This window comes from Eleutherodactylus coqui, chromosome 5, assembly GCF_035609145.1.
Source record: "Eleutherodactylus coqui strain aEleCoq1 chromosome 5, aEleCoq1.hap1, whole genome shotgun sequence".
NCBI lineage: Eukaryota > Metazoa > Chordata > Amphibia > Anura > Eleutherodactylidae > Eleutherodactylus > Eleutherodactylus coqui.
Window position 1 is genome coordinate 53,088,403 of NC_089841.1, and position 72,089 is coordinate 53,160,491.

At 44.6% G+C, this 72,089-nt stretch overlaps 1 protein-coding gene across 5 annotated transcripts; it reads left to right on the top strand.

Annotated features, from left to right (window-relative positions):
* The first annotated feature begins 9,350 nt into the window (after positions 1–9,350).
* Positions 9,351–51,579, top strand: CCDC68 (coiled-coil domain containing 68). Of its 5 annotated transcripts, none has more exons than XM_066602513.1 (11): positions 9,351–9,726; positions 18,409–18,554; positions 22,331–22,405; positions 27,294–27,422; positions 29,779–29,904; positions 31,789–31,917; positions 34,603–34,685; positions 36,791–36,896; positions 39,526–39,609; positions 48,038–48,114; positions 51,093–51,579. In XM_066602513.1, the coding sequence occupies exons 1-11, from the start codon at positions 9,684–9,686 to the stop codon at positions 51,151–51,153; spliced, it is 1,059 nt and encodes a 352-aa protein (XP_066458610.1). In that variant the 5' UTR covers positions 9,351–9,683; the 3' UTR covers positions 51,154–51,579. The 5 variants fall into 5 exon arrangements, with proteins under 5 accessions (XP_066458610.1, XP_066458612.1, XP_066458611.1 ...); XM_066602515.1 differs by lacking the exon at positions 9,351–9,726 and adding an exon at positions 9,931–10,016; XM_066602514.1 differs by lacking the exon at positions 9,351–9,726 and adding an exon at positions 9,953–10,011.
* The last annotated feature ends 20,510 nt before the right edge of the window (positions 51,580–72,089 follow it).

Sequence of the window (72,089 nt, forward strand, 5' to 3'; positions counted from 1 at the left end):
GCTAACTTCCTGGTGCGGGATCTGGCCGCTCCGCATCATAGCGGGCAACGTGCAGCTCCTGCTTATATTTATTCAGCTGCCTCCCGACATGCCCAAAGTCCTTCATATACTTGGCAATGCGTGATGCCACATCCGTTACAGACTCGCCCTCCTTGCGATCAGCCCAACTTGCCTGCAAACGTTGTTTTGCTGCATGGTCCTCCACTCTCTTCCTCTGGCTGCGGGTCCTCTTGGGCTCCTCCAGGGGAGTCAGGGTGACATTGCTGCCACTCCGACCAGGTGTTCTCCCCTCCTGGGGTGCAGTCCTCCCTCCCCCCGACCGAGGCCAGAGGGAGGAGGTCTGGGACTCCATGGCTGGAGCAAGCCCAGCACCTGTAGACTTGGCTGGGTAAGCTTTCCTCTTACTGGTGACCACACCCTGGATCCTGCAGAGCTCTCACACACCCAACCTTCTCCAGAGATGCACTCACTATTCTGCTGGTGGAGTCACTGTGTACATACATTACTTATCCCATACTGATCCTGAGTTACATCCTGTATTATACTCCAGAGCTGCACTCACTATTCTGCTGGTGGAGTCACTGTGTACATGCATTACTCATCCTATACTGATCCTGAGTTACATCCTGTATTATACTCCAGAGCTGCACTCACTATTCTGCTGGTGGTGTCACTGTGTACATACATTACTTATCCTGTACTGCTCCTGAGTTACATCCTGTATTATGCTCCAGAGCTGCACTCACTATTCTGCTGGTGGAGTCACTGTGTACACACATTACTTATCTTGTACTGATCCTGAGTTACATCCTGTATTATACTCCAGAGCTGCACTCACTATTCTGCTGGTGGAGTCACTGTATACATACATTACTTATCCTGTACTGATCCTGAGTTACATCCTGTATTATACTCCAGAGCTGCACTCACTATTCTGCTGGTGGAGTCACTGTGTACATACATTACTTATCCTGTACTGATCCTGAGTTACATCCTGTAGATCTTTTATTATAAAAGTAAAAAACACAACAAAGACAAACTGTAACAATAAGAATAACCATATAAAGTAATATAAGGCCCTTCTCCCACAGTCCGTGATCCATAAACAAAGTAAATGTCCATATCCGGGTTTCCCCCCGCCGTACACACCCACACACATACACACTCTACATATAAAACACAATATACAACTATAAACACAATATACAAGTATATACCTAAAATATAAAACTAAGGAAACTATAACTACATGAAACCTTGTAAGCTATAACTCCAGGTCCAGCCGTACCGCACTGTACCCACACAACACAAATGTAAGCAATAACAAACACAACATACAAAGTAAAAACAAAAAAAGCCCCCGCGCTCGTGGACTCCAGGAATTCAGGAAAGGACACAGCGGTCCGTATGGTATAATTAAAGTTTATTGCCAATATTAACTGCAACGCGTTTCGGTGATGTTAATCACCCTTTTCAAGCATAACATTTATACATCCTAATTATACATTTATATAAAATCCTTAACTCACATTGTCTCGCAGACGCCGCTGGCCGGGGCCATCTTGGAATCACGTGTGAGCACACGTCGTCATCACATCACGTGCTAAGCACGTCATTCTTAAGGTCATGTGATTCGTCTCATTACAACTATATGTTGTTCATTCATAAAAAAGTTTTTACTACACGCTATTCTAATCTATCTATTATTTCACACTGTACTCATTTTCAACATAGTTCTTATCAGATGTCCTGCCTTTTTTCTTTTTCACATAAAAACGGCTTAATTCTCAATACATTTTTCAAACCTGCTCACAGAGCGCACTTCAAGGTCTTACAAGCGGCGCTCAAGTGTGAGGGGTCGCCGCACCTGCGGCAGAGCTTCGGCTGCCTCTGGTAAAAGGCCAAGATGCGATCCCTGCCGAGGAAGGCTGCAGATGGTATGTGAGCCACTAAGTTTCCTGAACGCTTCAGCTTGACCATAAACGTCCAGGCCCCAGACCATATGCCGTGCTCATCCCAGTTCTTTTTGGGCATCTCCGTCGCTTCTCCGTACCTACTGAGCCACGTCATGATGTCAAAGCAAGAAAGTGACTCGTTACAAGTCAAAACGGTCACCTTCTTGATACCGTTCTGGTGAGACACCACCTGGATGGCAAAGTCTCGCCAGCCGGGCTCATTTTTCACCAGCTCGTAATTCCCCCAGAAGATTTCCAGGCCCTCTGGGCAAACGAAACTGATGTCAAACTCAGACGTGCCTGACCACCCAATTTTGCATGGGGTAATCTCCCCGGCCAAATTTGATGCCAAGAACTTTAGCCGAGTCCTGGGGCACTGAAAGGGTGTCCAGGAGACCAAATGTAGGATCTCCCCTTCCTAACCAAAGACTTTCGCACGTATCCCAGTTGATGCCGGACCCGGATGCTTCCGAGTAGCGATCCACCTCTACTATCACGTACTCTGCCTCCCCCCTCGAGGACACAAAGACGGTGACGTCATCAGCGTACGCTGCCACCCTGAGGGTGGCTTCTGGCACCGCCCGATCCATCCCGACCCCTGCCATAGGCCCACCATCAATCCTCCTAAGGAAAGGATCAATGGCAAACACGTACAGCAAGGGGCTCAGAGGACAACCCTGACGGACGCCAGACCCAACCTCAAATGGGTGGCCGACCCAACCGTTCACTAGCGGGAAAGTCTCAGCCCCCGCGTACAATGTCCTGAGCCAATTGACAAACCCCACTGGCAGGCCATATCTCAGAAGAACAGACCAGAGGTACTCATGATTAACCCGATCAAACGCTTTGGCCTGATCCAAGGACAGCAGGTACCCCTCCCAGTGACCAGCCCTAACCTGCTCCACTGCCTCCCGGACACCTAGAACAGCACTAAAGGTGCTACAGCCTGGAACAGAGCAATGCTGGGCACCCGAGAGGAGCCGGGGTGCAAACTTGACCAGCCAATTAAACAGCACTTTTGCCAGAATCTTCCTGTCTGTATTGAGAAGCGCTATGGGATGCCAGTTCTCAATACGGCTCGAGTCTTTACCCTTTGACAGAAGGATCAAAGCCGACCTCCTCATTGACTTTGGGAGAGTGTCCGAGGAAAGACACTCATTGAAAACCTCCGTCAAGAGGGGACTCAAGAGGTCCTTGAAGGTCTTATAATACTCGGATGTTAAGCCATCCGGTCCTGGCGATTTTTTGAGTGCAAGCCCATCAATCGCCAGTTTAACTTCCTCTATGTTGATCTCCTCTGTCAAAACATTAAGGGAGATGTCATCCCCTGGCTCAGGAACAGCTTCAGCCAGGAAAGCCGACATCACATCTCGATCTAGATCCCTCTTTCTCAAAAGGTGCGAGTAGAAGGATCTGACGACTTCCAGAATCCCTGATCTGAACCTGTTCAGAGATCCCGTACCATCGACCAGTCCAGTGACAACTTTACGATTCACTGACATCTTGCAGGTGAGGTGAGTGGTACTTCCCGAAGTCCCTCTCAAAAACCAAAGATGCGTGCCTATTATACTGGCACCCTTTGAGCAAAGACTTCACTCTGGAGATCTCCTCGCGGCTACCTCCAGTCGAGACGAGATGTTCGAGTTTCCTCCTCAGGCCCTGATAAAGACGGTACTTACTCAGGCTCCTGAGGCTAGAGAGCTGGCGGAAGAATCTCGCCGCCCTGATCTTGAACATCTCCCACCACTCTGACTTACTGCTACAAAGATCCAGTAATGGTACCTGGCTCTGCAGAAACTCCTCAAAGGACTGTCTTATCTCTGCTTCCTCCAGGAGTGATGAATTCAGCCTCCATAAGCCTCTACCCATCCGGGGGGTCTCTGCAACATTCAGGGAAAACAAAATAAGACAGTGGTCGGAGAACTCCACCTCAACAACAGATACTGGTGAAGAGATGGCTTCCTCCTTCAAATAAAACCTATCTATTCTAGACCTGCACTCGCCTCTATAATAGGTGAAACCCGCGTGGCCTGGGGTGTGCCGGATGTGGACATCCACCAGGTGAGCTTCGCTAGCTATGCTATTAAGCGCAACGCTATCATAAGTCAGCTTGCCTAGGGAGCCTCCCCTGTCACAGGTCCTCGTGACTGCGTTAAAGTCACCCCCAAAGATCACCTGCCGACTGGTAAAAAGGTATGGCTTGATCCTCATAAAGAGATCCTTGCGGTCCCGCTTGGTTTGGGGACCATAGATGTTGATTAGCCGAAGCTCTTGTCCCTTCATGAGAACATCCAGGATCAGGCACCTCCCTATTTCTAACTCGATAACCCGTCGGCATTCAACCGCTGTGGTACAAAAGTACCGCCACTCCGCTATATGGCTCGGCCACAAGAGACCAGTAAGATGGACCAGACCTCCATTCCCTCCTTGCCTTATGCACAGCTGCTAAATTTGGCAGCCTGATCTCTTGCAAAAACAAAATGTCGGCTTCAACGCGGCCGAGAAAATCAAAGGCCTCGAATCTAGCCATATCAGATTTAATGCTGGCAACATTAATGGATGCCAGCGTCAACGGAGCGGGTGCCGCCATCATTGGTGATTGAGTTAGATGGCTTTCTTCTTCCCACCCCCCTTCTCATCCGGGTCTGAGGATGACCCCTTGCCACGTTTCTTGGACACTGAAAGGTCCATGGCAAGGGGCTCCTCAACCTCGTCCTCCTTGCCACTGGGCTCTGGGCCAGCCCTCCCCCTGGAGGTCACCAAACCCCCACAAGAGGAAGGCTCAGCACCCCCTGTAGGCCCCACACTTGTCCTAGGCACCTATCCCTCTGCCTCCTCTGAGGACGAGAGAGCTTGGTACCTGTTGGAGAGCCCAACAAGAGGAGAGTTTGGATTGCCTTCCTGCACCTGGCCCGTTGCAGGGGAAGATTTCCCTTCCCTTTTTTTCATTTTCTTGGAGCCCTGCTTGCGCTTTTTCTTTTGCCACTCATCCTTGCCCTCACCCACACTTTCATAGTGGGAAGAATCTGAATAAGTGGCAGCCTCCTCCCTTTGGATCCTCCTGACCTCCTCATCCAGCTCTCTGTCCCCTGGAGTCTCAGCCACATGATTTGCGTCCGGAGCAGGGGCCAGCATTGACCCACCTGCCACCTGGGTTTCCACCAGCTCCCTGCCCCTTCCCCGCTTATCTTGGCCCCTTAGCTTGGCTGCCCCAGCATGTTTGTTCTTCCTTGGCTCCTGGGCTCCATCGCCTCTGCTGGTCCCCTCCCCTGCAGAAGCAACCTCACGGCTCTCCTCCGCTGGGGCCATGACCGCATTGGCGAAAGAGCGCAGACAGCGACTGAATGGGTGACCGAGGTCACCACACAGGTGACACCTAATCTCTGCACAAGATGCCGCAAGATGACCTACCTCGCCACACAGAGCGCACTTGATGACATTACAGGCTGCACTCAAATGTGTGGGGTCGCCGCACTTGTGACAGAGCTTCGGCTGCCCCTGGTAGAAGGCCAAGATACGATCCCTGCCAAGGAACGCCGCGGATGGTATGTGGGCCACCGAATTCCCTGAACGCTTAAGTTTTACCATAAACGTCCAGGCTCCGGACCAGATGCCGTGTTCGTCCCGGTTCTTATTGGGCATATCCACCACCTCTCCGTACCGACTTAGCCAAGTCATGATATCGTAACAAGAGAGGGACTCGTTACGAGTCAAAACGGTCACTCTCTTGACTCCAGTCTGGCGGGTTACCACTTGTGCAGCGAAACCGCACCAGCCGGGCTCGTCCTTCATCAATTCGTAGTTCCCCCAAAAGAGCTCGAGGCCCTCTGGGCGAACAAAGCTGATGTCGAACTCAGACGTGCCGTAAGGTTGGATCAGGGCATAGATGTCATTTGCCCTGAAACCCATCTTCAGCAGAAGCTCCACCACCTTACTCCTGGATGGTCACGCGTCATTGCCTCTCTACTAAAGACGAGCCGCATTCCTATGGCCAATGTCCTGCCCGGTTGTCAGCAGGGACCAGACGGTCTCCCCCCTTTGTTCTCAGAAGGCACCAAGACCATGTCTCTCCACCCAGAGAGACAAATCCACAACTCTGCCCCCTACATTCATGGAGCTCTCCCCCCTCCTCAAGGCCTCCAGGAGGCGCCGTTGCAAAATGCCGTCCCCAGAGCCCAAAGACAAGGAGGACGCATCCCCCCTCCCTCCAGCGGCGACACTGGCATAACTTCTACCAGATGTTGTCGCCACTGGAGGGGCGACTGGATCCTGACTCACCCCCTGACTACCCTCCGAAGCCCCAACCACCCGTACACAAGATGACATACTAACCAGGGAATCGGGGACACCTGGAGTTCCCAGGGTCCCCACAGAAGCAGGGGCAGCAGGGACAGGGGCAACAGGGGTACCAACAGCCGCATTCATTATCACACTCTCATCTGCCTTAGCTGCTGGACCAGGACCCATTTTACCTTTATCCTTATTTTTCCCTTTCTGACCAGAGGGCAAGTCCATGGCACCTCCAGTGGGTGGCTGAAGATGCACGCCAGCAGCTTCCGTGTCTGGCCCTTCAACACTTCTTTTGGTTTTGGTGGCTGTAGCTCCGCCCACCTTGGCCACTCTGGAAGTTGTAGTTCCTCCAACTTTACTTCGCACAACAGGTTTACCATGGGTGGGAGGATCGGCAGACCCAGCCACCACCCACTGCGCCCCCTCTGCACCTGAAAGACGTTTTAGGGACACAGGGGGGACAGCTAAGCCACCACAGGTGGGACCTGGTGCCGGATCACGCCTCCCTCCCACTGGGACGTGACCGACAGCACCAGCACCTCTGGACTGGCTGCGACCCTTCGCTTTCCCAACACTCTTTTCCACCTCCTTTACTCCTCCATTCCCACTACTAGCACAAGCGGGCTTGGAGTTTTGGGCCGCATTAACCCTTTCTTCCCCAGTCCCCTGCACCGGACCCACCACAGAGCCCGGGACTAGGAGCTCAGGGTTACCACCCTGGTCTGACTTTGCAGCCAAACCAGAGTGCTTGGTGACATAAACAAACTTTTCTTGAATATATCTTTTTTCCTTTTTCCTCCTCTTCTTGCTTGAGGTTTCTGGGGGCAAATCCTTTCCAAAGTAGCAGGACTGCAGCCTCTCTGGGGACTCTTGCAGCTGTATCTGCCGCATTATCAGCGCCCCCTCTCCACTGCTGCTGCAACTGTCATCAGAGTCCTCCAGGTCAGACTCGCCCGACGTGGGGGGCAGGCTCACCTGTTCAGCTGGGATGCTGGGCCCAGTAGTCTCACATGGCAGTGATGATTGCTGCTCACGAGAGCACCCAGCTCGCCCATCCTCAGCACTGTCTGATTCTCCCGAGCTGCTGCTTGAGCGCCTGGCAGAGCGCTCTTTAATGCCACCGCTGCTCACAGACGCCATTTTGCTGAACCTTTCATCGTTCAAGAGCATCTCTTTGAAAGGCCCACTTGCTTCCAGGATCCTTTCCCTTTCTTCCTCATAGAACTCAATAGCCTCCTCACAGGCTTCAATCTGCCGCGATATGGCCAATCTCCTGGTGCGGGATTTTGCCCACTCTGCATCATAGCGGGCAGCGTGCAGCTCCTGCCTATATTTGTTAAGCTGCCTCCCGACATGCCCATAGTCCCTCATATATTTGGCAATACGGGTTGCCACATCCGTTACAGACTCGCCCTCCTTGCGATCAGCCCAACTTGCCTGCAAACGTTGTTTTGCCGCATGATCCTCCTCTTTCTTCCTCTGGCTGCAAGTCCTCTTGGGCTCCTCCAGGGGAGTCAGGGTGACATTGCTGCCACTCTGACCAGATGTTCTCCCCTCCTGGGGTGCAGTCCTCCCTCCCCCCGACCGAAGCCGGAGGGAGGAGGTCCGGGACTCCATGGCTGGAGCAAGCCCAGCACCTGTAGCCTTTGCTGGGTAGGTTTTTCTCCAACTGGTGACCACACCCTGGATCCAGCAGAGCTCTCACACACCCAACCTTCTCTAGAGATGCACTCACTATTCTGCTGGTGGAGTCACTGTGTACATACATTACTTATCCTGTACTGATCCTGAGTTATATCCTATATTATACTCCAGAGCTGCACTCACTATTTAGCTGGCTTCAGAGCTAAAAATGTACCAGCATTCCTTGCTGATTCAATATCTGCATATGGTTCACTCTGTTGAGTTACATTCTAGTAGTTTCATCGTACGCCCGACACCTGACAGTAATCTGATGTAAAAAGAGATACAAGTAGGAACCTTTTTCTAAAGCTGCATTCCCACAAACATATATCGGCTAGTTTTTCACGCCAAGCTGATAAGCGTCGTCCTCATCTGCAGGGGGGGGGGGGGGGGGTGGACGAGCCAGGAGCAGGAACTGAGCTCTTGCCCCCTCTCTGCCTCCTCTCTGCCCCTCTGCACTGTTTGCAATAAAAGGAGGTGGGACGGGGGCTGGGCTAAGTTGCGAGAATTAGCCCCGCCCCTGTCCCGCTTCTCCCCATTGCAAATAGTGCAGAGGGGCGGAGAGGAGGCAGAGAGGGGGAGGGAGCTCAGTTCCTGCTCCTGGCTCTTCCATCCTCCCCCCCTACAGATGAGGACGACGTATATCGGCTCGGCGTGAAAACCGAGCCAATATACGTTCGTGGGAATGCAGCCTTACACTGAGGCTTCTCTCACACACACGTTCAGTTAAAAAGACACTCGGAACTGCAGCATTTTACCGCGATTTTGAATAACGTTTTTGAACACATTGTACAGCGTTTTACAGCGCTTTTTACCGCACGCCATCATTGTGATGGGTGATGAAATGCCATAAAAACAACAAACATGGAACAGACGGTGCTCGAAAATCAAGCGCAGGTCTTAGAACCCCCACGCAAAGGGAGAGTTGTACCATGGTAAGCACGGCGCTCGGGACGCAGTGCTAATCGCGGTAAAAAGAGGTGTGTGAGAGTGGCCTTAGGGCTCTCTCACATGAGTCTTTCTTGGCAGCGCAGCCCGTTCAGGAGCACTATAGTGCCAAAAAGTTTCCTGCCGCCCATCTAAGTGTTTTGCAAAGTTTCCTATTCATATTTCTTTTTGCTCAGGAGATATTCCGGGTGGCCCTGACTTTTGAATCACCTGGTCTAATAAATACATAAACAACAAATATAATTAGAGACTGGATGACAATGTAATCAATGACGACCGCAAGACGGAAGCTTCACACAGAAACCTACTATCTTATTAACACAATAATTATCACACGATAATTTGTTGCTGTTAGTTACTGGATGTATCGCCGCCGCAGCTACCGCCGCCGCATCAGATACGGTGTCATCAGAAAACCTGCTCTGCCATCCATACAATCCTCCAGGCCACACCTGTGGGACTGGGCTATGCATGGAAATCAGAGGAACGTGTTGTATCAGGGATGATGTCACCCGCTCCTGGGAACGTCTCCTTCATGTCCACACATCCGAGAACGACAAAAATTCACAGTCTTGGATAAGACTTAGCGAAAAGGAACCTGAAACGTGATCCCATCCTCCCGGGGCGACACCTGCGGGAGCTGAACTCTGTCTTCTCACCTGGGAGTGGCCGATTCAGATACCTGCTGCAAAGAGTTAAAAGGAACAGGAGTAGTGAGAGTCATATTTTTTAACCCTCGCAAGGACCAACTTTTTACCAGATGCATTAGGACGCACTACCTACTATGACACGGCGCTACGACCAGATATGGTGCAGCTAGACCCAGTGACTACGGAGCCCTGCACTACAGGTATGGCTCACCAGCTCTGGCAGCACTACAAGTTCCAGAATGCTTTATTTGTATCTTGGATTCAATGATTCTTAGTGTAGAATGGCTTAACTGTACCGCAGGCTTTCAAGGAACAAGTCCTCTGAAAGGGTTAACAAACAAAAAATGAGCATATAATGAGACTTTGTAAAACTGTCAGCAGTAAAGGTGAGTGTGCGTCACTAGGGGGCGTAACTGCCCGGCAATCCCAGGTCATGGATCTGATGGATGATCATCTATTAGGGGACTAAATGCGGGATGCTCCTGGTAAGGTAAGCGGAGAAAGGGGTAAGCGGGATTGTTCATTAAAGGGCCGGTAATCCTAAAGTCACATGGTAGCGTTAGAAGAGGAGCTGCTGATATCTGTTATCTGGAGGGTCACAGGACTGGACATATATGAGATAAAGCAGTGATCACTAGGATTTCTTTGGACTTGCTATCAATCATCTCATTGAAAAATACTATGCTGGCTGATAACAGGGAACAATAAACAGTTATAAGACAAGCTCTCTTTATATAGGGGTATATACAGAGTGTAGTGAAAAAGCTGGATCCAGCATTATATCTGCATACTGGTTTCCTATAGTGAAATAACAATAGTGTATGGATCAATGGTATGGAGCTTGGCCCCTAGGGGCCCCAGAACATGGATTTCAATTCTGTATTGTGCTCTCTGTAAGAGGAGAGAGTAAAATTCAATTACAAAGTTGAAGAGAAGCATGTAACGAGCAGAAATCCGCTTTCCGCGTCCCATGGCACCGCTGTATGACTGAAGTAAGGGAAAGCATATTGGAAGTGGCTACTCCTGCTACGAATAGGGGCCGGTCATCCATGAAGTCATCGGCAGGAGATTCAGGTACCGATCCGTGTTGAGAGTCCCTGGAATGAACATAGGTCCGATGAGGGCTCCATGCATGTATCATAGCAGAAAGAGACTACTTTGAGGACGCTTTCCTTCCTTCAGTCATAGCGGCGGTCCCACAGGACTTGGAGAGACGTGGAAAGCGGATTTCTGCTCCTCACATGCTGCTCATCAACTTTTCAATAGTTTTACTCTCTCTCTCTTTTACAGGGGCCACAATATAAAATTGAAATCCATGTTCCGGGGCCCCCAGAAGCCCATGCTCCATACCATTGTGTAGCGCATCCATGACTTCCTATTCAAGTACACTATTGTTATTTCCGTAGAAGAAACCAGTACTGAGATGTAGCGCCAGATTCGGCTTTTTGACTATACCCTTTATAAGATATTGGGGGCTACACCAGGATAATAAATGTCTAATGGATGGGGGTCCCACCGCTGCAATGCCCATCAATCATATGGATAGTAGTCCCCTGCTTTGCTTGTTGGAGATAGCAAGGGCTGTACTCCGGTCGTCCCATAGAGATGAATGGAGCAGCATCTCGTATGCCGACCCATGCAAGAAGGAGAAGTGAGGAGGAAAGACGGGCACCAGACCCCCATTCTGATTGATGGGGATCCTAGTGATCAGGAACCAATAATCTCAATACATTGGGATGGTGAGCACAGTAATGTGCTATAGGGGCTGTAGATTTCCTTAGCGTCCATTAGGTTAAACCCTCATGGGCATCTTATTGAGAGTCATGCATGTATTTCACAAGAACTTAGGATTTTCTGCATCATTGTTCTTGTTGAGGAACTAAAAGTTCCAGCCTAGCATGTTGCTATTTGTGCTTAGCATGATCCATAGTCTATTATACCTGAGCTCTGGCCCTCCCATTCCAGCGCTCACTGCTAAATGTCACAGAGGTGATAAGAGGATCTGTACAAATGTCACCTGTTACTTCCTGAAATTGTGCAAGAAGTCAATATATAATATGGTGTGTGCAGCGCAGCAGAGAGGCACTCCGCCGCACCTCCCTGTAAGTACAGTATGAGTAACACAATTTGCTACTCACCTTTAAATGAACTGCTTGGGCCAATCGGTGCTAATCAATTACATCAACCATTGCAGTGATGTAGTACAGTAATCCCCCCCCCCCCCCCCCCAGCTTTCTATGAACCCAGCGTGGTAACTGCTTTGTTATACAGGATGAGGTGCGTGTGTTGTGGGCATAATACACATTCTAAAATGTGCAGTATACATCCATGTGCAACTGGTCTTGCATTCGTCCTTTCTAATTATTTATATGTGCAAGTGTCAGTCTTAACTGCAGAGCTTCCATTCTATTTATAGACAATCAGGGTGAGCAATACTAAAAGTTCTTCTTAGCTGGAAAGGATGAATACTTGCAAAGAAAAATTATCTATCTATCTATCTCTCTATCTCATATCTATCTATCTATCTAATATCTATCTATCTCATATCTATCTATCTATCTATCCATCTCATATCTCTATCTATCTATCTATCTCATATCTATCTATCTCATATATATCTATCTATCTTATATCTATCTATCTATCTATCATCTATCTATCTATCTATCTATCCATCTCATATCTATCTATCTATCCATCGTATATCTATCTATCTCCTATCTATCTATCTATCCATCTCATATCTATCTATCTATCATCTATCTATCTCCTATCTATCTATCTATCTATCTATCTCATATCTATCTATCTTATATCTATCTATCTCCTATCTATCTATCTATCTATCTATCTATCTATCTATCTCATATCTATCTATCATATCTATCTATCTGTCTATCTAATATCTATCATCTATCTATCTGTCTATCTCATATCTATTTATCTACCTATTTATCTATCTATCTCATATCTATCTATCTTATATATATTTATCTATCTATCTAGCTATCTCATATCTATCTATCATATCTATCTGTCTATCTCATATCTATCTATCTATCTATCTATCTATCTGTCTATCTCTATCTATCTCATATCTATCTATCTATCTATCTCATATCTATCTATCCATCTATCTATCTGTCTATCTCATATCTATCTATCTATCTATCTCATATCTATCTGTCTATCTCATATCTATCTATCATATCTATCTGTCTCTATCGATCTCATATCTATCTATCTCATATCTATCTATCTATCTATCTATCTCATATCTATCTATCTATCTCATATCTATCTATCTTATATCTATCTGTCTATCTCATATCTATCTATCTGTCTATCTCATATCTATCTATCTCTATCTATCTCATATCTATCTATCTATCTATCTCATATCTATCTATCTACCTATCTCATATCTATCTATCCATCTATCTATCTGTCTATCTCATATCTATCTATCTATCTCATATCTATCTGTCTATCTCATATCTATATATCTGTCTATCTCATATCTATCTATCATATCTATCTGTCTCTCTCATATCTATCTGTCTCTATCGATCTCATATCTATCTATCTAATATCTGTCTATCTATCTCATATCTATCTATCTATCTCATATCTATCTATCTATCTATCTATCTATCTATCTATCTATCTATCTATCTATCTATCAATATATGAGTTCTCTAGTCACCAGATATTGCCATTTTTAGTCTTTAACCCCTTATCTGGGTTACAATAACAACTTTTTTATATCGTAATGGAAAAATAGAGGTATAGCCAATAAAAATCCTGCCCCGGGCTCCTTTAAGGCTTAGCCCCAGCCAACAATTAGACATTGTTTTACTGATTGTAAATGTAGCAGCATATTTGCATAGAGGTTTTTGTGTCCCAACATGACCACACATGCTTGGCCCTGTCTGATAAGAGAACCTAATGTGTGTCCATCCCAAAAGCCTACAGATCTAAAGAGATACGGCACAACAGCTGCATTGCTTCATATTCATAGAGGCATCATCTGCATGCAGTGATCAGCCATGAACTTACTATTCAGCTCAGTGTAACCTTGAGTTATGACAAGCCTGTTCTATCAGGTTCCTTTGTGTACAATACAGTACATTGTAAATCACGTTTTATGACAAACCAGGAGTCACTGTCACCCGGTCACATTGTATGATTGTTTATAATGAGGAGTCAATGGGATGTAAATCAGATTCTGACCTCTAAGAAATGTAAGAGGATCATGTCAGTAAAGAATGTGCCAAAAACATGTTACCTGCATATTACCTTCATGCTACCTGCACATACATTATACAGGCTACAATCATGTACGAATGAGGACAATAGATAAAGGGGTTTTCTGGTTTTACATAAACAAAGTTTAAAAGGGTTGTACCAAGATCACAAGTTATCCACTATCCACAGGTTAGGTGACAACTAGCTGATCGGTGGGGTCTCCATCAATCTTGAGCACGGAGGTCCTATGTCCTGCTCTGCCTGTCACTGCAGGGCTCACTTCTCCACCCACAATGACATCTTAACCCTTTCCAATCCACTGTCTGATGTCTTCCTACATTCTGATTGAAGCTTGTACAGCTCCAATGTCAGAAGACGTCCCACAGGGTATTCTTACCATCTATTGCCAGCCACTCTACTGTCGGAACCTCTCTGGCGCACACACACTGGCTTTAGCCAGTAGATGGCACCGTTGTATATCAGCAAAAAGAGAAAGCCTTTTAGGAAACCCTGAATCCCAAATTGGATTGGAAAGGGTTAATAAATGGAGCGTGGCACAGTCGGTGCTCTATTCATTTCAATGGGACACAGGGAAATACCCGAGTGCTTGCCGCTCAGCTATCTTCACAGTCCCCCTGAAAGTGAATGGAGTGTCAGTACACTTGCGTGACTAGTGCTCCATTCAGTCTTCTCCTCCTGGGATGGTGTGGGTAAGGGGGAGAGGCGAACACACATTGAGGACAGGGACAACCAGACCCCCATTCTCTGCTTCAATGGGGATCTCAGCAGTGAAACCCCTATTGATCAACAACTTATCAACAATTGTAGTACAAGCCCTTTGACTTTTATATAAATGAAAAGTTCTACAACTTTCTAATACACAGTGCATAGCTAGTCCTGCTCTCAGCTGAGAAGTGGATACAAACTTATCCAGTGTAGACAATGCTCTGTGAGCTAAACACATCAGCAGCAGTTGTACAAATCTTTCTGATAGCTTGCTACATTGTATCAGTCTGGGCCCCGGCTTGTTGAGCCCACAGAACATTGTCTAGGTTGGATACAATTGTATCTACTTTTCAGCTGAGAGCAGGACTAAAGGTGAATTTAGACACGAAGATAATCACTCAGAAGATGGATTTTGAGCGATCATTTTTGCATAAACTACTACTTGGTACTAATGACTATTAGTGCCAATTAGTAGCTTATCAGCCGCTGGGAGCTGTATTCAGGGAACAGACCAACCGCTGTTCCCTGAATACATTCCCTTTGTTCTGCCATGGGGCTGATAGCTGTGACAATGTAATCAGCTGTTATCAGTGCTCTCTGGGCAGAACACAGCATGCGGTCCTTCTTATCAGCTGTTCTACTGAAAGATGGATTTCATGCCGAACGAAATTCATCGTTCGACAGAAAAGTGAAAGATGGGCATATTTACACCCAACAATTATCGCTCAAAAGATGGCTTTTGAGCGATAATCGTTGTGTCTAAATAGGCCTTAAGGCCGCTTTCACACTGACCGCTTCTTACCGCGATTAGCGCAGTATCCCAAGCACCATGCTAATCGCAGTACAACGCTCCCATTGATTTCAATGGGGCCTCACAGAACTGCGCTCCAATGCGGCATTGCTAATGCCACTATTTTCTTGCGCTGTCTGTTCTATTTTTCCGTGTTTTCGCATTTTTTAATGCACCTCATCACCCATCACAATGGTGGCATGCGTTAAAAAGCGCTGTCAAACACTGTGACATGCATTCAAAAATGCCTCTCAAAATCGTGGCAAAATGCTGCGATTCCGAGCGGCGTTTAACTGAACGCATGTGTGAGAGTGGCCTAACTATGTACAAAAATGTTATCAGGCCGGGCTGTTGAGCTCACAGAGCATTGTCTACACTGGATACAATTGTATCCACTTCACATCTGAGAGCAGGACTAGCTATGTACAATGTTACTACTCGATTAGTGTCAGCTAAGGGCTTATTCACAACTGGAATAGGACTTTCCATATGAATCTTGTCTGTATCATTTTTAGAGCAGAACGTATCATCACATGAATGAAGAATTGCCGCGATCGAGTCCCAATCTTTATTTGTGTATGTTCAGCCATTCACACAGGCGCTGGTGCGTATCGGCAAAAAAAATATGCAGAAGCGATGAAAACCATCCATCGCTGTAAAGTGCGCAGAATGACCAATAATGCTTAAATCGGGCAGCGTTGTACGCGGGGTAACTCCCTCCCCCTCCCATTTTTCCAGCTTCCATAGAAGTCTATAGGAGCTTCCTCTATGTTTCAGCAAAAGATAGGCCTTTTTTCTGCTGATGGGCCCGTTCACATTGGCGCGAGACATCCGCACGCCATCTTTGAACAGATGGGGCAGCCTACTCAGTGCCAGGTGTAATCGATCTTCTCCGTGGAATTGCACCATTCAGTACGCGATTTTGTGCAGATTGCGAGTTTTTTCATCCGACAAAAAAGAGGGCACAAAAACGCTCCACACGAGGGAACCCATTGAGACCAATGAGCTGTTTTGGATGTGGTTGCCTTTTTCCCTGCAGTGATGCAAGGCTATTTTCATATGAAAATGCCTGACATCCTTGGGGCTTTCATATGGATAACGAGAGTGGTATGAGGGCGGGATTCACGGCCCCATATCACGCTCAGCCGTGTGAAGCTAGCCTTAGTGGGATATTTTCATACGTCTCACACCTGAGACATTTTCTCAGCCCCCCCCCCCCCACCACTATATACATTCAGAGTATAATCTTATACAGGATTGGCGCACTCTAAAATATTTCCACGCTTTCCGCTGCAGTATCTAAGATTTCCAATGAATGGAGGGCATTGTGACAGTCGGTCTGCAGGACTGGATCATCTGCTGCTCGGCATGAAGTGTCTCCTAAGATTTCCCACTGCCTCAGGAGACACAAACACACCTGAGGCGCAGGTAGGAGGGCGCTTGCCTTAAAAAGACAGGAGTGTTTCACAATAAGTTCCTGCACCTCTCCTCACTAACAATAGCGGCTTTGTACCAGTTCCACCACTGCTGTATGGCATAACACTTATGTAGATCTTACCATATAAAGAGCAACAACTCCGTGCATCGTCCTTCTGTAAAACGTTTTTCCATGTAATTCTTAAAGGGAACTCGTCACCGACTATCAGCACCAAATCTAGAGATCAATGGGAGCGTGTGCACAGCGTCTGATGCACGGTCCGCACACTGGCTTTCGGGGCTGACAGCATGGGGACTGGGACGGGGGTAGAAATAAAAAATACCTCCCCTGGCTTCTGAGAACCTGCAATGTTACTTAGTTTATGGAGCTCATAGCCGGTAACCGGTTCCCTTTAACCCCTTGAGTGGCACGCCCGGAAAATTTCCGGGGACGAGCTCCACTGCTCATAGCAACATAGTCCGGAAGATTTCCGGGCTATGTATCACTATGGGAGCTGCAGAGCACAATGCCACAAGCTGTGACAGTGTGCTCTGCCTGCACAGACCCACAGAGAGCAGTGCAAGGGCTTTGATAAACCAGCAGAAGATATTGCCGACATGTCGGCAACCTCCTGCTTTGTTTACAGGTTGCCATAGAGACCATCGGCTTGTCAGAAGCAAGCCGATGGTCTCTGTGGCAGGGAGAGCTGGTTGTTAGCTGTCAGAGGACAGCTAGGTACTAGCTCTTACAGCAGAGATCAGAGAAAACCTCCGATCTCTGCTGTGTTAACCCTTTACATGCTGCAGTCTATGTGACTGCAGCATGTAAAGGGTTGTCACTGCAGCATGTAAAGGGCTGTCATCATCGGACCCCCGGAATGTGATCAGGGGTCCTGATGGGTCCCTGTGGAAGTCCCCTAAAGGGACAAAAAATAAAAAAATTTTAAAAAAATAAATAAAAAAAAAAGTAAAAAAATTATTAAAAAAATAAAAAAAACACTTGTCTCCCTTTACTTTGTAAAAAATCAAAAATTCAATCACACATGTGGTATCCTTGTGTGTCGTAATGACCCAGAGAAGGAAGTTAATACATTATTTAACCCCTTAATGACATGGCCCCTTTTTTTCTTTTTTCCCCATTTCTTTTTTTCCTCCCCCCTGTTTAAAAAATCACAACTTGTCCCGCAAAAAACAAGCCCTTATATGGCCATGTCAATGGAAAAATGAAAAAGTTATGGCTCTTGAGACGCAACTGCAAAACTAGTTGAAATTCAATGATTAGACCATTTTAAAAAACCTGCCCTGGTGGGCACGACAGGGTGGTAGAAAACCTGCCACTCAAGGGGTTAAAAGAGTTTTTCTGTTCTTTAGGCTCCTTCACGAGGGGCTATTTATGTGCAAAATACGCAGAGAATAGAACCTATTGATTTCAATGGGTTTGTTCACATTTCGTCATTTTGCGCGCACATTTCAGCCATGCAGAAAAAACGAAGCATGCTCTATTTTTCTGTTCATTTGTGCCCCGAAGGTCCCCATAGAAGTCAATGGGGGGTGCACCAATGCAATCTATGGTGAAACAACCTCCTTAAAACTCATGTTGACGCCATTTTTCACATGTTTTAATTGTTACTACATTATGGTTGTGTAATCTGTTCTTTTTATACCTATAAGCTTCTTTTTTTCCTTTTTTATCCTCGTTTAGGAAATGCCAGAAAAATGACAACAATTTCACCTTCAGAAAATGGATTCAAGAAAAAAGATGACCAAGAATCAATGGAAGATGAAATGTTTTACATGTACGGATCAACAGCAGCCCATATCAAAGAGGAGACCGAATATGTCCGAACGGTGAGTCTTTGCCGTGCTTCATAATCCCTATTATTTGATGTTTATTTGCATCACCAGGACCCATGTCAGGTGGTGGGGGGAGCACTCAATACTCTCAGAGCGGTCGATAGCCATAAGACCGCCCTGGTATGTGACATGGCCAAGGGAGAGAATTGATGGGACGCTCTCAGTACTAGGAGGAGGTCCAGTTCCTTCTGTCACACAGTGGTGATCTAGGCTCACAGTAAGGAAGTGGAGAGGGAGATAAGCTCTGCCCCCTCAGATAGCCATAAAACATTATAAAAGACAGGCACCATCTTGTTGTGATTTGTTGGGTGATCCGACACCAAATGAAGAGCAGTTGATGTTGTCAAGACCGTCATTAAAGCAGAGTGATGCTAGCTATACAGCCCATGCTGGAGAGAGGCTGGGGGCCCGGACAGCAACAGGGATCAGGTAGCCGGAGGCCTAAAAGATCAGAGCCAAGTGATGAAGACAACAGTAAACAGGCTCCTGTGCAGAGCATGATAGGAGAGGGAGTCTCCCTCTCTCCGCCATTCCCTTGAAATCAAGACAGCGGGGTCTTATAGAAGTCTGCGCAGAAGAAGGAAAAGCAAAGTGTGAGTGAGTCCTGGTGAGCCAAGATATGGTAAGTGTATTCCTGAATGGGTCATGACACGCGGTGGTTGGTGTGTGCAGGCTGATGTGGACATCGGGGGAAGACGGGGATACAAAAAAATAAGTTGCTTTGGGGTGAACTGAAACTAAAGCTGCTTTTACACAGAATGATTATCTCCTCCTCCATTCAGTCCGTGCAATAAGCGACGCTCGTTCCTATGTAAAAGCACAGGAATAATTATTGCTAGGACAACCTGTCGGGCATCTATTGCCCGACAGATTGTCCCATGTAAAAGCACCCTTAGTCAAGTGATGAATAACCATTCACATACCTACCAAATATTGTGGGTGGGCGCTGCTTAGAATCATAGAATAGTAGAGTTGGAAGGGACCTCCAGGGTCATCGGGTCCGACCCCCTGCTCAGTGCAAGATTTACTAAATCATCCCAGACAGATATTTGTCCAACCTTTGTTTAAACACTTCCTTTGAAGGAAAACTCACCACCTCCCGTGGTAACCTGTTCCACTCATCGATCACCCTCACTCTCTAATATCTAATTTGTGTCTCCTCCCTTTCAGTTTCATCCCATTGCTTCTGGTCTTTGCTTGTGCAAATGAGAATAGGGCTGATCCCTCTGCACTGTGACAGCCCTTCAGATATTTGTAGACCGCTATTATATTAGTATTATACTTGCACATAGATAAGGCATAGAAAGAGTGCCAGTCCCACCAATACTTGTGGTGCAATATATGTGGGGTGCATGACAGCACATCGGACTATATCATATGGGGAGTCATTTATAGGCTGTACGGCTATATGGTGCATCACCAGTATCAGTGGGGCACCCTTTGTATATCTCATCTATGTACCAATATAATACTAAGCAGTCCCCCCAATATGTGGTAGGTGTGTGAGTGGTCATTCATCCATATTTTGCACCTGTGTAATGTTCTTCTGTATAGCAATCTGCCTTTCTGCATTCTACTGGGAGGTGGTGTCTGTACCTGCCCTTGTGTATCTGTGTATCAGTATATCAATAAGTATGGCCGCTGGCAGTGATTTTTGACAATTGTGATTAATAGGATTTATTGCTAGAAGGACAATGGTTAAAGTTGCTATTTGCTTTGTTACAAAACAAATAGTGAAAAATGCAAATATTAAACTATTGTGCCTCCTATGGAGAGGAGCTGAGGTTTATTGTTATGTAACATTTACGCATTTAACCCTCCTGTGGAGTGCTGAACTGTAATTATTATTTTCTGTTAAGTAAAGCTTAATTTGCTGCATGAAACGGCCTCCGCCTCCATCTGTCACCAACACACTACGTCCCACCTGCAGCTTACAACAGACGCGAAGTCCTCATAAAGTCGCTGTTCTCCGCACCTATACATCTGTATTGCAATAAAACATATCCAGACACGTTCTGTGCAGTACGCATAGGCTTCTATTGTGTAGATGTTCACCAAAAGTGTGCTATATAGACAGGATTATCTAGTGCGCCCAATTTTTACATATATGAATATCTTGAGTTAAAAAGTTTCACTAATTTTCGCTTTTGCAATCTCTGTTCATTCATTTTTGAACCCCCTAATATACAGTTCACAATCTTCTGCTAGCTGTTGACTTTTTCATGCATTCCTCCCCATAATACAGGCCTGATGTGAAGTCTGTGTGTCCAGGATGCTGCTGCCATCACTAGCTCTCATATCAGCAAAACTTCATTCTTGGACTGCTTTATCCTACAGCCCCAGTGTGATGATCTCTCGTCTGTGAAGACATAAACACAGATGCTGCTTTTTGTGTGATCTCTGCCCCCTTCCCCTGCAGATTCTTGCATGGGTTCATGGATCTCTATACCTTTCCCGGGAGAATCTGACGAAGAAGGGGAGGGAACTAATACTGCTTCTGAGAATATTCTGACTTCCCCTGCAGAGTTCTAATGCCCAACTCACTCTAATACTGGGCACATGATCGGTGTAAGGCTGGGACATTCATCTGTTTTACTGATGCTTAAGAGTGACTAGAATATGCTGTTGTGCCACCAGTCTAATATATCCTGGTGCCTGTAACAATCTCTGATGAGGAAGGGAGAGAACAGAGAGAGAGAATAACATCAGCCTTGAGTGGACAACAGACAGGAGCAGTGTGCTGGCTGATCTATGTAAAAAGCCGCGGCAAAGCCAGCTATGTGAAGTAGTTGCACATGCTTTTCAACAACAAAAGGGTTGGCAATATTTGATAAAGAGTACTTAAAAACTGTTTTATAATGCATTTAAGAAGCAAATACATAATAAAAATGAAAGCAGTGAAAAGTTGTCCATAGCCTTTAAAGTGTAACTTTTCAGATGACGTTTCAAAATAATATGCCATGTGTGTACATGAGGAATTACACTATTTCTGGCAATTATATAACTTGTATCCTGCATTTCTCCCCATTTTTCCTTCTGCAGGCTCTATAATATCTGCAATTTCCAATTTTCTCAGAACTGGTGGGAGAAGCCTGGCTGCTGTGCTGTGTTCTATAGATTGTACAGAAAATTGTAGATTTTGCTATCTAATTGACTGTAACACACAGAGAGATGTATAATCATGTAGGACACTGTGTAGCAGTACTGAGCAAAGCAGATGTGAATAAATAACAGCAGATAATGCACCATTAGCTCCAGCAGGACATCTGTGTGTGAGGGTCTCTCCCTCTTCGTCCTCTGCCTCCCCTCTGCTCTCATAGACTGCAATGAGCATGTTGACTCATCGCTTTCTAAACTTTCATCTTCCTGTTCTCTGTACTGTCATCTCAGGTAACAAAGATAATATCCCTTTGCTGTCCATTGCAGGCAGTGGACAGCAAATTAGAAGAATGAGTGACCAGCACTTTAGATTGATTTTCAGCACAAAAATGTCATTTTAGGTAAATGACGTAAATGTCAGTTTTGCTGGTTATTACACTAGCTATCATATAAGAACAGGTTGTTTGAAAAGTTAATGTCCATTTAACCACTGCATGACTATGCTGAGGATTTCATACTCATGTTCGAAAAATAGAGCTTTAACCACTAGAAGGATATTTTGGTAAAGGATATATTATGAAATTACTCAGAACTGAATTTTGGTCATTTTTAGATTAAAGAAGGTAAAAAATGATCATTTGATATTTATAAAACTTTTGTTTCTTTTTTAGATCCGAGCGACTTTAGAAAAGATTCAGAGTCAATTATTTAGGGATGAATTGTACAGTAAAAACACACAAGAGAAGGTAAGTGATTGTTTTTAATCATTATAAGATATTTTGGTCAAGAAAATTAAATTTTTTTTTATACTTGTTTAATTCAGATTTAGCTTTTTACAGTAAGGGGAAAAAACATTAAGACAAGTTTAAAGTACAATATAGAAAATGTGAATTTTTAAAACATTACTCCATAAATCAATTGTAACTCCTTTAACTGCTTAAGGATGTGGCCTGGTTTGATACGTAAAGGGTCTGTCCCACTTCATTACCCTGGGCCTTGCCCTCTTCCCAGCGGAGACTAACAGGAGTTTACAGCGGGACATTTTAAACTTGATGTTCAGCTGCCCTCGAACTCCAAACAGCAGTGCATTCTTCTGTTGCTTATCAGCATTGTTTATCAGTGGAGAGTGAGGAATTCCCTGTAGTGGGGAGAGAAGGAATTCCTCTGCAGGGAAGAACGAGATACTCCCTGTAGCAAGGAGAGAGAGAGGGGTCGAGGCTAGAGGACTTCTTCGAGGGATTCCCCAAGAGTGGGGGAGAGGGTGAGGCTAGAGGGAACCGCTCTCTATCCCCACTCTCTCTCCTCGCTATGTGGAATCCCTGGGAGAACTCCTCTAGCCCCGCATTCTCTCTCTATGCCCACCCTCTCTCTCTCCTTGCAGTGGAGGAATTCCTCAGGGATCTGCTCTAGCACCGCTCTTTCTCTCTCCTTGCAATGGGGGAATCCCTCAGAGATCCTGTCTAGCTCCACTCTCTCACTCCCCACTATGGTGAAATCCCGAAGCCCTGAGGGTCTTTATCTCTCTTTCCTTCCGTAGCAGCAGCGCTTTTTTAAAGCAACATGCTGCTTCCTATCGTGTGAATGCACCGTTTTCTACCTCATTTAGCTTGGGATTTCTGCGAAGAAGATTGCCCATTCATGCGATTATTTGCGCAGTTAGCCATGAACCTCTTGCATGGCTAACTTGTGTGCGATTTGCACACCTGTGTGAACGAGCCCTAAAACTGAATGACGAATGAGAACTGCACGATTCTTGTTCACCATTCAGTCGTTGGCTCCTGTTTAAACTGAACGATTATCGGTTAGTTTCGCTTGTTTGAATGATTTTTAGAAGAATACTCGTTCAGTCGTAACACACCTTTACTCTCCTAGTCCTCGATCAGCTGTGTCTTCATGTGGTGACTTTCATGTGTAGCAATTACTGCATCCTGTCAGTGTTTGCTTTCTGCAATTATACTGGATTAGTGAAGCCAGATGAGCTGTAACAGTGTTGACATATAATGTGTGCTAAATGGGTGGATTTACCTGCTCTGCCTTCACCCTCATGGGTCCCGATAAACGTCACTTGATTATTTTATATACACAGAATCAAGTTTCTGTTGGACAGAAACCACTAAGGTGAACAGCACAGATACAACGTGTTGTTGCTCATCAGGCTGACCCGGTACTCTGCTCCTGGTACTCTGCTTCTGGTACTCTGCTCATGGTACTCTGCTCCTGCTACTCTGCTCCTGCTACTCTGCTCCTGGTACTCTGCTTCTGGTACTCTGCTCATGGTACTCCGCTCCTGGTACTCTGCTCCTGGTACTCTGCTCCTGGTACTCTGCTCCTGGTACTCTGCTCTTGGTACTCTGCTCCTGGTACTCTGCTCCTGGTACTCTGCTCCTGGTACTCTGCTCCTGGTACTCTGCTCCTGGTACTCTGCTCTTGGTACTCTGCTCCGGAGAGCTGTGGTTTTGGTATCTTGCACTGGGGAAAACCTGAAACACCTCTAGACAAATTACAATACATATAACCCCAAATTATCCAGATATCATTACTCTACAACCATGAGTGTTGCATGGGAGTTCCTTGGACCCACTAGACGTAAGGATCCTGAGCCCTCCAATTCCACCTGTACAGTTACAGTTGAAATCAAAAGTATCCCCCCCATAGCAAATTCGGTTCATTTTTCAAATTTACTAATTTTCAGTTGTTAGCAAAAAAAACAATTAAAATAGCTCCACACAACTAATTTAACAAGTGGTTTCTCCAAATTCATAACAAAATGCCACTTTTAATGACTACTATAGTCTCATAATTAATCACCCCATCATGATAAACGTCTTTAGTACTTAGGAGTACCCTTTGCTGTTATGACCTCCAGCAGACGTGATGTCTAAACAGACAGCAGCTTCTGACAACTTTTAGCCCCTTCCCCAAGTGCAGTGGTCTCCAGTTCACTAAGAGTCGGGTTTATGTGCTGCAACCTGCCTCCTGAATCTTGTGGCAGCCGGTGATGGCTTCCTCTTTCTGCCACGTCCAAGTAGTATCACAAGTGTTCCGGTAACTTTGGACTGCTTCCACCTGTGGCTCATGGAATATTCAGCACCTTTGCTATCTTTTTGTATCAGTTTCCTTGTTTGCGCGAGGCAATGATCTCTTCTTTTAACTTTTTGGACCCCAGTCTTGACTTTACATCAGGTGTGCTTGAGACAACATCTGATTTGCTAATGTGTGCTCTTATGAGGGATTCTATTCAGGGAGTTCAATAATTCTAAGACTGCAGTAGTCATTAAAAGTGACATTTTGTGATACATTTGGAGAAACCACTTCTTATATAAGTTCTGTTGAGCCAGTTAAATTGGTCTATTTTTTGCAAACAGCTGTGAGTTTTCAAATTTGGCAAATAACCCTAATTTGTAATGGGGGTTGTATAACTTAGATTGCAACTGTACTGTACGCCATATACAGTATCTGTAGTTGACCACTGTTTACTTGTTTGATAAGTCACTTTATATTCCATTCATAGAAATACTTATGATCCAAAAGGGTTTATTAACCCCTTCCCTCCCCATGACGTAAGGTACGTCATGGGAGCGGGGTACTTCCCACAAAATGACGTACCCTTACGTCATAGGGATAGCGCAAGATCACATATGATCTCGTGCTATCCCGCAGCGGGAGCCGGCTGTCAGTCACAGCCGACCTCCCGCTGCAACAGCGGCGGTGCATCGGAGATGCGCCCCCCGCTGTTAACCCCTTCCCTGCCGCGATCTACGTAGGTCGCGGCATGGGAGGGGTTCACAGAGGGAGCGCGCTCCCTCTGTGAAGTTGCCGGGCTCTCGCGATATAATCACAGAGAGCCCGGCCTGTTGCCATGGCAACAGGACGCCAGACACTGGCGTCCTGTGTTGCCAGTGCCTGAGATCGCTGTATAAGCGATAAGGCATGGCAGGACAGTAGCCCTGCCATGCCTTATTACAACAATCGTCAGGGCAGTGTTGTAAGTCCCTCAGATGGACTCACATTGTGTAAAAAAAAAGATTTAAAAAATGTAAACAAAAAAGTAAAAAAAAAACTTTTTTTATCTTTTTCTCATATTAGCATAAAAAAAGTAAAACCCCACGTATTTGGTATTGTTGCATCCGTAACGATGCGTACAATAAGCTGCACATGCTTTTGACAGTGCACAGAGAAAAACGTTTAAAAAACGCTAAAAAACTGAGGCGAAATACAAATTTTTAGCATTTTGACAACCTAAAAACGCAATAAAAGTTATTTAAAAAAGCCATATGTACCTCAAAATGGTACCAATAAATACTACAGCTCGTCTCACAAAAAATAAGCCCTCACAGAGCTCCGTAAATAAAAAATAAAAAAGTTACAGGACTTTGAATGCAGCGATTTAGAAAAAATTTTTTTCCAAAAAAAGGGTTTTTATTGCAGAAAAGTGGAAAAACCTCAAAAAAATGTAAGAATTTTGGTATTGTTGTAACCGTAACAACCCGCAGAAAAAATGGATTGTGTCATTTATGCTGCATGATTAACGCTGTAAAAAAAAAAAAAATCTATGGCAGAATTGATGCATTCTCTCAGTTATCATAAAAAATAAAATAAAAGTTTTACAATATAGTCAATGTACCCAAAAGTGGCACCGATAAAAACTACAGTTCACCACGCAAAAAACAAGCCCTTATACGGCCGTGTTGACGGAAAAATTAAAAAGTTATGACTTTTGATAAATGGGGAGAAAATCCGCCAAAACGTTGCGTCCTTAAGCGCAAAATAGGCCATGTCCTTAAGGGGTTAAACTAAGTTGCTGAATGTGCACATCCTCGTTAAAGGTGTTCTCTATTCTGGCAATCCCTACTATTAGAAGGGTCTCTGGACAATAAGCTGATTTCTTCTGGGACGCCCATTAATCTGACAAACTTTTTGAGGATACTAGACAGTAAGTGTTTAATTTCCCTGGAGCGCCATCACAGGTGAGATGAAGCATTACACAGTGCCCAATAAATTAATGGATTGCCATGTAATACAGGACAAAACAAGTCCTCCAGAGAGAGAGAGGTGCTCTTCATTGCCGCTCTCCACTTTGGCCAAGAAATGATAGTTATGAACAGAGGATCCCCCTCTCTCTAGTAACTCTGAATTTCTCAACAGAGTATATGAAAATCATTTTTCTAAACTAGACAGCCCTATTAAGAATGCAATGTGCTAATTTTAGAAATTGAAACACTGAAAATTTAAGATGATATCCTTAAAAATGGATTTCTCCCCATCATAGAAGAGGGTAGACTTCTCAGGACTTCCTTCGGTGAGCAGAGTTGAGAGGCATTACAAAAGATGGGATTCAACTCTGGAGAATTCATCTCAGCCATGAGGTGGTCCATTCCTTTTTTAATGGGCGCCATGTAATACTACACTTTACCTTTAATGACCACTGGCCACTGCAGTCCCCCCCCCCCCTCTCCCCAGTATAACTACAGATTTTTCAGAAGCAAGATCTGGATGGATCAGGGTGGCTATTTTTTTCAAAAAGTGGTAGTGCATGCTGAGACCACCTTTAATTTCTGTTGATCTATTATGGGTTATATATATTTTTTGAAGCTGATTAACTCCTTTTCATCTCACAATTCCTCCCACATAAAGCAAAATGGGCACAGTCAAGAAGAAGACGATTCCTTTGGCTCCCGGTATAAACGGATTATTGAGAAGTTAAAGGATCAAGAGCTGCAGGTTCTGGAAGCTCACAGAGAAAATGAAGACCTACAGATTAAGGTAGAATCATAAAGATGGTGATCGAACTCTTGGCCAAATGTTTTTTTAGACGTCCCACTTCCTCTACCACGGTGGAATTAAACAAACCGAGATGATTAAGTGGTAATTAGCCCTAGTGATGACGAGATAACCAGATCATGTGATGTACTACCATAGAGCTGGACCAAGGCACTGCTATGGAGCTTGTGCTAATAGGGGACTTGGCACAGAGATAAAATTCTGTTTACTAGCATCTGCCACTAGGGGGAGCTCACTGCATACAGATGTACTGCATACAGCTTCTACTGAGTATAATTGGAGCTGTGTACATGTGTGTTTGTTTTTACTGTAAGTCAGTTTTAGTGGGTTTCAAACATGTCTTCCCCTTGCCTTTTCTGGGGGGGAGGTGGAAGGCATTTCAATCTTTGCTGTGGGGCACTAGTTTTAACTTATGGCGAAATCACAGAGGACCAAAAGGGAAACCTGTTACATTAAAGGTGTGTCCCGACACTCAGAAAAAAAAGTGGCTGAGGGCTGGAGAGGGCATGGAATAACAAACTAAGGCCTCTGTCATACTAGCACTTTTTCAGTCCATGTGCTATCCGAATAAATAACAGACTAGACTCGGACACGCATAGTCCCATGTTATTTAATGTATGTGACACATATCAAGGGCACACGGATCAGGAGAAAAAACTCACGGCATGCACAGTTTTGAGGCGATTTGCGCAGGAGACTTGCCCAATGTAATCTATGGGGGTGCAAAAAAAGGGCGGCACTCAGAAGCCATCTGTGTGCAGTGCGCATGTTGCCCATATGTCATAAGAGATGCAGAAAAAAAGAATTAGGCCTGTTTCCGTTTTTTTGCGTCTGTGAAAAACAAATGGCATCTGGAAGTAAAAAAAAACCTGTGCATATAGATGGAATACGGTACTGCACACATATTAAGAAGCTTCCATTATTTGCAAATGCAAACTCACAGGTCATATGTCCTCCAAGTCCACTTCAGCCACTCCAGATGCAGGAAGTTGCTGCTGCCGTCACGTGCTGCTCATTGGGCACATTACCGCGCAGCTTCAGTAGTGATTTTGCCCTGAACAGCATGTGACTGCCAATGATGCATGTGAACGATGTACGGCACGTGAGCACTGCAGCAACTTCCCGGATCTGTAACAGCTACAATGGACTCTGGTGGTGCCGGACCGGTGAGTTTCCTTTGGTTTGTTATTCTGTGTCGCCCTCAGCCACTTTTTTCGAGTATCGGAAAACTTCTTTAAAGTTGCTAAAAGAATTCATACAATGCACAACAATGGTCAATCTCCAAATACGGTACTTGTATTTCTCTTACTAGTCCTATAGCTTCCCAGGAGAAACCGTAGAGACAGAAGCACCAGTGCTGCTATATCCATAGGCTATTATAGTGAAGCAGCGCAGGAGTCTCAGGTAGTCAGCGCTGGTTGAGGTAACCGCTGCTGGGTGCCACCGCCGTTTTATTAGGGGCAGCCCAGGTAATCCAGAGCAGAAACCAATCCCATGCCTAGGTAATCTAGAGCAGAAACCAATCCCATGCCTAGGTAATCCAGAGCAGAAACCAATCCCATGCCTAGGTAATCCAGAGCAGAAACCAATCCCACGCCTAGGTAATCCAGAGCAGAAACCAATCCCACGCCTAGGTAATCCAGAGCAGAAACCAATCCCACGCCTAGGTAATCCAGAGCAGAAACCAATCCCATACCTAGGTAATCCAGAGCAGAAACCAATCCCACGCCTAGGTAATCCAGAGCAGAAACCAATCCCACGCCTAGGTAATCCAGAGCAGAAACCAATCCCATACCTAGGTAATCCAGAGCAGAAACCAATCCCATGCCTAGGTAATCCAGAGCAGAAACCAATCCCATGCCTAGGTAATCCAGAGCAGAAACCAATACCATGCCTAGGTAATCCAGAGCAGAAACCAATCCCATGCCTAGGTAATCCAGAGCAGAAACCAATCCCACCCCTAGGTAATCCAGAGCAGAAACCAATCCCACGCCTAGGTAATCCAGAGTAGAAACCAATCCCACGCCTAGGTAATCCAGAGCAGAAGCCAATCCCATGCCTAGGTAATCCAGAGCAGAAACCAATCCCACGCCTAGGTAATCCAGAGCAGAAACCAATCCCACGCCTAGGTAATCCAGAGCAGAAACCAATCCCACGCCTAGGTAATCCAGAGCAGAAACCAATCCCACGCCTAGGTAATCCAGAGCAGAAGCCAATGCCATGCCTAGGTAATCCAGAGCAGAAACCAATCCCACGCCTAGGTAATCCAGAGCAGAAACCAATCCCACAATGCCGAATTATTTACCGAGCTACTTTTGTTTAATCTCTTCCTTTCCAGTTGGAAGCGACACGTGAAGCCGGAGCGGGCGCCATAAGGGATGCAACCCGTAAACTTTACGAAAATTACAACAAAAGGTCTGAACAACTCCGCAAATCTCATGAAGAGGAGAAACACCCCTTACAAGTAAAGTGTAGAAAGAGTGAAATGTAACATGTATGTGGGGGAAAACTGAGGACTAGAGATTAAGAAAAAGTGAAACAAAAATAAAAGTGGCCTTGAGAACAATGATTTGCCCAGATGACCCCTATTATCGCATATTTATCATGCTGAGTAACAGCTTTTGAATTATTGTTGCACTTAAAGGGGTCTCATTAAGATATAACAGTGCCATAGTGGGGAATCCTGCACTAGGGATTCCCCTCTGTGTGCCACAACATTTTGGCAAACTCCTTGTATTACATGGGTGGCCATTCACCTAAATGGTTCGCCATGTAATACTACATTTCTAAGAGGCTGTCTGGCCACAGATATAGGTATGTCTTGTATTTACATGGGAGACTGCGATATAGGTCAGAGAAAATCAGACCTGTATTGCACTTGTAAACCTGCAATTTTCAGGCTTCTGCAATGAATTTCTGCATTAAATGTGCATTGTTCACCCAGAAAAAAAAAATTGCATGTTGTTCCAATAGCTGAAAAGGTAAAAAGATGCTTCACACTTGCATGTAAATTGCACGGAATACAAGTACAATATGATTTATTTTTTTCACATTCCCATAGGAATGGGTGACTCTTGCAGCAGAATCACCCCAAAAATAGAAAATGCTGCGATTTTTTTCGATCTCGCACTAATGATGCAAGTAAAAAAAAAAATCACTCATGTACATTAACCAATTGAAAATAATGACTCATTTGCACACACACGTTCTGTGCATCTCACCAGCACACAAAACCCGTGCGTGAATATTGCCCATGTTAATACCTCAAATGATTGCACCACCTTTAGCAGCATTAATTACACCAAATTGTATTATATATTTAACTGTCTTAAAGGTATTGTATCATCAGAAAATGGTATATTTGTTAAATTAGGACTTCTATTGTAAATATTATTTTCTGCAGCTTTCCATACAGACCACTGGAGAATACACAGCTGATGTGTCTTGTCCTCTGCAGCTTACTTAACAGCTTTGCTGTGTAGACTTGGACAGAGTCCTCTGTGAATGGCAGACTCGGCAAAAAGACAGCTCTAATGTACTGCTAAAGGCCAAAATAGGAAATGATAGTAATACTACACACGAGTCATGGTGTTGCGACACAGGATTCATTTCTATACAGGCATATGTATGTGTCAAGATGCACCTAATACATGAAGAGACATGAGTATTAGGTACATCGTACGCCAGGGGAAATCCTACTATAACCAGTGTCGATGTGTCTTTATTATGTAGGCTCCTGTCCCTGTATCAAAATCTTAATCCATCGCCATAAGCAATTGAACCCAGTTGAAAATGTCTCTTTAAATGCAAGCTCACACACTGCTTTCTGCATATTAGCTCCATCTGAATTCATCAGTATATGTAACAGTAGTTTGTTCAATAGTATAACCTCCTCAATGCAATACATGCATTCTTCTACAGGCCTGTTGATTATCTAATTATGTCCCTAGTGTTTGAATTGAGGCTGGTCTCACATACGGTTTAATCAGGCGGGAGTCACTGTTACTATTGAATTCGACTTGTCCGAAATCAGGAACGCAACTCGATTGTGATGCCCTCCTTGTCTCCATCCAGCTGTCCCTCACCAGTTTCTCAGAAGAAACTAGCACATGTACTTGTGCGGGGTCCCATACATCAGACAGCACAAGGATGGGATGTCCGTGTGCTATCTGATGCGTGTTGCAACTTTTTTAACATCTGTGTGAAAGTAGCCTAACTATGGACAATCCCTTTAAATAATCTTTAGATTATATACTATATAGAATGTGTGCAGTGATGACTCTGCAGAGCAATGGTAGATGATGTAAGCCGATGGAAATAATGGGTTCTGTTTGGTTTTATTTGTTAGGTTTCTGCTGCAGACCATGAGGATCGGCTAAAGAAAAGCATTGAGAAACTGAATGACGTGGCTGAAAAGATTCAAGAGAAGCACAGCCGAATCTTTGAACTGGAGAAGCTTATGGAGAGAATGGAAGCAGTGAGTGATGGGCTGCAGGGTGCACAATGTTACTGCAAGAGGCAAACTTTACCTTCTAATTACAGGAGGTTTCCGGGACTAAGATATTGATGACCATCCTAAGGGTAGGTCATCAATATCAGATCCATGGGGGTTTGCCACTCGTGACCCCTACCGATCAGCTGGTTGAAGGGACAACAGTGCTCATGTGAGCACCTCGATCACTTTATTACATACCAGACATGGCGCCGTACATTTCATAACGGAGGATGTAACAAAGTCAAACCTGAGGACCATATGGGTAACATAGTGGGGCTCTGCACCGGGATGTTAACCAAGGCCTAGGATGCTGCAATGCGAGTGCTGGACTCAAGTCCATAATGGGCATAATAGTTCTGATCACAGGTCTGGCCCAATGTTGATGTTGGCCTCCTGCAAGATACCCAGGAGACATCGGCACACATTCTTGATGCTCTAAACAGTTCTTTTATTCACAAGTAACTCACAATGATGAGCGTAAAATCCAACAGCCTCTCAAGGAGCCGCGGCTGTACATGTTAAGGCAATTGAACCTCGGTGGAGCTCAGCTTCGGTTCCAGACATGAAGTCTGGAAGGGATTCCCTGTCAATTAGCTACCTGGTCCTACCAGGAGGCATAGCCCAAATATTAGGATTAGTGTTGTGCCAAAGGACCTGGTGCAGTAACCCAACTGGCACCAATTTGCCCTCACTATAGACTCTTTGTTACTTTTCTTCATCTTCGATGTTGTGTTCACGCCTTTTATATCACATGTGTAGTCCGGGAGTCCGGGTGTCAGCACATCTCATGTGTCCAGCCGCAGCCAATCAAAATAACACAACCAAAAATGAATACAATTCAAACTAGCAGCACCTAGGGGTCAGACTAAGCCCATAGAATAAAGCATCCAGTTGAAACCAATATGTTTGTGACGTCACAGCCCATGTAATTAAAGAGGGTTTCAGCGCGACTCCCTTACACTGAGGATAGGCCATCAATGTCTTAGTCTCAAAAAAACCTTTAACACCACCTTTATGACCATTTTTTTGCCCCGATGCATCAATGAAAAATGAAGCAACCTTGAAAATAGTGTTTGTGATAAAATTATACTGATAGATTGCCACCCATCTGTCAGCTATTCTCTCTGATATCTGCCACCTTTCGATCTGGATGCGTGAATTCTGAGAAGCACAACTCATCAGTATTCATGCTGTCAGGGGGCCTTTGATCTCACCTGCTCTTTTTGGGGATTGACCAGGAAATCCTTCATAAGGGTACTTTTGAGACGAGCCGACTTATTTTCCAAACCAAAAGCATACAGTGAATTCACCATATCCACTCCCGTCGCTATGCGAGTCCCAGAAAACTCGGAATCAAACACCTGCAAGACTAATCATCCTTTACATGCAGTGCTTGATATCTAATTGTGGGTAAATTGATGCTATGAAACATGGCGGTCATAGCTTCCCTATTGGAGTGCCTCCTGTGAACGATGGCCGAAATATTAAATTGGGTTCCATCTGGAAGATCTGTGTATCTACTTAGCTAGCCCTCAGTGATGTCACAGGAGGATGGCCGAGGTGTGGCCAAAGAGATCCTAAAACTAAAGAGGAATCTCCTCCCCATTGTCAGACTCAGGAGCTGCATCTAAATGCCAACCTGTCCCCCATTCCGTGAACTCCTCGCCCCAGGACTATTGGAAAACACCTTCATAAACTGGTATTTTCTATTATTTTAGTCCTTTTGTGTTCTTACTGTCTTGTGTGTATTTGCAGCTCCTTACCCCTTTATAAATATCTCCCGTTGTATATTTTACCTAAGCACTGCCAGCCAGGGGCGTAACTAAAGGCTCAGGGGCCCTGATGCAAAACGTGAGCTGGGCCCCCCCCCCTCTATCTGTATCTGTACCCGTACCCATACCTAAACCATGCTGCACAGAGACATAACTTGAAGCTTCTGGGCCCCAATGCAAAACCTGTAACAGGGCCCCTAACTATAATGCTTTATTCGTAGTACTGGGCTCCTTATATGGAGAAGAGAGGCCTTATGGGCGCCCAAAGGCTCCTGGGCCCGGGTGCAACTGCATCCCCTGCACCCCCTATAGTTACGCCCCTGCTGCCAGCCATTATTAGTATAACACAGTAAACTTCATTTAGTCATCCTTGAAGGCTTTAAGTAATCCATAATCTCGAAGAGTATTAATTGCGTGTCGGCTGGTGGGGACCAAGGCGGCTCGTATCCATACAGTGAGGGGAACGGAGATGACTGACCTACCTATCAGAAACAGTCAGTGATGGGAGCGAGGTGCGTTGGGTACAAGTTGGGCTCCATCTTGCATGAATGCAGTATCCGGGAAGCTGGAAATAAGTCAGCGCTGCAGTCTTCCCCTAGGTGCCGTACATCACAGGTTGGTGACTGTAGGACCCCGTATCCGTGACAGTGTTAATAAGAAAAACTCCTATCATTTGGAGTTCCTATGCAGACCTATATGTTGCCATGGTAACAGACTACAAACAAAGTCTGATCCTGTAGTCATATGCTCTTCTGTTTATGCTGTAGTTGTTAATGTATACTTAGTGGGAGTTCAGAAATACGACTGCAGGGAAGGATGGTGTATATAGGTATATATTCCTGCACTTGTGATAGAAGGGGAATATCCGTGAACTTTCCGTATTTTTTTTCTATAGGAAAATGCATGTTTAGTCGAGAAGAAACGTTTACTGGAAAATGAGCTCTCGAGAAGACTGGCCGATCCTTCCAACAAGAGTGGGTGAGTAGTAGATCTAATTCAGTGTTTACTACACTAGTAAATACTATTTAACCCTTTAAAGACCAGCAATTTCTCAAATTCCATTTTTTCCTCCCCTCTTTTTGTGGGCTACAACTGTTTTATTATTCTGTTTCCGTAGCCTTATGAGAGCTTGTTTTTTGCAGGAAGAGTTATAGTTTTTAAAAGTACAATTTAATTTACTTTATAATGTATGGAAAAAACTTTTAAGTGGAGTGAAATAGAGAAAAGCCATCACTGCTATTCTTTTGTTTTTGCGATGTTCATGGTGCAGTAAAAATGATATCTTTAATCAGACTCATAACCTGAAGGTTGTGGGTTCAATCCCTGCATGGTTCATTACACTAAGAACAGAGCTGTCTTCTTGCAGAATTAAGTCCAGCATACCAGTGCATCAGCCTGGCAAACAGCTGATCAGCAACGGGTGCAGGCAAGGTACCCCCACTATTCTACCATTGATGACTTATACTGAGCATAGGCCTTTAATAGTTTACAAATGGACAACCCCTTTAAATGTTGAAGCTATTTATTTTTTTAGCTCTAAAAACTTCTCTGAGGGTGTCAATATTGCAGGCGCACACTTCCTTCCTGTATTGTCTGTATAGATAGTGCAACACAGTGTGTGCGCTTTATGGCTGCTGCAATGAATGGGAGTCGACAGACTAATGTCATAGGCTATTACAGTCCGCAGGAAGTGATGGAGTATAACTCCTCACCGGAAGAGTGACAGGGAAGCTGCATACACAGTCTCATCTGTATGTGGGATGTGCAGTGTTAAAGACCCCTAACACAGGCAGATGATCAGGAACAAGTGTTTGTCTGATTGTAGGTCCCCCTGATCTTGTCCCGCGTGAAGGTGCCAGGGATCAGCCGACAGATGCTTATTTGTGGAACCATCACATTTTATGAGGCACCCAAAATCACACTTGTTCTCAGTGCAAATGAGGGATGTGTTGCAGACAACGATGAAAATGCATGGGGAATGAACATGGGTATTAACAATCATCCATGCCCCATACAGTCTGCATTGGCCCATGTGAAGGCCATTTAAATGAGCAATCGTCAAATGGTGCTTATCATCTGGCTCAAATAAAGCCATGTAGAACAACCCTTACCTAAATCTAGGGTGGCCACCTCACCGGTTACTCACTGCCCCGGCCGGTAATTATGTCCAAAACCGATGCCAGTATTTATTTTTTACCGGCTATATTAATGACCAGTAAAAACTAATTATCAGCTGAGAACATCTCCGACCGGGCAACGACCACGCCCCTAACCACACCCCCTTTTACCTTGACTGGTATATGTTTGTGACAAGGATGGCAATCCTACCTACATCTCCAGCAGTACAACTGAGTTGTCTTTAAAGCGATCCTTTGGTTCATGGTAAAAATTCCACTACACGTGTAGAGTGTTTAATTGGCGTACTTGAATGAAAAATGGTCAACGCCGTCTTAGACAACCCTATGCTCAGTATGCTCTGATAGTCTGAAACACTCCCCATTAATCTCTGAGCAAACACAGTACTGACATTATGAGTGTTGGTTCATCCAAGAGCAGGAAGGAGTTTCTCAGACTACTGTGCATGGGGCACTCTAGAAATCTGGCAGCCATTTTTCATACATGAAGTGGGAACTGGAAAAGAGACGAACCGTGACAGCAGCACTAAAAAAGATTACACTATCCGTGTTAAAGGAGTTTTCTGGGCATTTACCCCTTTTAGTACTGACGGCCAATCCTCAGGAAATCAGTGGGAGTTATACCTCCTATAGCATTTCCACTCTAATTCCCAATGCAGACGTTGGCCGCTCTGCAGTGAGTACAGGAGCTGAGTTTAGGTGGACACAGGAGGTCTCCAGTAGTGAACCCCAACGATCAATGACTGATCGGTACCAAAACGGGTAAAAAAATTGGAATACCCCTTTAAATATACTGTACTTTCTGCAAGTACAGTGATGTTTACTGTGAACTAGAGGATTGCTTTAACTTACTCACTCACTAACGATAATGAGATGACTCTCCTCCTTCTATCCCAATTCATACAGCAAAGCTGACCAGTAAACCTTTGGTAACTTTTTTTTCTTTAGTGCTTTGTCGATCCAGGATGAGGTTTTTACTGTTGAAGAACAAATTAATCACCTGCAGCGGTTGATGATGTCCCAGCACCAGAATCTCCGATCATTGATCCAGGAGGTGAGTGATCTGCTGAGTTGGGAACTGTGCAATGTTTGATTATCCTACACACCTGGTACTCCGTTCACCTTTCCTGTATTACCTTCTCTAGGGGTTCAGACAGTTGCAGCAGTTCCCTACTATATTCCACACACATACCCTTTTAGGTTATAGAAGCAGAGATCTCGGTTGCTGTATGCTGTACTTGTAATAATGAACTTATTTTGTTAGAGGTGGTACAACAGGGTACTAGAGCCTCCATAGCCGGCCATATCACATCTTGTATCCAAGCTAGAGGCAATACAACAGGGTACTAGAGCCTACATGCCCACCTGTATCACATCTTGTATCCAAGCTAAAGGCGGTACAACAGGGTACTAGAGCCTCCATGCCCGTCCGTATCAAATGTTGTATCCAAGCTAGAGGAGGTACAACAGGATACCAGAGCCTCCATGCCCACCTGTATCACATCTTGTATCCAAGGTAGAGGCGGTACAACAGGGTACTGGAGCCTCCATGCCCTCCCGTATAACATCTTGTATAGAAGCTAGAGGCAGTACAACAGGGTACTAGAGCCTCCATGCCCACCCGTATCACATCTTACATCCAATCTAGAGGTGATACAACAGGGTACTAGAGCCTCCATGCCCATCCATATCACATCTTGCATCCAAGCTGGAGGTGGTACAACAGGGTTCTAGAGCCTCCATGCCCGCCCGTATCACATCTTACATCGAAACTAGAGGTGGTACAGCAGAGTACTAGAGCCTCCATGCCTGCCTGTATCACATCTTACATCCAAGCTGGAGGCGGTACAACAGGGTACTAGAGCCTCCATGCCTGCCTGTATCACATCTTACATCCAAGCTGGAGGCGGTACAACAGGGTACTAGAGCCCCCATGCCCACCTGTATCACATCTTGTGTCCATGCAAGAGGCGGTACAACAGAGTACTAGAGCCTCCATGCCCGCCCGTATCCCATCTTGTATCCAAGCTGGAGGCGGTACCACAGGGTCCTAGAGCCTCCCTTCAAGGGGTTAGTTTTCCACAATAATTGATGCTTTTGCCCTTATATTGTAATCACTTATATCAATGTTACAATCACACAGAGGAAGTTTCATCCACCCGGCAACTCCTTCTGGGTGCATTAGTTCTTTCTGTCATAGACTCTATTTGCTGTACATGTGGGGAAACACAGCAAATTTTTTAATGCGCTATGAGCTCAGATCATTTGTCTTGTCTCTTCTGCTATAACACTGGCACCCCCTGGTGGCAGTCTAATGTGATAGCAACTGGCAAATAGAAATGAAACATTACAGGAAAAATAGAGAAACTAATGATGGACCAATATTGCCAGAGAATATTTGAAAAAAGGCCCTGCGCTCTTTCTGGACTAAGATATGTTCCTTTTACAGAGTGCAGTCAAAAATCCACAAAAAGGTTTTCATTCTTTTAATAACTCACAGAAAAAGAGGCATGATAATAATAATTTCCGCAGCGCTTACATAGACAAGGGGAATACAGGAAGACAAAAGTACACAAATTTCAGAACCACGGTTACATAGTAATCAGTTGATGGAAACAATAGGGGTGAGGGTCCTGCTCCAACGAGCTTACATACTACAAGTAATGGGGTAATACAGAAGGTAAAGGGGCTGGAGATGTGCATGGTATGGCGGATATCTGCAGCAGATTCGGCGCGGATTTGCTTTAAATGGTATTTTTTTTTGCATGTGGCAATCCCTACCTATAGATAGCAATGTGGCAGATCCGCACAGAATCCGCAGTAAAATGGAGCATGCTGCGGTTTTTTTTCCCACGCGTGAAAAACGCAAATCGATTCAAAAACCATCCGTGGGTGCAAAATTCAATTTCATTGACTGTGGATGGCCAATGATTCCCTATGGGCAATTCAATTTTGCTAGTGGGCATGAGACCTAATACATCAGCTCACGTCTCTTTCCTGCCCTGTTACTTTGTAACATTTTACCTGCACTGATACATTGTATCAGTCTGGAGTCCTGGCTGTTTAATGGAGTCTACACTGGATACAGTTGTAACAAACCTCAGACTCTGTTCACACTCACATTCGACTTTCCTGTTTCTTGTTCCGTCATGGGAGCAAAAAAATGTAATGTTGGATCAGCCTATGATAAAAATGAACGGTGACCAAAAATGAAACACTTCTGAGAATTCAACTAAGAACTGAACACTTTGGGGGAAATGGATTAAGACCGGCATTTTTACTCCGCGTTTATTACATGGAGAGGCCCGCAGCTTTCACAGAAATGTACGCCAGATCTGATCTGGTGCTTATTTGTCGAATAATTGACACTAGTTTCTGCAACCATTATACATACAGCAGATGTGTTGGTTCGCGGCGACCACTTCCCCTTTGCTGACAAGCCATGCCCCCCCCCCCCCTTTTTTTTTAAAGCTGCGGATGACAGTGCAGACAGTAAAAAGTCACAATTTTTTTTAGCAAATTCCCTCCTGTGCAAAAATTATGCCAGAAAGATGTGAACGTCTTAATTTCTGCTGCCCTTCTAACGAAAAGTGATCGTCCAAAGGGGAGAACCATTTAAATGAATTAGTAAAATATCAAATAAAAAGTTGTTACAAATTTCTATTCTCTTGCTGTTTTCTCAGATTGAAGATCTGAAGGCCCGTCTTAAGGAGCAAGACACAACGATTGGGGAATTGAAGGAAAAAGTCAGTTTCCTTGAATGTCAGGTAATGTACAGCATATAAGTCTGATAACTCAGCACATTTAGGACTGACTTTTTGGACTATTGATAAAAAAAACAAGAATATCAGAACACTGCAGATTTTACAAATCTTGCAGAAAATTGAGAAGCTCCTGCATTAGGGTGATCCAGTGGTGTGCCATCAATGTAGGCCGACCACGCAACTGCTATGAAGGACAAGGAACATGGCCGCACCTCCTGTCCCACCACTGACTCCCCTCTCCCTTTTCACAAATGTCTGGCCGGCAGAACAATTCTCCTTGTACCTTACAGTCTAGCAGGTCCGGACGGTGTCCTCCCCCTCTCTCCGGCAGTATTCTACTGAGAGCAGGAAGGAGGCGAGGAAGCAGCGTCTGGACCATTCAGGTGAAAGGGAGGTACAGAGAAGGCAATAAAAGCTTCAGGGGCCACAGAAGGAACACTATTACTTCTGGGACCAGAGGAGCCACTAGTACTATGGGGGGTTAGTGAGAAGTTCACTGCTCGCAGCGGTAGGATGGGGAGAGTGCACAGAGATGAGTGATGGTTAAAGAAGTCTTCATGGCGGTCTGGACCCAGATAAAGAACAAAAACAAACGTCACCAATCAGAGAAGACGCCACCTGTGGACACCAGTATTAGGGCTTATTCACACGGGTGTATATCAGCCTGGTTTTCACACCCGGTCGATATACGTTGCCCCTCTGATGCATTGGCTTACAATGCATCAGTGCACAGGGGTGTATTTCCGAGGCACAAAAAAGCACCTGATAGGGCACTTTCATGCCGGCGGTGGCAGCTGCATAGATTCCTATGGGAGCCTATGCTAGCTGCCGGAGAAGAGAGGTGTGAGGGAGTTTAGCATTGTGACTACTAAACTTCCTTCCACTTCTCTTCTCCTATCCCACCCTTGCCGCTGTTTGCAATTGGAGGGGCAGGACGGAGACAGTACTAAAGTCCGCCCGCTCCCCCACCCTCCCATTGCTGGCTGTGGACAAGGGGCAGGAGCTTAGCTCCCCTGTCCCACCCCATCCCATGGCAAACAGCAAGAGGAGAGGAGAGAGGAGGTAAGCCAGCATGGGGAAGGGAGAATGTCTCCCCAGGCCCCAAGGCATTGCAGATTCGGCGTACATGCGCCGGGCCCTTTGCCGTTCAAGCATTTTTGACGGCGTCGGCGGGCGCATGTAAAACGCCTACGGCTGTGTAAATGGACCCTTATGGAGACGTTCTTGCCTACTCTAGAAACATTGCTTTCAAAGCCCTGTCCAACCTGCTGCCTCCTTATAGACCCCCTCTCTGTAGCAGCAGCCTGGCCCAGACCAGCTGTATCAGGCCCAGTAAGCCATTTTTTTTACTTTCATGATGTCGTGTTCAAAAAATACTAGCTAACCCCTTCACTCCTCAGGACATATGTGTACATAATGTGGTTGTGAGGTTTGTTTACAGTGGGGTTGGGGGGTGATCCCACTCTATACATGGCGGTACTATTTAAATGCCCCAATCAGTATTTGGGGGTCCTGAATGGATGGCAGAGTGCCATTTGGTTGCCATGGCAGCCAGGGCCTCCTGAAGGCCCTCATGGCTTCCAAGGTTGATTGCCTATGAAGCCATACCTGTGGCACGGCTTCATAGACTGCCTGTCAGAATGCTGTATAATGCAATACTGTTTTTGCATTATACTCTATGAGTGATCAAACGATTGCAAGTTCAAGTCCCCTGTGGGGTCTATGGAAAAATCAGTTTAAAAAGTTTCATTAATTAAAAAAAATAGGTAATAAAAGTAAGAAAACCCATTTTCTATATTTAGAATCTAAAAACTGGAAAAAATATATATGTATTGTTGCATCCAACCTATCAAAGAAATACATTATTTGCCCCACACAGTGAACGTTGTCAGAGAAAGAAAACACATAACTCCAGAATGACTCCTTTTCTGTCACCATGTCATCAAGAAAAAATGTAACAGAAAGCCATTAAAAAGTTACATGAACAGAAAAAGATTACCGATAGCAACTACAGGGTGTCCCACGAAGAAAGCTATCACACAACTATATCAACAGAAAAATAAAGTTATGGCTGTCAGAAGATGGCGGCAGAAAATAATTACATTTTTTCGCAAAGATATTTAATTTTTTTAGAAGTACCACAGCAAATAACAATAACTATTTAAATATGCGGTATCGCAGTAATCGTACTGACCCACCGGATAAAGTTATCATGTCATGTGTGCTGCAGTGTATACACTGTAAAAACAAAACCTCCCACTAAAAAACAAGCCACCAAATATCTATGCTAAAGGATAAATAAAAAAAGTTAGGATTTTTTAAAAGTAGAAAAGAGAAGAAAAAAACAAAAATGTCAAACAAAAAAAAAGGGCAGCGTCATTAAGGGGTTAACGGACCGCATTTATGATTTCCTGCTTATCAGTGATATCCGCATTAATATTCGCCTCTCCTTGCAGCCATAAAGATATAACATCTCACTCTGAAGAATCATGACATATTTTGTGCATTGCCCTACCTGAAAATAAGCTAAGTCCTTGTAAAGGCCTCCGTAGATTGTTTCCACCAGCAGAGGGCGATCTGTACGTAGCTGAGTTCACCTTCTATTCATCTGATTGGCTGTCAGATATAGATCAACCCCTTGTGGTGGAACAGGCAATGATTTCACAAGATTTTGGATTTGGCGGAGGGGGTCAGAGCACTGTACTAGGAAAACAAAGCATTGGAGAGAGTATATCAAGAAAACGCTGGAAATAATGTATGATGCGGGAAGGTGACTGCAAGTAATGTACGATGTGGGGAGGTGACTGCAAGTAATGTACGATGTGGGGAGGTGACTGCAAGTAATGTACAATGTGGGGAGGTGACTGCAAGTAATGTACGATGTGGGGAGGTGACTGCAAGTAATGTACAATGTGGGGAGGTGCGCTACAAGTAATGTATGATGAGGGGAGGTGCGCTACAAGTAATGTACGATGTGGGGAGGTGACTACAAGTAATGTACGATGTGGGGAGGTGACTGCAAGTAATGTACGATGTGGGGAGGTGCGCTACAAGTAATGTATGATGTGGGGAGGTGCGCTACAAGTAATGTACGATGTGGGGAGGTGCACTACAAGTAATGTACGATGTGGGGAGGTGACTGCAAGTAATGTACGATGTGGGGAGGTGCGCTACAAGTAATGTATGATGTGGGGAGGTGACTGCAAGTAATGTACAATGTGGGGAAGTGCGCTACAAGTAATGTATGATGTGGGGAGGTGCGCTACAAGTAATGTATGATGTGGGGAGGTGTGCTACAAGTAATGTACGATGTGGGGAGGTGCGCTACAAGTAATGTACGATGTGGGTAGGTGCGCTACAAGTAATGTATGATGAGGGGAGGTGCGCTACAAGTAATGTACGATGCGGGGAGGTGACTACAAGTAATGTATGATGCGGGGAGGTGCGCTACAAGTAATGTACGATGCGGGGAGGTGACTACAAGTAATATATGATGAGCTGCGCTACAAGTAATGTATGATGCGGGGAGGTGCTCTACAAGTAATGTATGATGTGGGGAGGTGCACTACAAGTAATGTATGATGTGGGGAGGTGCACTACAAGTAATGTACAATGTGGGGAGGTGCTCTACAAGTAATGTACGATGTGGGGAGGTGCTCTACAAGTAATGTATGATGTGGGGAGGTGCGCTACAAGTAATGTAGGATGTGGGGAGGTGCTCTACAAGTAATGTATGATGTGGGGAGGTGCACTACAAGTAATGTATGGTGTGGCGAGGTGCGCTACAAGTAATGTATGATGCGGGGAGGTGCTCTACAAGTAATGTAGGATGTGGGGAGGTGCTCTACAAGTAATGTATGGTGTGGCGAGGTGCGCTACAAGTAATGTACAATGCGGGGAGGTGCTCTACAAGTAATGTACGATGTGGGGAGCTGCGCTACAAGGAATGTGGGATGTGGGGAGGTGCTGTTGCATCCTCCGGACGTGCAACCACAAAAACACAAACAAAAGGCACAACTGTGCAGAGGAAACATAAAACTATGGGGAATTCTCTCCCTATAGTCCCCTTACCCGGGAGGGGGCCCTGCCTACTCGGCGGACCGATCGCTCTGACAAGTGCGAGCCCGCACGCATGCCTGAGCCACTGACAAGTCCCTATTAGGGAGCCCTAGCACAAAATAAAGGCGAAGCAGAAAACCAAACAAAACAGAAAAGAACTTGGCTAGCAAGGAGAGCTTCAGCCAAGGTGTGTTCCTCCGTCGCTGTCCAAATGCAACTGAAGTATTGACCAGCAAAGGAGATAGTGCTGGCACTGTTTAAGTAGGAGCCAGGCTACTCAGCACCATGTGCTGACTGACATTACTCCTGCAGCTACCACACCCCTCAGCTTCAGGAGAAGCAAGGGCACACCCAAAACCTGGTCTGGCCTGCAAGTAAGGTGCAGGCCTCAGAACGGCTGTAACAGGTGCGCTACAAGTAATGTGTGATGTGGGGAGCTGCAGTACAAGTAATATATGATGAGGTGCGCTACAAGTAATGTACGATGCGGGGAGGTGCTCTACAAGTAATGTACAATGTGGGGAGGTGCGCTACAAGTAATGTATGATGTGGGGAGGTGTTCTACAAGTAATGTATGATGTGGGAAGGTGCTCTACAAGTAATGTATGATGTGGGGAGGTGCTCTACAAGTAATGTATGATGTGGGGAAGTGCTCTACAAGTAATGTATTATGTGGGGAGGTGCTCTGCAAGTAATGTACGATGCGGGGAGGTGCGCTACAAGTAATGTACGATGCGGGGAGGTGCTCTACAAGTAATGTATGATGCAGGGAGGTGCGCTACAAGTAATGTCTGATGCGGGGAGCTGCACTACAAGTAATGTATGATGTGGGGAGGTGCTCTACAAGTAATGTATGATGTGGGGAGGTGCTCTACAAGTAATGTATGATGTGGGGAAGTGCTCTACAAGTAATGTATTATGTGGGGAGGTGCTCTGCAAGAAATGTACGATGTGGGGAGCTGCAGTACAAGTAATATATGATGAGGTGCGCTACAAGTAATGTACGATGCGGGGAGGTGCTCTACAAGTAATGTACGATGTGGGGAGGTGCGCTACAAGTAATGCATGATGTGGGGAGGTGCGCTACAAGTAATGTATGATGTGGGGAGGTGTTCTACAAGTAATGTATGATGTGGGGAGGTGCTCTACAAGTAATGTCTGATGTGGGGAGGTGCTCTACAAGTAATGTATGATGTGGGGAAGTGCTCTACAAGTAATGTATTATGTGGGGAGGTGCTCTGCAAGTAATGTACGGTGCGGGGAGGTGCGCTACAAGTAATGTACGATGCGGGGAGGTGCTCTACAAGTAATGTATGATGCAGGGAGGTGCGCTACAAGTAATGTGTGATGCGGGGAGCTGCACTACAAGTAATGTATGATGTGGGGAGGTACGCTACAAGTAATGTACGATGCGGGGAGGTGCTCTACAAGTAATGTATGATGTGGGGAGGTGCACTACAAGTAATGTACAATGTGGGGAGGTGCTCTACAAGTAATGTATGATGGGGGAGGTGCGCTACAAGTAATGTACAATGTGGGGAGGTGCTCTACAAGTAATGTATGATGGGGGAGGTGCGCTACAAGTAATGTATGATGTGGGGAGGTGCACTACAAGTAATGTACAATGTGGGGAGGTGCTCTACAAGTAATGTATGATGTGGGGAGGTGCACTACAAGTAATGTACAATGTGGGGAGGTGCTCTACAAGTAATGTACGATGCGGGGAGGTGCGCTACAAGTAATGTATGATGTGGGGAGGTGCTCTACAAGTAATGTACGATGTGGGGAGGTGCTCTACAAGTAATGTACAATGTGGGGAGGTGCTCTACAAGTAATGTACGATGTGGGGAGGTGCTCTACAAGTAATGTATGATGTGGGGAGGTGCGCTGCAAGTAATGTACGATGCGGGAAGGTGCTCTACAAGTAATGTATGATGTGGGGAGGTGCGCTACAATTAATGTATGATGAGGTGCGCTACAAGTAATGTATGATGTGGGGAGGTGGTCTCCAAGTAATGTACGATGCGGGGAGGTGCTCTACAAGTAATGTACAATGCGGGGAGGTGCTCTACAAGTAATGTACGATGCGGGGAGGTGCTCTACAAGTAATGTATGATGTGGGGAGGTGCGCTGCAAGTAGTGTACGATGCGGGAAGGTGCTCTACAAGTAATGTATGATGTGGGGAGGTGCGCTACAAGTAATGTATGATGAGGTGCGCTACAAGTAATGTATGATGTGGGGAGGTGCGCTACAAGTAATGTACGATGTGGGGAGGTGCGCTACAAGTAATGTATGATGAGGGGAGGTGCGCTACAAGTAATGTACGATGCGGGGAGGTGACTACAAGTAATGTACGATGCGGGGAGGTGCGCTACAAGTAATGTACGATGCGGGGAGGTGACTACAAGTAATGTACGATGCGGGGAGGTGACTACAAGTAATGTATGATGAGCTGCGCTACAAGTAATGTATGATGCGGGGAGGTGCTCTACAAGTAATGTACGATGTGGGGAGGTGCTCTACAAGTAATGTATGATGTGGGGAGGTGCGCTACAAGTAATGTAGGATGTGGGGAGGTGCTCTACAAGTAATGTATGATGTGGGGAGGTGCACTACAAGTAATGTATGGTGTGGCGAGGTGCGCTACAAGTAATGTATGATGCGGGGAGGTGCTCTACAAGTAATGTAGGATGTGGGGAAGTGCTCTACAAGTAATGTACGATGTGGGGAGGTGCTCTACAAGTAATGTATGGTGTGGCGAGGTGCGCTACAAGTAATGTACGATGCAGGGAGGTGCTCTACAAGTAATGTACGATGCGGGTAGGTGCTCTACAAGTAATGTACGATGTGGGGAGCTGCGCTACAAGGAATGTGGGATGTGGGGAGGTGCTGTTGCATCCTCCGGACGTGCAACCACAAAAACACAAACAAAAGGCACAACTGTGCAGAGGAAACATAAAACTATGGGGAATTCTCTCCCTATAGTCCCCTTACCCGGGAGGGGGCCCTGCCTACTCGGCGGACCGATCGCTCTGACAAGTGCGAGCCCGCACGCATGCCTGAGCCACTGACAAGTCCCTATTAGGGAGCCCTAGCACAAAATAAAGGCGAAGCAGAAAACCAAACAAAACAGAAAAGAACTTAGCTAGCAAGGAGAGCTTCAGCCAAGGTGTGTTCCTCCGTCGCCGTCCAAATGCAACTGAAGTATTGACCAGCAAAGGAGATAGTGCTGGCACTGTTTAAGTAGAAGCCAGGCTACTCAGCACCATGTGCTGACTGACATTACTCCTGCAGCTACCACACCCCTCAGCTCCAGGAGAAGCAAGGGCACACCCAAAACCTGGTCTGGCCTGCAAGTAAGGTGCAGGCCTCAGAACGGCTGTAACAGGTGCGCTACAAGTAATGTGTGATGTGGGGAGCTGCACTACAAGTAATATATGATGAGGTGCGCTACAAGTAATGTACGATGCGGGGAGGTGCTCTACAAGTAATGTACGATGTGGGGAGGTGCGCTACAAGTAATGCATGATGTGGGGAGGTGCGCTACAAGTAATGTATGATGTGGGGAGGTGTTCTACAAGTAATGTATGATGTGGGGAGGTGCTCTACAAGTAATGTATGATGTGGGGAGGTGCTCTACAAGTAATGTATGATGTGGGGAAGTGCTCTACAAGTAATGTATTATGTGGGGAGGTGCTCTGCAAGTAATGTACGATGCGGGGAGGTGCTCTGCAAGTAATGTACGATGCGGGGAGGTGCGCTACAAGTAATGTACGATGCGGGGAGGTGCTCTACAAGTAATGTATGATGCAGGGAGGTGCGCTACAAGTAATGTGTGATGCGGGGAGCTGCACTACAAGTAATGTATGATGTGGGGAGGTGCGCAACAAGTAATGTATGATGTGGGGAGGTACGCTACAAGTAATGTATGATGTGGGGAGGTGCACTACAAGTAATGTACAATGTGAGGAGGTGCTCTACAAGTAATGTATGATGTGGGGAGGTGCACTACAAGTAATGTACAATGTGGGGAGGTGCTCTACAAGTAATGTACGATGCGGGGAGGTGCTCTACAAGTAATGTATGATGTGGGGAGGTGCGCTGCAAGTAATGTACGATGCGGGAAGGTGCTCTACAAGTAATGTATGATGTGGGGAGGTGCGCTACAAGTAATGTACGATGAGGTGCGCTACAAGTAATGTACGATGCGGGGAGGTAGTCTCCAAGTAATGTACGATGCGGGGAGGTGCTCTACAAGTAATGTACAATGCGGGGAGGTGCTCTACAAGTAATGTACGATGCGGGGAGGTGGTCTCCAAGTAATGTACGATGCGGGGAGCTGCGCTACAAGTAATGTATTTTTAATTTCAGAACAAAGAGTTGAAGTACAAGGTGCAGCACTGGTCCGACCCCAGCAAAATCAAAGTAACAAAATTTACATTGGTGAAGTAAGTGTGGACTTTCTGTCACTATTCAGCTAAAGATATTTTTGTACCCTGTAACTCTTTCATGATCAGGAGGTTTTGGGCCTTCGTGCCCTGAGCAAAATTTCACATTTTGGAATGCTGCATTAGGCTGCAATCACGTGATTTTCTCTCAATGTGACAGTGCTACAAATCGCATGAATGTGAATCCCCTGCTTTCCTACGGGTTATTTCACATTAGCAATCTTTTGGAGGCATACAATTGTGAGAATACAAAATCACAGCATGCTCTATACAGCCACACTTTGCGATGTTTTGTAGCACATATTTCCCTATGGTGCGTTCCTTTGTGTTGCATCGCATCGCATGAATACACATTTTTTTGTGTGCTGTGATGGAGCTTTTACAGTAGCTAGTCCCTAAAATAAGCCCTATCTGCCTTTAAAAAAATACAAGCAATACATCACCCAACAGGTGCAGTCCGCGGCCCACCCACGGTGAGATTGGGGGAGCCGTGCAGGTGTCATGGCAGCTAGGGGCCTTCTGAAAGGCCCCAGGGCTGCCTTAGGAGACTGCCTATCAAGCCATCACTGTGGGGTGGCTTGATAGACTACCTGTGAAATCGCATGTTGTAGTCCCCTAGAGGGGCTTAAAAGAAAAGTGGAAATAAGAGCAATAAGGTTTAATAAATAGTAAAAAAAAAAAAAAAAAGTAATAAAAGCTTAAATTTTGCCATATTTTTAATTAAAAAATCAAAATCATAAAAAAAAATACATATTTGGTATCGCCGCGTTCGTAAAAGTCTGATCTATTAAAGTAGCACATCATTTACCCCGCATGGTGAACGTCGTCCGAAAAAACAAATCCAGAAACGCACCTTTTCAGTTACCGTCCCCCCCCCCAAAAAAACCCACAATAAAAGCAATCAAAAAGTCGTATGTATTGCCGAATTGGTACTAATGGTAACATGCCACAAAAAATGAGCCCCTGCACAACTACGTTGACGGAAAAATTAAAAAGTTATTGCGCACAGAGTATGGCGGCAGAAATTAATTGAAAAAAGAAAATAGTATAGCAAAAAAAAACTATACAAGTTTGGTATTGTAGTAATCGTACCGACCCATAGAATAAAGTTATCATGTCATTTTTGTTGCAGTTTGTGCGCCGTAGAAACAAGATCCACTAAAAGATGGCGGAGTGTCTTTTTTTTTCATTTTACTTCACAAGTTTTTCAGTACTTTATATGGCACATTAAATAGCACCATTAAAAACTACAACTCGTCCCGCAAAAAACAAGCCCTCATACAGCGACATCAATGGATAAATAAAGGAGTTACAATTTTTTTAAAGGGGGGGGGGGAACGAAAATGGAAAAAAAAGGGGGGGGCCGCATCATTAAGGGGTTAATATTTAAAATTGTAGTGGATATAAGTTCATTTTGTAGGCTTTTCCTTAGGTAAAGATGGTCAGAAATAGGGAAAAGATTCAATTTTTCCTCATTTCCCCATGCTATGTTTTAGGATGGTTTGTCTAATTAATAATATTTCCCAACAGGTTTAATCCTTTTAATTGTTGTTTTTTTTAGTTTAATTACATAAAAATAAACAAAATGAGAAAAACTGTATTATTTTTTGTTTACTATGGTGACACAGGTTAGCAGGGAAGACATGGTCTATGTGTTCCCTACTGTCCCCACACACAAACACCCCTCCTCGCACCAATGTTCATGCAGAGGTTGACAAATAACCGCAATGAGGTAGAAGCCAATTTTCCTCATTTAAGGGAAAAATAAATCCTTCCTGACTCCAATCTGGCAATCAGGATAATCATAGTAACATAGTAGTAATATAGTATGTTAGGCTGAAAGAAGACAAATGTCCATCCAGTTCAGCCTCTTTCCACCCTTTTTGTTGATCCAGAGGAAGGCAAAAAAAAGGCCCAATGAGGTAGAAGCCAATTTACCCATTTTTTTGGGGAAAAGAATCCTTCCTGACTCCATAATGGCAGTCAACAACCAATGTGTTCTAGGCCTCTTGCACACTAACGTATTTAAGTCGATGTGCTGTCCATGTTAATTCACAGACAGCCCCATAGGCTATAACTGGTTTGTGTGCCATCTATGTAAACTGCCATTTTTTCACACAGACCAACAGTCCTTATGAAAGAACTCATCGCATGTCTTATTAGGACACGCAAAGGCATGTAAATGTGCAGGTCTTCCATGTATCAGACAGCACACGGATAGGTGTGTTGTCCGAAGCGAATGCTCCCAAGGCTCTTGGGCACAACTCAACTATATCACCAGTGTGTCGGAGGCCTTACAAGCCTGGTGAGATCACTGGCCCCGTTCAGATCATTCTTCTCCTGCAATGCTCTGTTCTTCTGCTGAGGACCTTGCACAACGCCTTGACTTATATTTGTAATCTTCCCCTTGTGTGAGTACTATTCCTCACTTCAGGACACTGTGCCATCACTGCCTGTCCACACTATTATAATGGTATGGTATGGTCACTGTCTCCTACAGAATCAGCACACTCTTCTGCTGCTGTCCTCATTCCTCTAACCAAGGGCATAGCCACCCTGTGACTGGTGGACTATAACTGCTATGGGGCTCGTGGTCTAGAGGCTGCTCCACCCTCTGCTGGTTGCATTGGTACATGTCACCATTATTACTAGAGATGAGCGAATCTACTCGTTTCGAGTATTTACTCGATCGAGCACCGCGATTTTCGAGTACTTCAGTACTCGGGTGAAAAGATTCAGGGGGCGCCGGGAGGCGGGGGGAGGCGTGGCGGCACTCTCTCTCTCTCCCTCCCCCCCCCCCCACTCCCCGCTGCAACCCCCCACTCAGCCACGGCGCCCCCCGAATCTTTTCGCCCGAGTACGGAAGTACTCGAAAATCGCGGTGCTCGGGCAAAAAAGGGGCGTGGCCGAGTAGGCTCGCTCATCTCTAATTATTACTGATACAACTCTGGTAATTGTGAATTGTACTCATTTTGCAGTGAGTCGATGCTCCGCAAAACTACTCCATACCACATGCTGATGAAACACAAGAACAGCTGATGCCGACCTCTACAGCATGCTCAACTCCCTCTTGGAGGATTTAAAGAGACATTTCAGGGACTGGACTGTTATACCAGTATCATTAAAATGGGTCTGTCCGCATTATAGAACTTCATTAGGAACCTTCATTGAGCACAGATCAACTACAAAGAAGTTTTCTTTTTGGAGGACCTAACCCACTGATTTCAATGAGAACTGTGTAATCCTTCATTTCGCCCGTGGAGGCACTGCAGGAAAATTGAACACTTACTGCCAAGTTTCCTCACAGATTACAGCTGATTGCTTTGATCAGCCTATTTTCAAGGGGGCTCTTCTATTAATAAGGAACATCTGAAGTTTACAACCCCCTTCATTTCTTCTGTGTTTGAAAATGTATGAATGTTATGTGGCAAAGTGGAAGATCTTCTTTTTCTTGCTGCAGCTTAATTGTTTATAGTTTGTAATTACTACTCTCTCTCGGGACCCGACACTTCAAGTACTGTACCTGTGCAAAATTCACAATCTCAACAGGTGAAGCTGCAGTGTAAAGCATGGTGCAGTGACAAAACTGCAACCTAAAGCCTGTGATAGGAGGTGGATTTCAGACTTCAACGTTACAATGGGTAGACTATAGACGCTATGCCTGCTCTTCCTCCTATCTGCTCTTGTGCAGCATATTCAGGTGTATATTACATTCTATTCACTCCTATGTTATCGCACAGCTTCACATTTGTGTATAAACCCTTTAACCCATTAAAGACTAAGTGCTGTAAATATACAGCTCTTGGTCCTAGGCTTTCATCCCACGCCATAGTAAAAATATGGCGCAGAATTAAAGCTCTTGCTTCTGCAATCTAGCAGGAACAGGTCGGGAGCTCAGCTGTCAGACAGCCGAAGACCCAGAGGAGAAGAAAAAGGCGGGTTTTAACCAATTCTTCCTTCTCTTTTACAGACCACATAGCTCTCAGAATGCTATGTAGAGAAAATAGGAAGCGGCAGTGCCATTTCCTCTATGGGACCTAGTGAACATGGGGATGTTTTTCCCAGTAACTGTGGCTCCTATGGATGCTACACCAATAGATGCCACGGTTACAGTGGAAAAAGTGTGAAATAAGAAAAAGATGACATTGTGAATGTTCCACAGAGGTCCCATATGATGTCATAGAGGATGTAGATGTTAAAAAAAAGTTACAAAAAAATGATAAAAAATTTACAGAATAAAATGTAATTATATAAAAAAAACAGGAAAGCAACCCACCACCGAAGCCAATCGAAACAGTCGCCATAACTGTGCTGTAATCTGAGATATATAATTTTTTATTACAAAATTATATATCAAAAAGTCTGAGACAAAATGGCGAACCCATTCCTGTACTTTGTTTTGGCATAAATGTCATATTTTAAAAATAAAAAGCTAAATAAAAAAAGTATATGTGAATTTTTTTTTAACTTTTTGCACACATTATCCCTAATAAAATAGTAACATAGTGACATAGTATGTAAGGCCGAATGAAGACAATGTCCATCTAGTCCAGCCTGTTTATCCTCCTACATTGTTGATCCAAAGGAAGGCAAAAAACCCCAAGAGGCAGGAGACAATTAGCCCTTTTGGGGGAAAAATTCCTTCCCGACTCCCTAATGGCCATCGACTGTTCCTTGGATCAACCCCTAATAGTTCCTACCTGCCTGTATACCCTGATTAACAATTAAAGGAGATGTCTCGAGGAAGCAGTGATTTTTTTTTTTTGCCCAGTCCCCCTAATTAAACATACATTACTAATTACCCCTGTAAATTACTTTTCTAGTTGGTTCGTACTTACCGTTCCAGCGTTTCAGTAACTTATAAAAGTTTCCCCAAGATGGCCGCCGGCTCTTTCCCCGTCGCTCGCTGCAGCCCGACGTGCGCGCTCCCGAGACGCTGCCAGCTGTGTCGCCATGGCAACCGGACGCCCCGCAGCCGCCGACCAGCCGCCTCGCAGCCGCCGACCAGACGCCCCGCACCGCCAGGCAGCAGGTAACCGGCGCTAGCCCCCGGCTCCCCAGCGCTACGCTCCCGGCTCCCCAGCGCTAGACCCTCAGCCCAGGTGAAGGCCCCGGAGCCCAGCGCTGGGCTCCGGGGCCTTCACCTGTCAGTGAACATCACCCCCGGCCTGGCGGCAGCCCCCCCCCGGCCTAGCGGCAGCCCCCCCCCATCGCAGCGGCAGCCCCCCCCCGGCCTAGCGGCAGCCCCCCCATCGCAGCGGCAGCCCCCCCCGGCCTAGCGACAGCCCCCCCCATCGCAGCGGCAGCCCCCCCATCGCAGCGGCAGCCCCCCCCGGCGCAGCGACAGCCCCCCCCCCGGCCCATCACTTACCTGGACAGCTGGACGGCGGGACAGCTGGGCGGCTTCTCCGGCAGCTCGGCAGCTCTGCACCTTCCTCTAACAGAGGAAGGTACAGAATGGCCGCTCCAGCGCGCTCCCGAGCAGTGACAGCTCATCTGCGCATGCGCAGAAGAGCTGTAGCGGGGAGCACACTGAAGCGGCTCGTGCTGAATGGAGAAGACCGGACTGCGCAAGCGCGTCTAAAAAAGCAAGCTGCCGGCGAATTTAGACGGAACCATGGAGACGAGGATGCTAGCAACGGAGCAGGTAAGTGAATAACTTCTGTATGGCTCATATTTAATGCACGATGTATATTACAAAGTGCATTAATATGGCCATACGGAAGTGTATAACCCCACTTTGTTTCGCGAGACCACCCCTTTAACCTAAGATTTATATCCTGTAATATCCTTCTTCTCCAGAAAGACAACAAGTCCCCTTTTAAACTCCTCTATGGATTTTGCCATCAACACATCCTCAGGCAGAGAGTTCCACAGTCTCACTGCTCTTACAGTAAAGAACCCTTTTCTATGTTTGTGATGAAACCTGCTTTCCTCTAAACGTAGCGAGTGCCCTCTCTTTACCGTCGCAGTCCTGGGTATAAACAGATTCTGGGAGAGATCCTTGTATTGTCCCCTCATGTATTTATACATGGTTATTTGGTCGCCCCTTAGCCGTCTTTTTTCCAGGGTAAATAATCCCAGTTTGGATAGCCTCTCTGGGTATTTCAGTCCCGTCATTCCATGTATGCATTTAGTTGCCCAATGGGGGCAAATGGAAAAGAATTTCAGTGAAAAAAGTTTTAAAATAAAAATCTTATGTCACAAAAAAGCAGCAAATATAGTTTTAACAGCCCAAGAAAAAAATAGGACTATAAAACCATTACATGCGTAAAATCGTTAAAGAGTGTCCTTCAGGTCTAAAACACTCTGGTCTTTAAGGAGTTAAGTCCCACCCCTATTCTACTCAGAACTGCCTAAACTCTGCCCCTTATTCTTCTGTGGCCCTTCAAATAACTAATACCTGGGAAGCAGAACCATTCTGTGGCCTTCTATTGTATTGTAGGGTGATCCTGGCCTTGTAAGGGTAATAGGTTTATATTGAATGACCATAAGTTTCAGCCTGGTGGGAATTTAATTATTAACGGGGTTATTCTGCCTTTAAAAATTGATGGCCTATTGTAAGGGTCCGTGTGTGCAGCAAAATTAAAACTTCACCAATACACGTAATTTACAGTAGTGTTGCTCGTTTTGATCGACTGGGTGATAATATCGTCTTGATTTTTGCAAAAGTCTGAACCAAAATCAAAAATCCCATAATGCCTTCTGCAGAGATCAGTGTGCAGCTAATCAGTAGCCAGGGAGCTTTGCTGATGTCAACAAGTGTGTCCCCCATCTTGCACATGGCCAGAAGGTTTATTTTAAAAGCCTAAAAAAAAATGGAAGCATGAAGCCTTCAAGGGGTAGGGAACATGTTGGTAGTGGAGGTGGTACAGGATGGGCCAAGTGGGCACTTTAAGCGACTCCCAATAAGGAACAGCTTCACATTTTGCAGGGAGCAAGGCGAGGCAAGCCTGATGCCATTCCTTAGAAGTGGTTCTGCCAGTACATTTCATCCGCAGCACACAGAACAGGTTGTATAGTGGATGACACAGCATGCCTCAAGTACCACCACCTCCTCTTACTCCCAGTTGCAGGCACACAGCAGTCCGTCTGCACCAGTTGGCCATGAGCATCCCCCCCTCTATTTCACCTTGTGCCAAATTCACTACACTCTCCGAAGCAGTACACATGGATCAGTCTGAGAAGCCATTAGATCATTCAGTGTCATGCATGTCAACGAGGCAGTCCAAACAACCAGAGGGAGAAGACCAAAACATTGAATGTAATGATGCCCAACCTTGCCAAGACAGGGAGTAGGGTGTTGCAGAGAAATATAAGGGGGGCATCTTCTCCAACATGTTTCTCCACCCATTGGAGAAGTATAGAGGAGGAAGAGCAGGAGGATGAAGAGTAGGGGAATAATATAGGCCCAAAAGCAGGGGAGGGTCTGTGCAACATTCCTTCCATTCATCAATAATCCCTGCTATTCTACGTGAATGGTGGGATCAGCTGCAGAATTCTAGGCCTGACTCCTGAATGTGCACCATCACCCTTAGGCACTTTGAGGCATATGAGTTCTTTTATGCTGCAATGCTTTCAGAAGGACCGTTGCATAGCCCACATCAAAACATCACATCATTACTGGGTGGCTACCCGCCTTCAATCCCAGTATAATTCTCATCTTAGCAGTAGAGAGGGACCTCAAAATGCAGCAGTATCAAGACATAAGCAGTTTGAGAGTAACATTCCTCTATACTCGCAGGTATGCATCCGCAATGTAATGCAGCTCTCCGCTCATAGCAGATGAGCAGGAAGCTGCTGCAGCAGCACCACTACCAAAGGCAGGGGAAGTGTAACAGAGCTACGAATTTTCAGCTGATCACAGTCTGCAGCAACAGCACACGGTTTGACTCACAGTCACAGACTGCAGTTATATATTATGGTCCAGAGAATGTTTTGGGAGTCTAAGCTGGATGAGTGGCAGAGCTTGCACAACATGCCTTAGGGGGTCTTGCCTGCCCCGCTGCCCGTGTCCTATCAGGAAAGGTGTTCAGCACAGCTGGCGGTGTGATAACTGGCAGACGCATCAGCCTGTCCACAGACAATGGGGATCACCTGACATTTATAAAAATGATCCAGAAGTGGGTTTCACCTGATTTCTGCACCCCCATGGCAGATTCCACTGATTAGTTACCAGGCCTGCAATTTTTACAAACATATGAATGAGCATAGATTTATATCAAAGACGATACTGTGCCCTCAAGGTGCTGCTCGTGGTAGGGCTGCTTTCCTTCTGCCTCCGCCATGTTTCCTTCCAAATGAAAAATATGTCAACATGGCAAAAACGGAGGTACAGCTGTCTTCAAGGTCAGAGGTGTAACTTGAAGATTTAGGGTTCCAATGCAAAATCTGTAACAGGTCCCCCTAACTATAATGCTATATTTATACTACTAGGCTCCCTATATGGAGAAGGTAGGCCTTACAGGCCCCCTAAGGGTTCTGGGCCCGGGAGCAACCGCATCCTCTATAGTTACCTACCTGTTCAAGCTGCCACTGCTGCTGGTGGAACTGCTGCTGCTCTTCTTCCCCTTTTTCCAAAGCGAAAATTTTCTAAAGCACAAGAAACAGCTATGGTTTTACAGCTTTTCCTTGGAGGAGGTCCGTGCTTAGCTCTTCGGTTCATCTGGTAGAATTTGTCCTTGGAAAACTGTATGTCATTGCTTTTAAAACAAGCAGCTCACCTGCTGTCTTCCTTGGAGCAATTTTTGATCTCGGAGACCTTATGTGGGCTTTCTTTTGTTGTCAGTGACACTCCTCTGCTATGACGGACCTCTACACTACTGTACACTATTTTGACCAATTTGTAGGAGGCGCACAGTGTTCTCCAGATGTATCGCTGTATTCCCGTGTAATTTGGGGAGCATTGGCTGCTTTAGGGACCTACTGGAAAGCAAATAAGTGAACCTGATTTTTACTCCCATTAACTTTAAGGTAGTAAGAATTGGCCACCTCGATGCACGATGATTTTATATTATCACAACTGACTCTTTCTGGGGCCTATCGGCCAAAAGAATACAGTCTTCTGACACTCTTTAACCCCTTCCCGCTCCAGGGCATACGTTTACGTCCTGGGAGCGGGGTACTTCCCGTAACAGGGTGTAAATTTACATCCTGGGGATAGCGCGAGATCACATATGATCTTGCGCTATCCCGCAGTGGGAGCCGGCTGTCAGTCACAGCAGGCATCCCACTGCAACATCCCCCCGCTGTTAACCCCTTCCCGGCCGCGAACCCCTTCCTGGCCGCTCCCTCTGTGTCTTCAGCCGGCTCCAAAGATGTTATCGTGAGAGCCCGGCCTGTCGCCATGGCAACAGGACGCCAGTCACTGGCGTCCTGTACTGCCAATGCCTATGATCGCTGTATAAGCGATAAGGCATGGCAGGGCTACTGCCCTGCCATGCCTTATCACAGTGATCAGCAGTACTGTGGTCAAAGTCCCCAAGGGGGACACAAGTTGTGTGAGAAAAAAGATTAAAAAATGTTAAAAAAAAGGAAAAAAACCCTTTTTTAATGCTTTTTCTCATATTAGCATAAAAAAAGGTTAAAAAAAAATTAAAACCTCACATATTTGGTATTGTCGCATCTGTAACGACGCATACAATAAGCTGCACATGCTTTTGAGTGTGCACGGAAAAAAGTGTAAAAGAAACGCTAAAAAACTGAGGCAAAATGCACATTTTTTGTATTTTGCCTCCCTAAAAATGCAATAAAAGTGATCAAAAAAGCCGTATTTACTCCAAAATGGTACCAATAAAAACTACAGCTCGTCTCGCAAATAATAAGCCCTCACAGAGCTCCGTACATAAAAAAAATTTAAAAGTTACAGGACTTTGAATGTAGCGATTTAGAAGAAAAAAGATTTCCAAAAAAAGGGTTTTTATTGCAGAAAAGTGGAAAAACCTAAAAAAATAGAAGAATTTTGGTATCATTGTAACCGTACCGACCCGCAGAAAAAATGGATTGTGTCATTTATGCTGCATGATTAACGCTGTAAAAAAAAACAAAAAAACTCTATGGCAGAATTGATGCGTTTTACAATATAGTCAATATACCCAAAAATGAGGCCGATAAAAACTACAGTTCGCCACGCAAAAAAACAAACCCTTATACGACCGCGTCGACTGAAAAATAAAAAGGTTATGACTTTTGATAAATGGGGAAGAAAATCCGCCAAAAATCATTGCGTCCTTATGCCCAAAATAGGCCATGTCCTTAAGGGGGTTAAAGTCAGCAGCTTGGCGATGCAGTCTTTAATCAGAATCACCTTACCACCGAGGTGGGATCAAACTACAGTCTCTTCTGGCACATGGCAGAACTGGCATAGCTCCGGTGTCACACTCAACAGTAAACAAAAATGAGCACCTACAGTCTCTCTGGTAGTCAATCTTCCATTCTCTCAGTCATACAGGTCAACAACCAAAGCTTTCCTGGATCTTTAGTCCTATAGCTTTATGAGCAGGATCTGTCGGCACATGCGTCATGGCCATGGAATTAATATTCACTTATCTCTCTGCAGCTGGCACACATGGTGTCACTCAATACCCATCAGAGGCCACAACCTCTGGTTTATTGTCACGCTCTCTTGTTCTATGGTGCTGGGAACTCTTCCTTACTTTGACTCTTTCTCTGCGGCTCATTTCAGCTTCACCGATGTAACTGCCTCTACACTGACCTTTCAATCAGCTCTTCTACTCTCTGGGCCCTTTCTGCTGCATGATAACTGGGAATATGGTCACGCATGCAGCCTGCGCCATTCTTGTCCCTGATGCTGGCCTCCGCCACTTTAACTGGCCTTTGTGCTGAGCCACACTCAGTTAATAAACTATGGCGCTTATATCATGTCTCCACCTGTCTTCACTGACAACACACTAGCTATGTCACCCGGAGGAGGGCCGACACTTCCCTAACAATCCCTTGATATTCTTAGAAGGGACGGAGTTTTTCCTTCTGGCAGCCCATATGCCCGATTACTTCACTCAACAAGGTGTGACTTGCAACCAGGGACACCGCACAGCTCCTCACCACCTTACAATATCCTGAGGACCGGCCAACAATTTTAAAAGGCTGGAAAACCCCTATGATATCAGCTTGTATTAATATTAGAAAGACAAAAGTGAATCTTATTGTTAAAGTATGAAACATTTTGTAAAGGATCTGATTAAAGCAACCCTGCAGGGGGTATGTTATTACCTGCTGCCTTCCTCTGTGGCCATAGTGCTGTAGATCCACCTGTTCGTCTTTGGTCTTAGCGGAGCTCCTCTTACTACCACATTGGCCAGTGTAACGTTTTAGACGACCAATTTACCACCGAAGCACGCAGTGATGGAAGCGCTCATTATTATAGGGTGCCCAGGGGAAGTGACAGGGGGCATGATCCACTGTATTACTCACCACTCCTCCGGGTACTGGCACTGTGCAATGTCCTTCTGCGTGATGCTGCCCATCATCAAGTCTTAGCGTGCAGCTGCACCATGCCGTAGTGCAGCACCCCATTGCAGAAGAGGACCCAGAGTGTTCTTCCTCTTCACCCTAATTGGGGGTGCAATTTGTCTGATCTGCCTAGGGCACCAAATCACCTTGTCGCAGTCCTGCTTCTCTGCCCTCTGCTCAGGGCATGAAAATCTAAGGCCGGACATACACTATAGATGACTGTAGGTTGACTGCTGCTTCAGCCAACAGCAATCTATCCCGACTCCCCACACACATGCACACTTGGCTGAGTATGCATGTGTTTTGTATATAGTGACTGGAGAAAGCCGCTGCCAGACACCTCTAACAGTAGCTTATCACTCAAGATTAAAAGGATCAAGTAACTGGATTTTCCCTAACATCTGCATTGGGAAGAGTCTTAGATGATCATCCAGTCTTGACAAAATTGACTGGATCAAACTGCATCTAATGTGTATGGCCGCAGTGAGTAATCTGTTCCAGACTGCTCGCTGGGGAGTCACTGGATGACAGCTATAAAGGGTTAAATAACGATGGAAAAATCTGATTAATAATCCTAGCTGACCTAACTACAGCCAAAGGCTAGACTAGCTGCTAAGGATAGCAACTACTCTAGTCTGGCTCTTGTCTACAGGCTCAGCTTGCATTGCTAATCAGATTTTTCTACGTATAACCATAGTGCAGGACGGTTTATACAACATATTAGGGTGGATTTCATTTTGGAACATGAAAACCTTGGTCGTCCATGCGTGTTATATGGGGCTTGTCCACTCTGGTAGATGTGCTGCTGTGAACCATACATCTGACGAAATGAGGAGCATTCAAAAAAAGTGCTTTGCTACTGCAGCGCGTTTTTATTTTTAAAGGGCCAGGAAATGGTCAATGTGTGGTACATATGTATGAGTGAACCGGGAAATGGATGTTGGAGACAAAAAGCCTTAAATTCATTGTACAGCAACACTTTTCTCTGTGTCAATGCCGCTATCACAGCATTTCCTTTATAAGGCTTCATTTTATGGTATTGTGTACAGCAAAACGCTCAGCTTTGCTTGCCATCTAGTGGCCATATTTGGTACTACAAGGATGTTCCGCCTGTCCTGATGAATATGTTTGGAAATTCAACTTGACATTCAGTACTGGGCAATGTAACAACTTTGGCAATAATGAGACTTGCCAGGCGCTAGACCATCAGTGATGTTGGACAGATATTAAAAAGGGTGCAGGACTAGAGGACCAGGACGTCCAGGATTGCAGCTATTTGTAGTTCTATGCTTGAAACAAGTTCCAAACTTCTGGATTATCAGGTGCCAGAGATTTGGAATTTTTACTGCTTTTTTAAGAATTTGAACCAAGTGAAAGAGAGGACACATAAGACCTGCTCAGCTACACGTTGTATTAGGTGTAGGTACGTTTATTTAATTTGTGCAATAAAATATTATTGGCTTTCATGTACTGTAAGTGTGTTCTGCATGTTGGAAAACATTTTCTCCTCTTCACTTTTAAAAAAATTATAACTTCTTTATTTTTCCAGTCACATAGCCATACAATTTGTATTTTTCATTGGTACCATTTAATGTGCATCGAGAAATACCAAATGCAGTTTATCTTGCCCTCTTGGCAACCTAATGAATCTCTATCCAGTAGGCTTGCATCCCAATGACACTATTTCAGTTTGTACCCGTGAGCATCACTACACAACAGACCTGTTGTTCAACTGTTTCCACCCGTATGGTGGGAACACCTAGCATTTTTTTACTGAGGCCAGCCTCACTTACGACTCATTGACAACTTCTCAGCATACTCTTTGGTCTTGCTCTGTTGTACAGTCCTGCTCTCTCTGTACTCCAGCTAGCTGTTTTTCTGGTATCAAGTTTTCATATAGCAGCAACTTGAACAGCCCATCTCACATCCATGGGCTAAAGTTCCTGCTGCTTTTCCTCTGGCAGCAGCGGCTCCTCCACAGGTTGTTGCACCTCTCCAGCAGCAGCTCCATTCTCTGTGTGAATGGTGACATTCTCTCACTAGAAAGTTCCAACCACAGTTCTGTTTGAAACAGGTGCACTTGGTGAGTTCCTTCAGCCAAATATTTGGAGTTGGCTGTCCCAAATCCAAATATTTGGAAAAGTTGCTGTTCCATGAGGTCATCAGAGTAGGCTGGTGACTATGGAGAAATGACACAGCGGTGTTCTCAGTCCTAGGCCGCACACAGGAACACAACACTGGAACAAGGTGAAGTAACAGGGGCAACAGGATATATCCATGTACAGGTGGATATAAGTGTGGTGGTGTCACACTTGCGTCACTACTTCCCAGTGAGCAGCCCACATCGAATGGGAAGTTTGAAATCAACGATTCCTCACCTGTTGTCAGGAATCGAATACGGGACCTCCTGCACTTCTGTCAGTAGCTCTTACTCCTGCGCTATCCAGCTTGCTGGACAAAGCTCCCCTGCTGAACCTAGCCTTTTTCCATGATCCTGTGTATTCTAGTTCCTACTTCTAATCAGGCTCACTAAAAGAGAAGACTGACACTCTTGCAGTGCATGATTATTTTGCTCTACAGCAATGATCAGCTCCAGTTCTGCCTGCTGCTCTGTTATTGTTACAAGACCTCCTGATATCGACTTCTGGCTTTCCGCCTCATCCCTCTGTACTGCAAACCAAGACTTCCTGTTGCGGACTCTAGGCTTTCCATCTGACTATTTTTCCTGCTTCATCCATTTGTACTACAAACCGAGACCTCTTGTTAACGATTCCTGGCTATCCTGACTACTCTCTAGTGTCCTGCATGGCTACTAAACCCGGGGCTCCTATACAGCATCAGCAAGATGCTACACCTGTAGATAAGATGTTATGTCACCTAGTTTTGACACGGATTCTGATCCTGACCCTCGTATTAACTTCTCTGGATTCTGCCTTTATTTTGCTCCACTGGATTTGTCACCTTGCAATGGTAGACTAAAAACTGGGCAAATGTCTGTCTAATTACATCTCATAGTGATAGTTTGTCCTTCGCCCTTAAGAAAAAAAACCCTCCTATAGTACAGTACATATGCAAGCAAATGACATGCTGATATAAGGCAGGGGTTAACCTTAATAATTCACATATCGTCAGTCAGGACTACATTTCATCACTAGTTTCTGCATAGTAAAAAATGCTGATTTCCATCTCACACAAACATTTGCTGGGTGAGTAACCCCAAAGTGCTGTGTGCGCTGCCGCACTATATATTTATGTGCCCCACCACACACTGCGGAGCAGTTATTATATTACATGTGATTGCCGGTTTAATCTTCCCAAAGCAAATAATTTCCTTCATAAACGCTGGAAGGCGGCTCATAAAGCCCTCACTGTCATTGTCACTTTACAATTGTTCTAAATTGCTGATATGTCACACAAGGCGGTGATTAAGAAGCAATTCTTCTCCAGCAGCTCACAGATACAAGTCTGACCAAGTATCTGTATAGACAGAAATAGTAAGTTCTCATATGGAAACACGTACATTATTGCAGAGACATTTATACAGTAACTTCTAGGGAAAGTGCAGAGGCGATGACTGTGTTTTAGACCATTATAGTTATATTCTTGTACATAGGGGGCAGTATTATAGTAGCTATATTCTTGTACATAGGGGGCAGTATTATAGTAGTTATATTCTTGTACATAGGGGGCAGTATTCTAGTAGTTATATTCTTGTACATAGGGGGGCAGTATTATAATAGTTATATTCTTGTACATAGGGGCAGCATTATACTACTTATATTCTTGTACATAGAGGCAGTATTATAGTAGTTATATTCTTGTACATAGGGGGCAGTAGTATAGTAGTTATATTCTTGTACATAGGGGGCAGTATTATAGTAGCTATATTCTTGTACATAGGGGGCAGTATTATAGTAGCTATATTCTTGTACAAAGGGGGCAGTAGTATAGTCGTTATATTCTTGTACATAGGGGGCAGTATTCTAGTAGTTATATTCTTGTACACAGGGGGCAGTATTCTAGTAGTTATTTTCTTGTACACAGGGGGCAGTATTCTAGTAGTTATAGTCTTGTACACAGGGGGCAGTATTCTAGTAGTTATAGTCTTGTACATAGGGGGCAGTATTCTAGTAGTTATAGTCTTGTACATAGGGGGCAGTATTCTAGTAGTTATATTCTTGCACATAGGGGCAGTATTATAGTAGTTATATTCTTGTACAAAGCGGGCAGTATTATAGTAGTTATATTCTTGTACATAGGTGCAGTATTATAGTTGTTATATTCTTGTATACAGGGAGCAGTATTATATTAGTTATATTCTTGCACGTAGGGGACAGTATTATAATAGTTATATCTTTGCACATAGGGAGCAGTATTATAGTAGTTATATCCTTATACATAGGGGGCAGTATTATAGTAGTTATATTCTTGTACATAGGTGGCAGTATTATAGTAGTTATATTCTTATACATAGGTGGCAGTATTATAGCAGTTATATTCTTGTACATAGGGACAGTATTATAGTAGTACTACTCTTGTACATACGAGGCAGTATTATTGTAGTTATATTCTTGTACACAGGAGGCAGTATTATAGTAGCTATATTCTTGTACATAGGGGTCAATATTATAGTAGCTATAATCTTGTACATAGGGGGCAGTATTATAGTAGCTGTATTCTTGTACATAGGGGGCAATATTATAGTAGTTGTATTCTTGTACATAGGGGGCAGTATTATAGTAGTTGTATTCTTGTACATAGGGGGCAGTATTATAGTAGTTGTATTCTTGTACATAGGGGGCAGTATTATAGTAGTTGTATTCTTGTACATAGGGGGCAGTATTATAGTAGTTGTATTCTTGTACATAGAGGGCAGTATTATAGTAGTTGTATTCTTGTACATAGGGGGCAGTATTATAGTAGTTGTATTCTTGTACATAGGGGGCAGTATTATAGTAGTTGTATTCTTGTACATAGGGGGCAGTATTATAGTAGTTGTATTCTTGTACATAGGGGGCAGTATTATAGTAGTTGTATTCTTGTACATAGGGGGCAGTATTATAGTAGTTGTATTCTTGTACATAGGGGGCAGTATTATAGTAGTTGTATTCTTGTACATAGGGGGCAGTATTATAGTAGTTGTATTCTTGTACATAGGGGGCAGTATTATAGTAGTTGTATTCTTGTACATAGGGGGCAGTATTATAGTAGTTGTATTCTTGTACATAGGGGGCAGTATTATAGTAGTTGTATTCTTGTACATAGGGGGCAGTATTATAGTAGTTGTATTCTTGTACATAGGGGGCAGTATTATAGTAGTTGTATTCTTGTACATAGGGGGCAGTATTATAGTAGTTATATTCTTGTACATAGGGGGCAGTATTATAGTAGTTATATTCTTGTAGATAGGAGGCAGTATTATAGTAGCTACATTCTTGTACATAGGAGGCAGTATTATGGTAGTTACATTCCTGTACATAGGGGCAGTATTATAGTAGTTATATTCTCGTACATAGGAGCAGTATTATAGTACTTATATTCTTGTACATAGGGGGCAGTATTATAGTAGTTATATTCTTGTACATAGGAGGCAGTATTATAGTAGTTATATTCTTGTACATAGGAGGCAGTATTATAGTAGTTATATTCTTGTACATAGGGGCAGTATTCTAGTAGTTATATTCTTGTACATTGGGGGCAGTATTCTAGTAGTTATATTGTTGTACATAGGGGGCAGTATTAAAGTAGTACTACTCTTGTACATACGAGGCAGTATTATTGTAGTTATATTCTTGTACACAGGAGGCAGTATTATGGTAGTTACATTCCTGTACATAGGGGCAGTATTATAGTAGTTATATTCTCGTACATAGGAGCAGTATTATAGTACTTATATTCTTGTACATAGGGGGCAGTATTCTAGTAGTTATATTCTTGTACATAGGAGGCGGTATTCTAGTAGTTATATTCTTGTACATAAGGGCAGTATTCTAGTAGTTATATTCTTGTACATAGGGGGCAGTATTCTAGTAGTTATATTCTTGTACATAGGGGGCAGTATTCTAGTAGTTATATTCTTATACATAGGTGGCAGTATTATAGCAGTTATATTCTTGTACATAGGGAGCAGTATTATAGTAGTACTACTCTTGTACATACGAGGCAGTATTATTGTAGTTATATTCTTGTACACAGGAGGCAGGATTATAGTAGTTACATTCCTGTACATAGGGGCAGTATTACAGTAGTTATATTCTCGTACATAGGAGCAGTATTATAGTACTTATATTCTTGTACATAGGGGGCAGTATTATAGTAGTTATATTCTTGTACATAGGAGGCAGTATTATAGTAGTTATATTCTTGTACATAGGGGGCAGTATTCTAGTAGTTATATTCTTGTACATAGGGGGCAGTATTCTAGTAGTTATATTCTTATACATAGGTGGCAGTATTATAGCAGTTATATTCTTGTACATAGGGGCAGTATTATAGTAATTATATTCTTATACATAGGTGGCAGTATTATAGCAGTTATATTCTTGTACATAGGGGCAGTATTATAGTAGTACTACTCTTGTACATACGAGGCAGTATTATTGTAGTTATATTCTTGTACACAGGAGGCAGTATTATGGTAGTTACATTCCTGTACATAGGGGCAGTATTATAGTAGTTATATTCTCGTACATAGGAGCAGTATTATAGTAGTTATATTCTCGTACATAGGAGCAGTATTATAGTACTTATATTCTTGTACATAGGGGGCAGTATTATAGTAGTTATATTCTTGTACATAGGGGGTCAGTATTATAGTAGTTATATTCTTGTACATAGGGGCAGTATTATAGTAGTTGTATTCTTGTACATAGGGGCAGTATTATAGTAGTTGTATTCTTGTACATAGGGGCAGTATTATAGTAGTTATGTTCTTGTACATAGGGGCAGTATTATAGTAGTTATGTTCTTGTACATAGGGGCAGTATTATAGTAGTTATATTCTTGTACATAGGGAGCAGTATTATAGTACTTATATTCTTGTACATATGAGGCAGTATTATAGTACTTATATTCTTCTACTTATAGTACTTATTATTGACAGAGGGCAGTATACTAAGAGTTATATGCTTGTGATTTCAAAATAAACATGTTTACAAAATATTTCTATTCACTTACAGCAAGAAGAAATTATGAAATCTGTAAGAAACTGGGTCAAAGTATATTAGACAGTTGCAGTGCTCGTTTTCATACATTGATTATGAAACCACTCTTAAGTTATAATCTTATACTTTGTTTAAAAGCAGACTCTCTAATACATTAAAGCCGCTGGTGTAAGTAGTAGCAGTTTTGTTGAATCATCTGAACAGAGACTCCAGTTAAAGAAGATAAAATAGACACTAATGAATCAGATGAAAGTTGGCACTGAATGCTTGCCAGGCTGCCTTTATTAATGCGTAATTAGTCCGCTATTATATATTCATTAAAACAACATTTCTCCTCCTAATTTGGTTTGATTACTTTAGGGTTTCAGCAAATGAAGGTTCTTAAGTCTCGATTATTAAGATGCACAAAGAATATAAAGTAAGAGCAACGAAAGAAACCAATCACTTGACAACCCTTCGGAATGACTTCTTTCAGTAAGGCTGGCTGTACACGCATGGTGGTGAAATCTGTCTGTGACCAGCAACCCTGCGAAATCTTTTTTGCGGATGACTGTGAGAGCTCGGCATCAGTCATGCACAGTACAATTTTTTGTGCAATGTCAATTGCAGATAGGCTGTGGGTCAATCTTGACTTAAATGGGAACCGTCCGCGTGGAGTCCACAGCAAAATAGAGCATGATGTGATTTTTCCTCCAATCATGGAATATGGAATTCGTTTGCGCGATTTTAATGCAAAAAGTGCATACCTTTCAATGCATGCGATTTGCTGCTGATCCTCCATGCAGACGCCGACCGCAGATTCCGCAATAGGAATCCAGTCGTGTGAAGGCGGCGTAAGGGGGGCTGTTTTGTAGTGTTCTAATGAACTTTTTTCTAACTACAGATGTAGCAAAGTTTAACTTGACTGCTATACTGTTCTGCAACAGGTTATCTTAAGCTTTTGAAAAGGCAAATAAACTGTGACACTGAACTTTTTCTTAACGTGTTAAGTTTCATCTGTAGAAAACACCGACCTTCTCCTCATCAAATTCTTCATATCAGGAAGGAGACGCTGAGGTCATTTCCCCCCTGACTTGGTTTGCAAATTCTCCTGCTTTTGTGGGGAAAGGGAGTTTAATAGAAGTTTTGCAAACTCCATAGTAAAGGCTAATGGGACCTGCATGAGTTTACTTAATGGGATCTCCATAGTAGCCTTTGTTTGCCAACGATGAATAGTAGGAGTGCACAACTACAGTCCTCAAGGCCTCAACAGGTGATGTTTTCAGGACATCCTATAGTAAGACCACCTGTGGCAATGTCTGAGGCCCCGAAAATAATTACAATCACCTGTGCACCACTGAGGAAATCCTGAAAACGTGACCTGTTGGGATGTGTGTACTGTATATGTGTGAGGGTTCCTGCCCAATAAATGGCTCTTCTGGGAAGAATAGGTATGGGGGCAAATAATGGGCACGCTGGCTGCTAACAGGGGCTTTGTAGCTAGCAGTGACAATTAACGGGGGCAGTTAGGCTCTGCTCACACAGTGTATTTTCAGTTCAGATTCTGCACTGAAATGAGTATTGGAGTTATCGTTGTTTTAGTAGTCAATAGAGATGAGCGAGCATACTCGCTAAGAGCAATTACTCGAGCGAGCATTGCCCTTAGCGAGTACCTGCCTGCTCGGAAGAAAAGATTCGGCTGCCACGGGTGAGCGGTGAGTTGCGGGAGTGAGCAGGGGGAAGCGAGGGAAAGAGAGATCTCCCCCCCCCCGTTCCTCTCCGCTCTCCCCTGCCGCTCCCCGCCGGTAGCCGAATCATTTCTTCCGAGCAGGCGGGTACTGGCTAAGGGCAATCCTCGCTCGAGTAATTGCCCTTCGCGAGTATGCTCGCTTATCTCTAGTAGTCAACTGAATGCAATGGAAATCCAAGTGTGGGTCATACAAAGCCACGCCAGGGGGAAAAAAGTTGACCTATCAATTCTTGATGCATAAACTACATAAGGTGGCCACATGCATGCGTGCTTGAATGACTGCATTTGCCACATTGATCTGCATGCACATCCACTGTAGTATGCCAATGCTCAGCCTCAGATTTCTGCTGCAGATTGTTACAGCAGATTCATACTGCAAAAACTCACGCAGTAGCCTTAAGGGTACATTCACATGGGCAAATGTGATGTTTGTCCAAGAATCGCGGACAGATATAGCACTCTTAAACTTGCAATTTCTTCTGCAAGTGCGATGACTTTTTCAAGAAAAACGCATCAGATTTCTCAGACAAGGTAAGAATTGTATGTTGTATTAATAGAAAAAAAATAGAAAAATTGTGTCGCACCTACATGCGAGCGCAATGTGATTTTTTTGCCTGTCATAGGAAATAACGAGTGCCTGAAATCCCCCAAAATAGGACATGAAGCGATCTTTCAATCTGGGACCGCTGGTCCAAGATAAAAAAAAATTACTCAAGTGATAAAGACATTGAAAGCAATATCTTCTTTTCACACGCAATATCTGACCATATCACAATTGGTCAGATGTGGCATGTGAAAATCCCCCGTGTGAATGTACCCTACCAACTGTGTGAATAAGGCCTTAGACTTTGTGCATATGCAGTGAGCTTTCTAGAATGGAAAATCCACTGCGGATTATTATTTTCTGTTCTGCTGTTTGCAATCCACTGTCATGCAAGGGGCTTCTAACAAGCCTAGCATTCTGGCAGTAGTTCCCTGTCCTTGCCTTTACTTCCCATGCTGCACTGTCTCTGGTCCAATCAGTAGAGAGGCAGAATCTGAATGCCCGCCCCTCCACTTTCAATCTTAAGAAGAGCTACCAGGATGGTGAAAAAATCTGCAAATTGGTTAAAGGTTCTGAGAATGTTTGGCTTGCAAAAAAGAAGGCTGACTTAATAGCCGTCTACAAATATCTGAAGGGCTGTCACAGTACAGAGGGATTTGCCCTATTCTCATTTGCACAAGGAAAGACTAGAAGAAATGGGATGAAACTGAAAGGGAGGAGACACAGATTAGATATTAGAAAAAACTTCCCGACAGTGAGCGTGATCAATGAGTGGAACAGGTTACCACGGGAGGTGGTGAGTTCTCCTCCAATGGAAGTGTTCAAACAAAGGCTGGACAAATATCTGTCTGGGATGATTTAGTGAATCCTGCACTGAGCAGGGGGTTGGACCCAATGACCCTGAAGGGCCATTCTAACTCTACCATTTTATAATTAGGTATTCAGACACCTTCTGGCCAAATGGTTAATAAACCTAGTATAATGTATATGCAATGTGTGCAAACACAGACAGTCGCACACCTACACAATCTCTGCTTCTCCTGTAACAGCAGGAGAGGCAGAGACTGTTAAGATCGTTATCATAGTGTCTGCAGACCTGTCAGCTTGCAGCCTACGAGTGCGTGGGAGCCACCTGTGAAGCTAGCCTCTCCAGCTGTTGCTATAGAGACGCCCTTGTTACTACAGTAGCTCTGTTGGTAAGGACAAAGAGTGGATTGCAAGGAAGCTGGAAGGGAGACCCCTATTGGCAGTCACTTCAAACGTGATTTACAGTGGTAAAGCAACAACATTTTTAATGCAAGTATATTATAGAAATGATGAGACTAACACAAACTAGTAGATGACTGGAAGTTGTCTGAAATGTTAGTGCCCCTTTAAATAACATATAAAAGGTGCTTCATCTTTGACAACTCCTACACATACTGCCTTTTAGGCAATATGGTTGGCACAGAAGGCAGGCTTTTATTAGTGGAAGAAGGCTTTGAGAGACTATCATTCTGCTACCAGGTCCCCAAGTAATCAGCTCTACTCCATGAAGGAACCCCACACCAAAGAGCAAATTTATGAAAACTGTCTAGAAGAAAAGCTGTCTTTGTTGCCCATAGAAACCAATCACAAAGCCTCATTTACTTTTCAAGAGCACCATGAGGAATGAAAGCGGAGCTATGATGGGTGGCTATAGGCAACAAAGTCAGTTTTGAGTTAGACCAGGCCTGTACAACATGCGGCCTTCGAACCGTGACATGACTATGATGTCAAGAGACTGGTGGTAGCGACTAGTCTGACACGACTGAGCAGAGTAAAGGAGCTTCAGTGAATGAAAGTCATGCGACCAACCGCACAGGTCACATAACGGTCATTAAAGTCAAAGAAGATCCTGTAAGCCCCGGTATCGGCAAAATCTTTCAACCTACAGTAGTTTGGAGCTGCGTGTCTATACCATAGTGAGCGCAGTGTAGATTAAAAAGTTGTGTGGCGCAGAGTGTTGAGGCAGCAGAATGCAGTCCTAAGCTCTCGCTCATGACCTGAAGGTTGCGAGTTCAATCCCCACATGATTCAGGTAGCCGGCTCAAGGTTGACTCAGCCTTCCATCCTTCCGAGGTCGGTAAAATGAGTACCCAGCTTGCTGGGGGGTAATAAATAAATTACCTGAAAGCGCTGCGGAATAAGTTGGCGCTATACAAATAACAAGATTTATCTTATTTATTCTATATGTGATACTGCTTGGGCTTTTTCTTAGATTCCTAAGTATATTGTAAATGGAAATGTTAGTTTTTCATAGATTTAGTTTAATCATTTAACTATAGAATAGGTTGTTAGGTTTTTAGCAGCTTGCCTACAAAGTCAGCCCCTATCTGCGGCCCCTAGAGCTTTGCCGATTTTAATTTTGGCCCCAAACCACTGGCAAGTTGCGCAGGCCTGATTTAGACAGTTTCATAAATGTCCCCCCAAGTGTTTCATTCTGTTGCAACGCCAAAGGGTAAAATAAAGCATTTAGTAAAGGCCCATTTACACGAGCCGATCATCGCTCAAACGACAGTTTGAGTGACAGCTTTGAGCGATCATTTTGCATAAACTTTTAAGTAGCTACTCAGCTACTAAAGAGCAATTAAGTATGCAAATGAAGCCTTCACGGAATGCAGTTAATAGCCCTAGGGCTCTCCATTCAGATCCTTTGTTGTCCAGTGGGAAACAACGCCATCAGCACTCCCCGTGGAGAACTGCTGATAAGGCTGAACAACGATTTTTAGGTTTTACTGAATTTAACTATCAGCTAGCAGTGCACGATGGACGCGCGTTTAGACGCAACGATTATCGCTAAAACGATCGCCTTTTAGAGATCATTGACTCGTGTAAATGGGCCTTGGTTACAAACCCATGCTGGCTCTGGTTAAATAACAAGTCATGCCAGACGAATCTAATTTTCTTCTATGACAGAATCACCAATTTGGTTGATCAGTGAAATGCGGTGGATATAGTTTATCTTGACCTTTGTAAAGCATTTGACAAAGTATTTCATACCACCCTTATTGAAAAAATGACCAAATATGGGATTGACAAGGCAACT

What these genes read in the sequence shown, in the direction of transcription:
- CCDC68 (XM_066602513.1), top strand. Translation starts at nt 9,684, where the DNA reads ATGGTGCAGCTAGACCCAGTGACTACGGAGCCCTGCACTACAG. An exon ending in ATGAAGACCTACAGATTAAG is followed by an intron (nt 27,423 to 29,778) that starts GTAGAATCATAA and finishes CTTCCTTTCCAG; the next exon opens with TTGGAAGCGACACGTGAAGC. An exon ending in TCCGATCATTGATCCAGGAG is followed by an intron (nt 36,897 to 39,525) that starts GTGAGTGATCTG and finishes CTGTTTTCTCAG; the next exon opens with ATTGAAGATCTGAAGGCCCG.